This window comes from Leptosomus discolor, chromosome 4 (genome assembly GCF_034619465.1).
Source record: "Leptosomus discolor isolate bLepDis1 chromosome 4, bLepDis1.hap2, whole genome shotgun sequence".
NCBI classification, from domain to species: Eukaryota; Metazoa; Chordata; class Aves; order Leptosomiformes; family Leptosomidae; genus Leptosomus; species Leptosomus discolor.
Genome location: NC_141394.1, coordinates 52,552,930 through 52,609,829, shown reverse-complemented (window position 1 = coordinate 52,609,829; position 56,900 = coordinate 52,552,930). Strand labels below are relative to the sequence as shown.

The 56,900-nt window shown below is 38.7% G+C and overlaps 1 protein-coding gene across 1 annotated transcript; it reads right to left on the bottom strand.

Moving 5' to 3' along the window:
- Positions 1–10,163: 10,163 nt before the first annotated feature.
- CLOCK (clock circadian regulator) lies at positions 10,164–45,802 on the bottom strand. The gene is made up of 21 exons (XM_086464714.1): positions 45,718–45,802; positions 43,205–43,295; positions 41,447–41,506; positions 40,915–41,063; positions 33,960–34,051; positions 32,392–32,481; positions 30,762–30,882; positions 28,891–29,004; positions 26,141–26,259; positions 22,193–22,275; positions 21,863–21,969; positions 21,072–21,219; positions 20,864–20,939; positions 19,806–19,947; positions 19,331–19,431; positions 18,256–18,345; positions 17,196–17,354; positions 15,460–15,666; positions 14,008–14,216; positions 13,437–13,710; positions 10,164–11,278 (listed from the first exon to the last, which is right to left on the bottom strand). Exons 2-21 carry the CDS (start codon positions 43,249–43,251, stop codon positions 11,099–11,101), a joined length of 2,568 nt encoding a protein of 855 aa, XP_086320840.1. The 5' UTR covers positions 43,252–43,295; positions 45,718–45,802; the 3' UTR covers positions 10,164–11,098.
- Positions 45,803–56,900: the final 11,098 nt, after the last annotated feature.

Below are 56,900 nucleotides of genomic sequence, written 5' to 3'. Positions count from 1 at the left end.
GTGTTTCAGCTCCTGCGTGGAGGGAATTTGCAGCAGAGGCCATGTTAAAATCAGGCAGGAACAGGGAACCCAAATTAGGGAAGAGCCTAAACTTTTGACTGTTTACTGGACAACTGCTTGTTGTGGTAATTGACAGTGGTGCTGCTGGAATACATTACGTTCATACTAACTGTGGTTCATCCTGCTGAAAATTCTTGCTCAAAATCCAAAAAGCCAAACCAATTGGCTGTATTCTAATGTAGAAAGAAGCCTTCCAAACTTTGCATGTGCTGCTTAAAGCTGTTTGATATGAAAACAAGTAGGATCAACAGAAAAATGAAGCTATTTAGTGTGTTGTTTGTAGAGGTAAGCGTGAAGTTGCAGAACAAATCTCTGCGACTTCCACATTTACATTTCATTATTATAAACCTACCCCTGACGGTAAGCACTGCTTCTGGCCAGTCACAGCCATGCTTGGCTGCTCTCTAATGCTTGCTGGGCAGGTAGGAGTCAGTCTGAATAGCGGTTTGGGTTTTTTAAAGCACAAACATTGACTTATCCTGGGAATCACAGAGTGGTTGGGGCTGGAAGAGACCTTAAAGATCACCCAGTTCCAACCCCCTGGCCACTGGCGGGGACACCTCCCACCAGACCAGGTTGCTCAAAGTCCCATCCAACCCGGCCTTGAACACTGCCAGGGAGGGGGCAGCCATGGCTTCTCTGGGCAACCTGTTCCAGTGCCTCACCACCCTCACAGTAAAGAACTTCTTCCTAATATCTAATCTAAATCTGCCCTCTTTTAGTTTAAAGCCATTACCTATGTCCTATCACTACATGCCCTTGTAAAAAGTCCCTCCCCACCTTTCCTGTAGGCCCCATTCAGGTACTGGAAAGCTGCTAGAAGATCTCCCTGGAGCCTTCTCCAGGCTGAACAACCCCAACTCTCTCAGCCTGTCCTCACAGGGGAGGTGCTCCAGCCCTCTGATCATCTTCATGGCCCTCCTCTGGACCCACTTGAGCAGGTCAACGTCTGTCTTACGCTGGGGCCCCTGAGCTGGATGCAGTTACTGCAGGTGGGGTCTCACCAGCGTGGAGGGAGAGAATCCCCTCCCTCGACCTGCTGGCCACACTTCTCTTGATGCAGCCCAGGATGTGAGTGACTTTCTGAGCTGCAAGCGCACACACTGCTGGCTCGTATTCAGTTTTTCATCCACCAGCACCCCCAAGCCCTTCTCTGCAGGGCTGCTCTCCATCCACTCATCACCCAGCCCGTAGCTGTGCTGGGGATTGCCCTGACTCAGCAGCAGGACCTTGCACCTGTTGAACTTCATGAGGTTTGCAGGGGCCCACCTCCCCAGCCTGTCCAGGTCCCTCTGGATGGCCTCCCTTCCCTCCAGTGTGTCAACTGCACACAGCTTGGTGTCATCGGTAAACTTGCTGAGGGTGCACTCGATCCCACTGTCTATATCATTGATGAAGATATTAAACAGCACTGGTCCCAACACCGACCCCTGAGGAATGCCACTCGTCACTGGTCTGCACTCGGACATTGAGCTGTTGACCATGACTCTTTCAGTGTTACCATCCAGCCAATCCCTGATCCACCAAATCGTTCATCCATCAAATCCATGTCTGTCCAATTTAGAGACAAGGATGTTGTGCGGGACAGTGTCAACTGCTTTGCGCAAGTTCAGGAAGATGGTGTCAATTGCTTTTCCCTTATCCACCAACGCTGTAACCCTGCTGTAGAAGGCCACCAAATTTGTCAGGCATGATTTGCCCTTAGTGAAGCCATGTTGGCTGTCACCAATCACCTCCTTATTTTCCATGTGCCCTAGCATGGTTTCCAGGATCTGCTCCATAATCTTGGGCACAGAGGTGACACCAACTGACCCATCATTCCCTAGGTCTTCCTTTTTTCCCCTTTAAAACATGGCAGTTGTGTTTCATTTTTCGTTTTTATCTGTTATAAAATCAGATAGCTCATTAAATTTTAGCAAAAGCTTTGAAAGGTGTTTTAGTAGCTGCTAGTAGCTGCTGTGATTTAATGTTGTCAAGTGCCTGTTGGAATTTTTCACAATTTAAAGAATCTAGTTGGGATGTAACCGAAGCCCATTGAAGGTGATGGAGGACTCCACTGATGTATTTTTAGCAGCAGGGTGTCTGCTGCACTGTCTCTAGCACAAACAGTGTCCTTCCAGCGTCTCAAAGCTCTCGCACCCTGGCCATCTCGCTTGCCAGTTGCCTGGTTCAGGGCTTGGGATTTTAGCAACTTTCATCATGCTTCTCGGATTTCTACCACATTGCCATCGGAGAGGTGTGCGGCACTGTTCTGTCTTGAAATACCTGGATACCTGAGATGTAGGTAATAACATCATAAGGAGTGTGCGTGTGTGCGTGCATGTGTGTGTGTGTGTTATGTGTGTGCTGAAAGGGGTGTGGGGGTGTGTGGGTATGGGTGTGTTGGTGCTCGAGGTGCCGATGCACGTGAGCAAGAAGTCATCCCCTGCCCCTCCTTTCCCCACCCTGTGCCCAAAGTGAAAGTTACTGATGTCTTAGTAAAAGAAACTTGTCTCTCCACTTCTCCTTCTCCCAAGAGATGAAGTGGGAACCATGGGGCGTGTTGATCTGATGGAACGAGCTGTGCGGTTCAGTGGGCTCCTGTGTGGCACCTTCACCTAACTTCTTCGAGATCCTCCGTGGGCTGAAATGCGTTTAACAGCGGAGCTGGGTCTATGGGAAGGGATTATTTTGTCTTTTCAGCAGCTAGCTGTAGCACCGGCTTCCTCTCTTCCGAGGACGTTATTTCCCAGCTTGCAGGAGCATTAAGCGTTAAAGCACCAAGGCTGAGCAGAAGCACCTAGTGCATGATGAGATGGGGGGGGTGGGGGGGGTGGGGGGGCAGGGGAGATGCGGTGTTTATAGGGATGCTCCAGCTGTGAAACCATAGCCAACACTTGGGGAGGGCAGTTAAGTGCTTTTGGCTGCAGCAGCTTGTTCCTGTGGAAGAAACGCAGCTGGCAGCTGCAGGTCAGCCCGGCAGGGGTAGTGTTTGAGCTGCCCTCGGGTAGGTTGGAGGAGCCATTTGCTGGGCTGGGAATTGCAAGACCGCAAGGTTCAAGATGACAGAGCAGGCTTGAAGATGTTACTGGTGGGGCAACATGTCCCACGCGGCTTTATCAATGCTCCTGTTCTGAGGCGTTACGCATAGCCACTTCCTAGATGGCGGTACCTCTGGGGAAGGAGCTAGTTGGTATATTAGCCAGCCAAAGCCTTGCTCCTCAGGAAGAAAAGACAGAAGAAGTTTAAATAAGAGTGCTCTTTCCCTTTTAAATGGAAGCAACTAACTTTGGGAGTTGCCTTGCGTTTTAGAATATCAAAGAAACACTTCAGGTAATTAGCTGAAGTTGCGATTGCCACAGTCCTATGCAACTTCTTGTTCTTTTGTAGCTGGAGAATGTGAAATGCAGGGACTGAGCCTTTAAGTGCTGAAGGGCAGGCTCTGCAACGTCTTGCATCTGCAGCATGGGAAACAGGCAACTGTCCACCACAGGTTTCCCTTCTGTCCTGCAGTTCTCCCTGCTGGGGTGAGACACAGCCGATTTCAGTCACTGCCAAAGGAACCTCTAAAGCAGGAATTTGCCTCCCTGACTGCATGTGCACACAGGGGCGGTTTAAAAGTGCGCCCTGCCTGCGCTGCCTGCAACTGATCCTTTCCAGGCAACAGAAACAAAATGGAGATGATGGTCAGTTCTTCTGGGATGAAAAAATCTCACAACAACAGAGATAAATGAGAAAAGCTTGTGCTTGTTACTTTTGCAGATGCCTGTTCCCGATCCTTAGGTAGAGCCTGTCTCGTTACACTGTACACAGCAAAGTGCAATACATGAAGATGAAGGTAAAGTTCTAATCTCCTGCCCTGTCAGGACAAAGTTTTTCAAAGGAAACCTGGGGAACCAAAGTACAGGTCCGGTTCACAAGCAAGCGCGCTCTTCCTAGGGTAATGCAACCGGGTACATGCAGGCTGGGCTGGTGCTTGGGCTTGCTGTTTTGAGATACACGTGTCAGATACTGAATCTGGAAACGTGGAAGCTGCCGAGGGGCTCTGTCCACGGGGTGCTCTTGCCCGGCGGCACCCCAGCTCAGGGCACTGCGAGGCAGCTGGAGCGCTGCCACCGTGTTCACGGGAGCGGCTTTACAGCACGTTTCTAGAGAGGGGTTGGGGGCTGAGCCTTGCCCATGTGTTAGTCCCAGATTGTGTGTATTAAATAAATAAATCAATCAATCTGATCTTGAATTAAAAGGACCAGGCAGTTTCATCCTAATATAAGCCCAGTTATCCTTAATTTCCAATGACACGGAAATAATGATGTAATGGCACTTGCCGTACTGGCATTTCTCCACAGGTAACCTCGCATAGCCCCTGAAGTCAGCACCCCTGGCACCTTACAGCTCCAGTAACTTTTGCTAATGTAGGTACAGGTCACATTTGACCCGTAACATTTTCCGTCTGTATGTGGCATGTAGTATAGATGTGTATTTCTTCTGGTTTATTTAAATTTACTTCCCAAGTGAAAATATAGTTGCCAAAGGGTCTGACAGCAGTAGAGACCATGTGCTACAAAGAATGGCAGTAGGACCGTGGAAATTTTTGTTCTTATTTTATGTTACCCTCGAACAGCTGAAATCTTGTGGAATTTATATCACTAATGCCCGAGACTCAGAAGTGCAACTAACCTTTGGATTGCTAATCTTTACAAGTCCGTAACAGTTGCATTCTCATACAAGTATGGCTTTTCTTTCTAAGTTTGCACGACAGCAAAAACCTATTGAACAGCATGGCTTCAGGTGTGGCAGCAGTTGTAATTACAGCTCCTCTTCTTGATAAGTTTATGGAAAAATATATTGATATTTCCAAAGTTCAATTTTAAGAAAACTGATAATCTTGCTTACTATGTGCTGTCAGTCTTACCACTGGTGGGTGTTGATATTAGCTACACCACTGCACTTCTAGAGCTCCTTTTGTTTGACTCCAGGGGGCTTATGGCACATAGCAGTCATATAGAACTTGCACTAGTATTATTTAATTCCCAACGGCAAAAGATCAGTATCTTCACATGGGCACCTAGCGTGATACTGCAGAAAGAACTGCAGACTGTAAAAATGGCTAAGCGTTATTTATCATTTTCTGCAGGCATTCAGCTTCTGTTGCAGGATTTCCTTCCCTCCCACCTTTCCTTGAACATTTAATTATTTTCCAATTATTGTTCACACTTTGATCAGTGCAAAAGGACGCGGGAGGAAGGGTTAGACCACCCCGACAGGTTACATGCTGTCACACAGCTCTTCAAAGGCAGAGCTGCACGCTGTAAGCGAGTTGCGCTTGCAGCTAAATGCCAGCCTCCGCTCCCTTTCTCAGTGGCACAGCCGACATTTCAGGTCACCTCTACTCCTTTAAAAATACTATTCTTTGACGATTCACCAGGAGAATACATACCCAGGGAGGGGAGTTGAAAGAATTAAAGGCGGGTGTTTTGCCCATGCCAGCAAGCGAGGGAAGGGCCGCGCTGAGGGATGCCGCCGTGCGCAGCGCTGCTCCGTCAGCGGGCGAGCGCAGGGGCCGTATGTGCAGAGGGACCAAAGCGGTCCCGAGCTGTGCCCCTTCAAACAAGTGCTGCGTGAGGGAAGGCCAAGGCGGTAATGCAGGTGCACAAACCAAAGGTCTCTAGCCTTCAGCGTGGGGCAGCGATTGATGAAGAGATACAGAGAGAAGACAAGGAAAAAAAAATACAGTATGCGTTTTTACTGAAATCTCACAAGTCATTTGTCTGGGTAGGGGAGGGAAGAGAAAATCAACATCAAGCAACTTCTCACAAGTCGGTTCTGTGGGAGGGGGGAGAGAGTGCCTTTGTTACAGTTGTGGGAAGGGTAAGAGAGCGCTTTGCTGTGAAACCTGGATAAAATTGACATCAAGCAACTCGGGAAAAAAAAAACTTCTAGAACCTTAGAAGCTACAAAAAGCAAAATTTTAAATGAGTTACATTTATTCAGTTAAAAAATTGACAGTTAGTAATGGTCACATGAACACCAGGGAACTGTATCTACATTTCCTGACGTCAATATGAGCGGCACTAGGGTTTTTCTGTTTGTTTTCTTTTACGTATACAAATCTAATGCCAGTTAAAAAAATACAAAACAAAACTGAAACCCAAGACACTGTGAAATCAACACTGCTTAAAAACTCAAAATTCAATCTGATATTTGAAAATAAATAATTTTTACCTTTCTTGTTACAAAACTCACCAACTGCTTTCAAAGCAGTAACATCTTTAAGACCATTCCCAAAAGTGTTTCATAAATAATTACCCATTGATTGTCTATTAATGCAGCATCTCTCAGTCTTAGCTGGGGTCTCTATCTTAGGCCATACAGTATTTTGTTCGGACACAGTGTTTTGTGTTCCCCACCCTCCCCCCCCCCCCCGCTTTTTTTTTTTTAGGTACAATTTCTTTGAATATAGCATATCATGCTGGCAGAATTCATGCAGATGACATAGCATGAAGCATAGCAGAGCTTAAAATCACCTGTTTAGAAAAAAAAGACAAGGAATGTAGTGTTAAAAATCATGATAGTGAAAAAGCAACAATCCAGTCTCATGGACAACCAAGACAATTTCAAATGTTCTCTCACAGTTGTCTCATCTACTATGATTCGTTTAAATGTCTATTTTTTTTTTTAATCCAAATTCACTTAATTCTCTTCAACTTTTTTCCACCAGGGATAAGTAAAAAAATAAAAGGTTAATTATTAAAACTAGTCTCTTTTCCATTTTAATCAAAATAACCATTTTTCCAGCCCTCTGACTGTACATCTAATTTTAATAATGATTTCAAATAGAGAAATTTATGAATCTGACATGTTTGACATCTCCCGATGCCACGACATTTAAAACACTCATAACAATACCCGGGTAAATCTCTGAAAATATAAATGGTTCTTGAATCGACTTCAACATCTGAAAAAGGCCACATCTTTAAACCTTCAGAACATTTTCACACAAATTCTAATCCTAAGGGACACTTAGAATTATTGAGCAGGCAAATGAGCCTCCAGATGATTCTCTCTCATAGGCAACTGTGCAACTTAAAAGGTCTCCTTCCAAGGACGCTATCATCACCAGTCCCTTCCCCTGGCCATATAAAACACAAAGCCAACTGGTTTTAGAAGCCTTTTTAATCTTGCACTTTGAGCCTCAAAGGATCACCGTATCAAAGAAACATTTTCCAGAAATGTCTCTCTTGACAGTTTTACGCATGTTATTCCTCAATGCCCCCCCCCTTTTAACAGTTTCACTGACTAAAGAAATAAAATGTTTTTCAAATAGTCTTTTCAGTAAAGTGCTTGTTATTACTCAAAAAAAAAAAAAAAAGAGAAAGTGCTATTTGAATCTTAAGAGAATTTCTTTTTCTGTGAAAACCTGCCTGATATAGCTTTACTTTATTCATTTTTACATAAAGGTGAAATGAAACCTATCTCTTGTAAGGATACTGGGTTACTAGTTTTGGTGTTTGGCAGTAGGCAAGATGCCCACAGAAGGTGGTGACACACTGGAACCGTAGTGCAGAAGGTAAACCTTCTAGATGAAATGGAAGGCATATGGAGAGCTCCTACTAGAATCCTTTCATATTTATATACAAATATAATATATATTAAATATAATATAAAAATAGCTATATTCTTTTTCTCTGAAGTTATCCTAGAAGCTTTTCTTCAAATCCTCACCCATTGCAGGCAAACAACGTCCATCTCCTAACCTCCATGCAATTATGCCACCTTTTTCACTCCATTATGCATCACCAGCCCATTTCTTTGTAAATACAACCCTCTCCTTAACAGACTCCTTCCCTTCTGTCGGAGTAATTCGCTAACATTTACGCTCGAGACCCTGCAGCATCACAGCATTCATTATCGTGCTACTGATTAGGATGTTGCAAGTAAGTCTATGACTGTAGTAAATGAGTCGGGCAGAAGCAAAAGGCTGATTAAAAAAAGAGGCAATAGCCTGGTCCTCTTCCCGCTAAAAATCAAGGACAGTTCAGCAACTGATTCAGCAACAGGGGAAGCTGCAGACCCTTTAAATATCCACTGTTTAGTCACCAGCTGTGAAACAAAGCGCCTGCATACTTGCACAGAATCTGGACCAAGTTCCACATACTCGCTTTTGTAAAAAGTTTGCCTGATGCCTGGCAGGAATTTTTCAAATGCGTGCTATATTTTTCCAGTTTCTTTGAATTTCTCCATCTTCTATACTTTCTCTGCTAGCTGGTAGTTCTGTAACTGAATGACCTCTCTCTGAGGTTGCAAAAAGCTTCCTGATCAAAGCACTTCTATAGTTCTCTTTCAGCAGCCATGCTATTGTCATCATCTAATTTCTCTCTCACCTAGTTTAGCCTTTTTACCGACAGACCTGTAGCAGCACACCAGAGTATTTGGGAAAGGGGAAATGGGAAGAGAAGTTTAAATGAAGCTTTATATAAAAAGCTGCATCATTAACCGTCTGGCTGGTATCTCTACTTTCTGTAATTCTCAGCATAATAGCTTAATAAACCTATTTTACCACTATTCAATAGCTCTAACAGCACTATTAAAGCTCTCCCAGTTTTCTTTTTTAGTGCTATATTACTATTGTAATTGGTTAAAAAAAAAAAATGCATCTAACCTATTTTCCATTAAGCAGAAGTACTGATAGCACAGACCTCTAGTCAACGCAGCTTCATTTAGAACAGGTGGAACGGCGTGGTAGGAATAGCAGAGCAAGGCAGGATTTCTTTACATAGAACTTTACAGAAACAGGTTTCTGACAGTTATTCCAGCCCAGAGAACGGCAGAAATCCCTTTAAAGAAGGGGAAGTGTTCCTTGCTGTGTTTGGTATTGGCATCTCTTCCTTGCTCCAGGTTGCAAGAGGCTTCTTGGAGCAGAGAGCAATCGGATTCTCTTTGGTACTGTGTTTCTCGCTCTCTCCTTCCTTGTTCACTACTGTGCTTTTTGGTGCCAAACTCTTGCTTTGTAACTGGGGAATAAGAAAGATTGAATGGTGGGACATGTGCAGAGGCAAAGGCTAGCCTCAAAACATAACCAACGGTATCAAATGCTTGGCTAAACTGGTATTACCTTCCTGCGGGTTTGGTTCATCCAGTAATACAATCAAAACTGTTTCATAGTATAAAATAGTCCATCACCATTTGGTTACATTCATTCAACTCCTCCTCAGTATTCAAGATTAATCCAGCTTTCTCTCCCTAGTACTAATTTTAACTGCTTTTACTGTTTTTGTTTTTAATTATCAGATCTATCAGCATTTATTCATTTTCCTCTGAACTTCTGGTTTCCACAAACTAGTACCGTAAAAACCTACTGAACATTTACTTAAAATAGCACATCATATCTGTTGGAACTTTTTATTTTCTTTATAAAGTGAAGTTGCCTTCTGAAGTCTTAGTTCAGTGATATCACTTAAATCAATAGCCTGGTAGTGTTAAATGCAATCATGATCTCCCCCAAAACACAATGCTACAAAAATGATTAAAAAAAATAATAAAATCAGTTTACTATCCTTCCTCTTGCAAAAGGAGCTCTATACTTCTAGATTTTTTTGCTCTTTTAAGAGTATCACCTATAAGGTCTGAGACTCCTCCGTTTCTGGCTAGTGTTTGAGGGGGAGTACCACTCAAAAATGCTCATGGTCTCAACTCAGACCATTATTAAAATCAACACAATACAGAAATATCTATGAAGTAGACACACAAGTTTGGTTGACAATGTACTAAGACTTCAAAATTGAAAATGGTTACAGATTCAAGACATTGTAATTCAAGATGTTCAACATTATCACCTGAATTAAAATCAAGGCACTATGGGTTTTGTTGTTGTTGTTAAAATGACCCTGAATTAGTTCTGACTAAATTTTGAAGGAGAATAAAAAGATTCCAACATATTTTAACAAGTTACAGTTCTCACCACGGAGAAAGTGGTTAAAAAGTGCCCAAAAGGTTATTAAATGTAAATATATTTTTGTGCAAATTACTCCTATAACTGAAACATTCTTGAAAATTACTGTAATTTTTTTTTGAAACCTTTTACATAAATATTTCCAACTATGAACTATATCAAAAGATAGCTTTGGGGAATAAAATTCCAAACCATCCGCAAGAAAGCAGTGCAAATTCCTATTTTTCAAATAAAATGATGAATTAATTATGAAATGATGGATGATATTAATGAATCTGAATGTCCTGAACCCTGATGCATGATCACCAGTTCAAACAGCTTCATCAATAATTTAACCTCGAGAAGTCAACTAACCAACACACTATACCTCACCGAACAAACCCTGACATCACAGACAAAGCACAAACGAGAGACTTGTGCCCACATTAAGGGTGAAAATAATGATGCATCATGTTGTAAACAAAAGGGTAGAACAGAGGAAAACATTAGTCTGAGTATGGCGTGAGAATTTAGGGAAACATATTCAAACCTACAAATAACAGATTACATTTTCATGCATCATATAAAATATTTTGCTCTTTCTCCTTTTATGCAGACATATACACAATATTTTACAGCATCTGTACAACAGAGAACTGGATTTCACACAACATTTTCAAAATATTTACTGTCCCATAATCATCTGAAAAAAATTAGATGGTTTTTGGACTATATTCCTGGCATTTTTTTCTGCTAATTCAAATAATTGCTCCATGTCCATTTTAATACTTTAAAAATGTACAGGATTGATAAAAATACCAATATTTTCAGCATCCCTCTCATTTCAGTCACATTTTGAGATTTCACCTGGACAAATTAACACATGGCAGCAAATCCTTTAGGACATAGAAACTGGGGCAACTATCAAAGTTGGCCATGTCCCTGTCATCATCTTGGGGCTTTTCTTAACAGAGCCCAGAAGCCAGAAGTAGATATCAACACTGGTGTTAGAAAGCCTTTGTACTGCTACCTCTGTAGCCTCAGTGCAACTGTTTGTGGAGCAGCTCCCTCCTGGTAGTTTGCTTCAAAAAAAAAAAAAAAAAAAAAAAAAAAAGGAGGCAGAGGCCCACGCTATTGGGGCTGAACTTTGGAAGGATCGGTCATCTTGTCAGTTCTGTGTCGTGAAAGTTGCTGCTGCTGCTGAGACTGATGCTGCTGGTGGTGGGACTGAGTAAAAGTGCTTTGTTGTAGTGGGAAAGCAGCAGAGAGGATAAGCTGGGCTGACTGATTTCCATGAAGTAACCTGGATGTCTAAAACACGGAAACAGAAAAAGATCATTTGCCCTGCTGCTTTCTAACTTTTCATGAGGGTTCCATCAAAATAAACTTCTGATTTGGTCATGTAAGCTGAGTAAACAATGCAAAGATTCGTTCACACAAATAAGGTTAATTAGAGCATCTGACCAATTAATAAAGCAGCTGTTAACTGGTCTTTGTAATTTCCTGTGACAGTCGGCAGGAACACATGGCCTGTCTCCATTTCAAACCCTGAGAGAGTAATAGGGCTTAAGGAGCCTCTTTGGAGACGTGCAGGTGGCTGTCATTGCATTCCAATGAAAAACCAGTGCATGACTTGACACAGGTCACATTTATCCCCCACGACCAAAACGAACAGTCCAAGAAATTGCCACATTTGCAGACCCAAACACCCCCTCTGAAGGACATTTATTACTCCTGGAAATAGTACTTAGTTTTAATATTAATCTTCTTAGAACCAGAAGATGACTGTTACTGGAGAAAAGCAACGAAGGATGGGTACAAATGCACTTGGACGTCTCAATCCTGAAGCACGTTCTGCAACAGAAACTAAATGACATCGACTGGTGCACCTACAGAATCGGCCTGTAAGAAGCCCCAGAGGCAGGAAAAGCACTTTTCTCCCATTTTAAAGAGCATTTACTTCACTTCAAATTCTATCACTTTAATAGTTTGCATTAAAAATACTAAACTTTTGCCTAGAAAGAAATTCTAGGACAGGAACAGACCTTTGGAGATCTTAATCTTTCACAACTCTTCTGTTCACCAGAATTAAGTCAAAATTGTACTAACTTTTAGATTTAGAAACAGAGATACGGACACTACCGACCTGCTAAACAGCATTGTTGTTACAGTATTTATCTAACCTGTCAGAGAACACATTCAGGTCTGCACTCTGGTTTGATTCAGTGCAAGAGTCTCCCTCTACATAAATGAGTGCTGAAATTCATGTCACTAGGTATTCTTCAGCTCTTTTTCTGAGAGTCAGCTTGCAGCTGAAAAGCCTTTGCCTGATGCATGACTGAAATTGGTACGTTCCCATGACAGATTTTTTCAATAAGTCAGTATTTTCTGTCAATGACCCAGTGAAAGAAAATTTTAGTCAGCCCTAAAGAGAACTGTAACCATTCCATGGGCATATAAATGTAGGTTAAGCCTCCAATTACTTACTGTATTTGTATATAATCCGCCTACGCACAGGATCCCAAATTTAGTGCAAATGGGAGACCACACACAGTAAGAAATACTTGCAAAATTTTTAATTATATATACTCCTAAAGAGTAAAAAAAATAATTGACATTCACAGAGTAGTTAAAGAATGTGCACAAACTACATCATGATAGTTACATGGACTTTATCTTCCTTTGGAGAAGGCAACAACAGAGACCAAATTAAGATTTTTTTTTTTTTTAACCCACTTCTTGGAGGCACTTCCTCTCTTGTGTAACAGCTACCACTACATCCCCCTCACCAACATCACCTGCTGGGGAGCTATGTGCCAGCGATTAATTGGAATCAACAAATGGCAACGGATTTCCCCATCAATTCTTTCTGCTTTCTGGTTCTTTTCTTTTCAAGATTCCCTATCCCTGAACTCCTTGGGTTTTCCCTTCCTTCTCTTTTGATTCAATCTCTCTTCCTTCTCCACTAAAACAAGGTTCTTCTCGTACTCTCAGCTTACAAGGTTACTTGCTGCTCAGCGTCCCCTGTAGTCTAGACAGATGTTTAGGCCTCATGTTACAGGGACATGTCTTGCTTTGGGCTGCACACTGCTTTCTGGACCAACCAATTCTCTTTGAGATCATCTCTCATACCTTCTTGCATTAATATGTGAATGTAAAGAAAATGCAAGCTGTTTTAAAGGCAAACTTCTGGTTTTTCATCCCATGCTCAATCAAAAGCAGCAATTGAAAAGGAAGAAATTTGTCCTATATAAAATAGGACAAAGCACAGAGTGAAATTGCAGGAAGGACTTCCTCTTCTTTAAGCAGTAAGATTTTAGAGAATGGCTATAGAGTAATTTTATCTCATGCATCAGGCTTGTTCATAGGTTACTATATTAAGTATTCTGTTTTCAGATAAAGCACCCCTAGAGTAAGCTAGCAATGCTGAAAGCGTCAGGACTGAAAAACGTAGAGAATGCTGCAGTACCTGTAGGAACTGTTGGGGGTGCTGCGTCAGCTGCGGCTGAGCTGGTTGCTGAACTGTGGTGAGCTGCTGCTGATGGTCTTGCTGACTTTGCTGCTGCTGCTGCTGCTGCTGCTGTTGCGTTATTGACAAAGTCTGTGGCTGCTGCTGTTGGGCAGCAAAAGTGGGATAAGCTGTCACCACCTGTCCCATAAACATAGTACTTGGTACCATTACCGCTCCACATGCCACTGGGGCCGTGACAAGTTTTGTTACAAGTTGCTGACCTTGAGAAAATCTGTTAACAGAAAAAGACATTTGGAGTCTCTTTAAGAAAAAAAAAAAATCAAGCATCACGTGCACTTGAGAAATGCAGATTTGTCAGGTTCATACTTTGCTATAACAACATGGGTTTTGATTAAGCCTGCAAACATGTTATTTTGGGCAAAGTTTAGTTTAACAGTTGTATCTGCATATAGTTAAAATAATAAACCACAACATTTTTTAATGCTCCTTTAGTTTCTTTTGTATATGATGTAGCTCTGTAAGCATATCATTACAGCAAGTCAGCTGAATATCGGTCTTGAAGTTTTACCTGATTTGTCTATCCTGTGTAAAAGTGGTTACTGCAGCAGCGTTCTGGTTACTGTTCTGTGGTAAGCTAGAAGGAACCTGGACCACGTTTCCTGTTGTTGGCTGAGAAATCACCATAGTGTTATACAAAGGTGCCGAGACTGTGCTCTGTGACTGACTGGCAAGAGAAGACTGTTGATTGTGTCCACTAAGTACATTTTGTTGATTATGCTGAAAAGAAAAAATATTTTATGAGACAGTAATTGAAAATAGCCAGGTACTACAGCTGTCCTCCTCACTGTCACTGCCCATACTTCACAACTGCCATTGTTTTTCTACTAAAAATGAATTATTAATTTAAAGTACACAGGTATTTCTACTGACTGAGGATTTGGAGGTGGGACTGGCCCTCAGACATCAGAAAATCTCTTTGATTAACCTCTTCTCCTGTTCAAGTTACTTTTTTCCTCAATTTTTCAGCTCCTTGCATACTGATTATTCAAGATCTTGTTTTCCACTCCTTTAGCATCTCTATGCCAGACTTACAACTAAAGTGTGCACATCACATCAATCAATTTCTTACTTGAAAGTTTTGAACAAGCTTACTGCTGAGGTGGTAACAGTCCACCACTAGTCTGCGTCTGCACAAATCTCAAAAAGAAAGCATGGAATGTTGATAAGGTACAGAGGAGGGTGACCACAGAGATCAGAGGTATACGGAGCCTCCATACACAAAATGGTCAAACCCAGTAGAAGTGTTCAGCTTGAAGAAGAGGCTTCTATGGAAGACACATGTGACAGAGGACTTTGAAATCATGTACGGCTAAGAAGATGAAAAGTGAATAGCTGCTCAATGTGTTTCCCAGTAGATGAGCTGGGTGACATGTTTAAAAGACAAACACAATCATATTCATAGAAAGTAAAGCTGTAGAACTCACTACCAGATACTGGAGATTTCAAAAGTTTACACAGAATCAAAGAAACTGAGTAAACTCACATAAGAAAAAGGCTATTACATTACAGATGTCATGCACCTATGGCACCTATGACTGAAATTGCTGAAGAACAGAAGAGTCAACTGCAGAAGCACCAATATATGCTTGTCCTGTTCCTATGCTTTTCTAGTCATTTCTTGTCTGGACACCGGGTTTCAAGCTCACCTAGTACAAATCTCATGTGACATTCATAGACATTCAAAAAAAGACAAGCTGAGTTTTCTTGATACTGGTCTTTCAGAAAGCTTCTTAATTATTTACATGCCTAAGTCTTAAAATAAAAATAAGATCTGAAATCGCATTATCAAGAACATAAATGCATTTCAATTGTAAAACCTGGAACATGAAGAAATTTGTACTACTTAAAGGACATTGTTCAAAAAATATTTGGGAGGGGGATGTCAGGGAAGCTATTGTTGTCTTTCAGCTATGGTTTTGAGCGTATATCTATCAAGCAAAATCAAAAATGAGAATTGTACCTGTGTTGTAGTACTCTGCAAAGGCTGTTGCTGTATCATGTGTGGAGTACTTATATGGCCTGTGTTCATCCCACTTTGAGTCTGATTAGTCTGAACAACTTGCCCTTGCACGTTTATTGGTGTAAGCTGCTGAACATTTGAAGAATTTCCAGAAGCAAGCTGCACAGAACCAAAGTTGAGTCCAGAAGTTGACTGCTGCAAAAACATCTTAAAAAAAAAAAAATCCACAAGTTAGCTTTTAAGAAAAATCTTTCAATGGTTCAAGATGTTTTAAAGAAGCTAAACTTAATTATTTTAAAACAATATAAGATAAAGTTTCATCTTAGTTATTGGAAGTGTTGAAAGAGCACTGCAAACACCAAGAGCAAAAGGCCCAACTCCCATATAGGGTTAGTATTCAGAGACTCTGCTGTAACTGGTAAGAATCAGAATCCTGATTTCTAGAGCCCTAAACATCAAGGTTTAATATTTTTTCTTAAAGAAAAAGCACTATTTAGAGGTTAACTTGTAACGTAGTCTACAACTGTCTAAAGACAAAACATATTTGAGATCACTTTTCTATTTGCAGGATCTCCAGCAGTGAAACTAATTCAAATGAAGAAAATCTCAGAATCAATAGATCCAGGCATAGCACCAGAACGTAATCTTCCTTCGCAATCAAGAAATCACAGTGATTATACTGAACTCTCCAACATCACTGTAATAAACTGAAATCAGCACAAAAATATTTGAGTCTTTCCAAAGTTAGGCCCAAGACTACAACAAGACAGGGTAGTAGGGTAGAAAGTGCAGCACTCATTTTCCCTAGTTTCCAGACCTGAATAAGGTGTCTCCACAGTGCATGGTAAGAGAACTGTGAATCTCTCCTTTTGAGGTATCTATAAGGCAGTCTACTGCTGGCAGGCTTAGGCTAGACATGATAAAACACTGAACATGGCACATGCCAGAAACTCCTACCCTTCAACAGAATTTAAGCAACATACTCAATACTTCTGGGAAGTATTTTTTCCTACTCTCTATTCACAATCCATACTGAAAATATTTAATTACTTCCTTAAGGTTTATTTTAGTAGGGTTTTTTTGTGGTTTTTTTTTGTTGTTGTTTTTTTTTTTTTTTTGTTAACTAGAAAAACCCAATAGAGTCATTCTTTTCTTTCAAAGATAGCTCCTGAAAAGAGAACAACAGAATGAGAAAAAAATATACTGGTTAAAATACAGAAATCAGGTAGTCAGCTGCTAGACTGAGTAATGCATCCTCTAGACTTCTTGTCTTTCTGGCTCAGTAACTACTTCGAAATATTCCATGCAAAGTAGAACCGTTTCACCAGGAAGGTGTGTAGGAGGACCACAGCCTGATTGTTAAGTCACTTTAAGAAAGAAAAGGTATGAATTTGACACCTTTGCCCTCAAGCTACAAGAGGAAATAAATGCTTATCATGCACATTTTGGATTAATATTCTAACGGCTGCAAAACTTTGCAGGAAGTAACAACCACTGCATCCTTTTCCATTTAGGTTTAGGCATAAGCTAGGCTTGAGCTGCTCGACACTGAAAAGATACACTGGCAGGTACCTCAGGAACAGTAGCTTCAGATGCTATGGATTTTAGGCACATCAGGTCCAGATGGCAGCTGACAGGGGGGAGGGAGGACCACCTTGTGGAACTAAGTGCCAAAGTCTCATTTTAGAAGTCTAAAACGTCTGCAGATCAAACCTGTAGAATTACAACCAAATCACCTGGAGTCCTTGACCGTGGACGATTTGAAGCTGCTCTTGAATCTTACGCAACTCTTCCTGCTGGCGATGAATATTTGCCTCTATCATGCGTGTTCTTTGCTCTAGCTGGTCCTTTAGATGCTGCATAGCTCCTAATTGAGCTGAAAACTGAAACACAGGCTGTAGTGCAATGAATAAATTAAAAGCTGAGCAAAAATAATGACATTTTATTTACAAGCAGTAAATACACTCCTTCACAGTAGCAAAGAAATCAAACACTGCTTTTTAAACTGCTAATAACCATAATTTGAGGACAAATTCATTAGTACAAAAATGTCACAGAACTCACATTTAATTGATGACACACTTAACTGATGCATCAGAATTGGTGAACTAAAAAAAAAAAAATCCATTGCAAAAGAAATTGACTGGTGTCCAAATCACCAAGACTCTATGAAAAGCCTTAGTAATTTACATGGTACTGCAGATGCTAAAGCTCTCTCAGGTTAAAAATCAGAATTATAACAAATTCACCCAGAGCTGAACCATATGCAAATAATTTGGGAATACCTTCAGTCACAAACTCTGGAAGGCTCCCACAGAGAAACTATGTTTCCCACTTCTATTCTTCCTTAGACATCTGCTTCAGGCCACAAGTCAATGTAACCTTTTGATTCTTACAGCTTATCTACAAGACACAGATCCTCAGCTGGACCTGATACTGCTGCTCCTATTTCACAAAAGTGTTTCATAGACTAAGTTGCCTTGTGTTACAAGCATATGCGCAGAAAGGTAGCAGCATAGTTGATGGATTTTAAATTCATGTCCTAAAATAATTTTACCTTAAATTGTGTTTATATCTATGTTTCTAAGGGCTAAGGCTGAAAACTGTACCCACACCAATAATGGGAAGAAAAAAATGAAGGAAAAGTGTCAAGTCGGGGAATTTGCTCATTTCAAGAGAATAATATTAAAAGTGACTTTGGCACCAAAGAACTCAATTTGTGAAAGAGAAATTAACCTTACATTCCAAACAAGACTGCTTAAAAAATAATAAACAATAAATCAACTTAATCCATACCTGGGACATGCCAGACTGGAGCTGTACAGTTGCAGGCTGAGACATCGCTGGCTGTGCTACTGGCTGTCCAAGAGACTGGGAGCTCAAAGACTAGGATTTAAAAAATTGTTCCGTAACTGGAAGAGAATGAACTTCATACTTGACATGAAATATTTCTTTACATAAAGTGTCAATTCCAAAATAGCGTCATATGAACATACGATATAAACAACTAAACGTTTCCTGAAATATCCAACCTTAAATATTAGAGAACGAAGAACACAAGGAGCAATTGATTATATATATAACATATCATTTTTCCACTGCTAAAAATATATAAAAGCAGTAGGCACAAAACAGGAAAAACAATTACAACTCTTTTAAAGGTCTGTCTTGTAGTAAGGGAAAAGCTTTTTCAACAAGTTTGGAAGTTGACACTTTTGACTTATTCTTAAACTAATAATTTTTAAAAATACATATTTTACTAATCATTCTATTTTTGAAGTGAATGTATTAATTCAACCGGAACATGAGCACCAAGTACAGAAGCATGACATTTTCTCATTTTACCAGGATTGCAGAAACTATATGAAAATATTCATTAATATTTTTAGTCATAAATTCATATGAATTCTCTATAGAGACACACACAGCATTATGTTGGCAATTTTATATATATATACACACACGTATATAATTGGTTATATATATATAAAAGCAATCATATATGTATATATATTAAAGCAATTATATATGTATATATTGATTTATTAAGCAATTATATATGTACATATCATAAAATGCAGAATAGTAGAAAGAAGTTATGCGAGTGAAAGCAGAGATTCACACACAATTTTGCAAACCCTGATGCCAAAAAAAATACTTACATGCTTAATTATTGTATTCCCTTAAAATGCAGTATACTGAAGCTGCATGTTGATGATACAATTCTGATAGTCAAGTATTCCAACTGAAACTGTTACTGTTTAAATTATGTGTTTTCAGAAGAAAGAAAACAAAGCTTATATGGATTTAATAATACCTTTTAAAGGTGAATTACACTGATTAAGTACAAAATTTTTCTCTGAAGAGTTACCTGACTACTCAGAGATGATCTTCTTTGCGCAGTCTTTTCATGACCAGATAAGCTTTGCCTTGGAGGAGTGCTAGTGTCCACCGTCATTTTCGTTGGTGTTGCTGACAACGTTCAGAGTTAAAACAGAGACATGTTAATAGTAATCTCAATTCTGCAATGCAATAATTAATCACAGGAAGCTTTTAAAGAACAAAAAAAGCTTAAGGCTTGGACTCTTTTCTTACCCTGACTACCCAACAGTAATGCAATCTGATGGACTATTCTAGGGTCTGCTATTGTACTTTTAGAAGTAAAAGTCACTATACAACTTCTAAAAATCGGAGTGGTCAGCAGATCTCTGAACCATCGAAAAGGACATTTTTATTTGCATTTCATAAAATAATGATTAACTGCTAGTTATGCATTTAATTAAACTAAGTAAAGTAGAGAAAGCTTCACTAGGAAGGCATTTATGTTTTCAACAGTTGGTGCTTACATGAATGATCTGATACTGCAGTATGTGAAGATTTTCTTGAACTCCTGGAGGAAGCAGAAGGTGTGGGGCTGGTATCAAACCTTTCCAGTGCTTCTTTGAGACTCACTGTGTTTATGTGATTGTCAGACCCAGAGTCCTGACTCTGAAGAGACAGACACAAACAACAATCGTTTTATCTGATTCAGCACACACTGTACATTTCAGTTAGCAAATACCTAAGATGATGCTGTGTCTAATCAACTCCCTTACACAGGTGACTGTGCAGAAGTAGTGGCCTGTTTGGTATCCGTAAGCTCAGTTTCCATTTGTGGCTTTTATATCCTTGGAAAAGAAACCAAACCAAAGCCATTTAAGCCTAGAAACCAAAATGCATGCAGACACAGGCCACAAACTAACTGCTGAGCTGACCTCCTTCTCTAGCAACTCGGTTCACTCTGAACACCAGTGTGAAGAGTGAACTGCTTATTCCTTTGAGAAAAGGCGAGTTAATTCCACTAGAAGGAGCACTGTCAGACGAAACTTGCTGAACTGCCACGGGAAAACACTTCTGAACTGCCAGGGGAAAACACAACAGAGCATCAGCACAAGCTGGCCTATCGAAGACTCACTGAGCTTCCAAGGACATCAATTCAAAATGAATTGTGTATGCTTCTAAGAAGTGGGACAGAGTCACACAATGGAACTGCTCCTGCTTTCCTCCTGTGAATTCCTTTAAGCCATCTTTGTGTGTTGACCTTGTTTTTTCTGGTGCTTCCGGTAAGGAAGAACATTTGTGAATCAAACTCTGCAGGAATCAGATCTTAATAAGGACTTATGGATGTTGCCATGTTATAACTATGCGCACCTGAACTCCTGAAAAGAGGAGGGTAAATGTTCAGGGCAGAATACAGTTAAATTAGACTTCTTTGATCATTTTAAATAGTCGTATTACTTTGAGATCAAAATAATTACTTTCTCTGTAACAGGACAAAACACTTCTTGCTACTGCGTATTTGCTTACATATTATTTTGAGTGTGAAAGAAAGGAGAGGTAAAATAAAATTATGTAAGACACTCACTTTATCTGCTGTTATCTCTGGAAGAGACTCCTCAATACCAAGTTCTCGTCGTCTTTCTGCTCTAACTTCCGCGTAGCTAGAAGAACAAACCAAATGTGACTACTATATTCTTGGATGATTTAAAAAACATACTTCAAAAACCAAACTCCTCAGAGCTACCTTGCTTACAAAGTATCTCAAGAAGTTTTCCAACGACTCTTTATCTTACCTTACAACAGTGTGCGTACAGACAATAAACTCTGGCCTGGAATTCCACTGGTGATACGTGATATAGTAATGTGTTTGCAGCCAAATCCATTGCTGTCCCTTTGTAAGGAATCTATAGTAACATGACTTCCCTTTCCCATATTGCATTACTAGAAAAGTGAAGAATAAAGTTTACCATCTTTCCAGTCTGTAAATACTGCAATCACACAATAAACATTATTTCCCAGCTTCATATGGCCCAAACCCATGTCTAAATCCAGTATTATGACAATGACTAAGAACAGATCTAAAGGTGTAGCCTTCTACCAAAAAAAATTCACGCTGCATTTTTCCGAGAACTGCCAAATTCAAATCTCAATTTTTATGGGGTTTTTTACATATGGTGAAACATTTATGTGCAAAGAATTTAAATACAGCTTTATAAAGAAAAACATCGCTAAACAGAAAGCTTATTCTATTACATGTTTAAACAATTTTTTGATTTATTAAACAGCACATAGCCTTTTAAATGCTATTGGAAGAACCAGAGAAGTACTAGTCATAGTGCTGTGCAGTCCAGTTCACCACAATGAAAACTCTAAATCATAAAATAAAGGTAAATCTGTTTTGTAGTTCTGTATCAAATGAAAAAACATGAACATCAGCAGTACATAATGTCAAATGAATGTGAGTAAAGACACTTCACTCAAATATATCACAAAGTTTCACTACAACAGTTGTACAATTTAACAAACTTTAAACTGAACACCTATAAAGCAGACTTTCTCATTTAAGCAACTTGGTCATACTCACAGTGCTCGTGACATTTTGCCAGATTATCTAGATCATCCACATGATAATAATCATAGCCTGATGTTCCCAAAACTTCAAATGGAAGATAACCTATTATCGGAGGTGCCCTAATTAATAAAAAAATTAATGTCAATTTTATTTTCACACAAAAAAACCCAAACAAAATTATTTCATTATATGTTTTCTTGTTTACAGTATGTGCTCTGAAAAAAATTAAAAATTAAACCCAACAAAAGCTATGAGTAGTTAATGCTGATTAGTGAACTCTAAATATTACAGCCACCACTGTGATTCAGCTACTATTGCTGCTATACATAGAAGGAATTGCACCTGTGATCCAAGAATAGGAACTTCCATTCTAAGCTATGTCTAGATGTGAACTCTTCATTGGGTTCTTCAACAGTGCACATTTCCTAAAAAGTAAAAAAATAAAAATCTCTCTCAAAACTGCTCTATTCTAATTCATAAGCTCTTTCGAAATTCAGACTTACCTACAGTTAGTAGATAACTCCACAATAGTTATAATGTTATTTTTAGACAGGTTCATTGCTTTTGCTTGTTTAGATGCATAGTACTGAGGGAGAATCTAATCTCAGCTGTGCCAGGCTGACACTCAGTTGATTTAAAGGGAGCAGCCCCAGTGTGAGATTAAACTCAAGCTCAGTATCTACAAATACAGTAGTGCAAGCAGAAATCAATAGTTCCTGCAGTTATGCTTTTCACTTGTGACAAGCAAAAGAAGAGATGAAACACTCCCACCAGACACTCTGATTACAGTATATGCAGTACTGATACAGTAATGGGTAAAATCAACATTAACAAGATGGTCAAATTATTTTGATTTTAGGAATAGAATTCTTCCTTTCAGTGAATATAGAGTACTCTAAATCACTTTGGTTTGAGGGCATAGACACAAGTAACACACTATTCTTATGTTTAGAACTCACGAAAAGCAAGAGAATGATTGTATTTCCACTATTACAACAAATCCTCAAGGTATTCTATACATTGTTTTAAATGTATTCCACTCAGACATGTGTGCAATCACTGCATGTCAGTCAATTTCTGTTGTCCCCTTCCAGAGAAATAAAGATGCCCCAACAAGTACTGTGCCTCATGCTGAGACAGTAACAGAGCCAAGTACCCCAAGCCAGTCGGTTCTTTTGCAAACTCCTCTAGTACTGCCTTACAAGAAGAAAGATGGATGACGGAATACACGCACACATACCAATACACCCCCCAAAGAATTACAGTAGAATTAGAGATCAGTAAGTCTGTCTTTTTTTGGATACCTGCACACATTTGTCACAGTTGTAGGAGCTGAGCTTGCAATGGCATTCCCACTGCCAGGAACGCAGCGGAGTCTATTGATGATCAGGTACCACAACAGTTTCCTAAAGACTACAATATGGAAGCCACTGCTGCACTGACATCATAGTCACGACAGATGTGGACAGACAAGCACACTGCTGCTCTGCAAACATCTGTAACTAAAATAGTCCTGTGGGAAAATACCGTAGGAGACTAACTGTTGTTCCTGCAAAGGGACCACCTTCCTTTTCATTCTTTCAGGTTATTACTACAAACAGTTTAGGTGGGTATTTTGCAGTTCTTTGAATACATATTTCTAAGTTTTCTTTCTATGACAGAAAAAAAAAACCCAGAACATGTCTAGGCCATGTCTTTTCCTCACCTTCACTGGTGTAAAATCTAAAGACAATAACTAGAAAGTGAGTTACATGATGGAGGTAATGAACAAAATCACTCTGGGCACAAATTTATGACTCTTGGTGTGACTTCCAGTTAGCAAGACTTAACCTTCAAAACTGAAACTACCCCTAAAACCCAAAGCTCATCTACTTTCTGAAGATTACAGCATTTAATAAAGCACCACTCATAGCAAAGAAAAAGAAATGACAGAGCAAGTGTATATCCATGAGATATACTTTTGATTTGTTGTTTCTTTTAGTCTAATTATTTTGGTACAAGTCAAAATAGAAGTAAAAACAGCTTAAGTGCAGGCAGTAAAATCACAGTAAAAACATCACTGTTAGAGAGGAGCCGGCAGCCGGTTAGTATCCAATTACTCAATGCATTTATATTAACGATTTGCAGATATTCCACTGTAAAATACACCTGGGCAGAAGCTATCTTGTTCAACAAGGCATCTTGTTGAAGTTGTCAACAAGGCATCTAGAAGAGAAAGGACCTTCATTTGTAACAAAAAGTATTCTGGTAGAATTCTTTTGGCTGGATTAATCTTGCCTTTTTGATAGGAGTCAATCATTTACCGGCCAAAATGCAAGACAAATGTTTTTAAGAACGTACGGAGCCAAAACCCTTCACTGGGGAGCAGAATTTGTGGCACATTTTATTACAGAAGTCGTGGGGTCATATGCAGAAAATAAAAATGTGAACTTTCAGAGATTATTCTCATGAATACTATGGTCTTCTGCAAAAGCACTCTATATCCCTGAGAAATTACATTTGAGGTAAAAAAAAAAATCCAGAACCATATACCATCTGAAATAATAAGTGATGGATGAGCAGGCAGGTTCTACCTTAAATAAGGCAATCTGGTACTAAAATACACATCTCATTACTGGTTGCATCACACATCTGTTAGTAAAGTTACTGGAATGGTAAAGTCCCTGACATGACATTTATTTGCTAGGGTCTAGTCAATGCTGGCCTCAATAATAACAGAAGGTATCAAAAGAGTATAAACAAATATTGTCAGATTAAAAAGTCTTCACTCTCATGTTAGTCTTCTTCACAAGATTTCCCAGATGAAGAGCACAAGTTGAAAGCCTTCAGAGGATCTTAAAACTCCTGTAATATGAAAGCTTCCTTAGGCACTAGGGGCTCAGAAGTTCAGGTAAAGGGATGAGACTTTGGCCAGAATATAATCTGTAAGGCTTTTGCCCTCAGGAGACTGAGACCTGAAAGATCATAAATGGATGTTCCTCAACTTTCAAATGTCCTGTTCCAAGAGTAGGAAGCACTTTACTATAATTTACTACAGTACATTCTGAACTGTCAGACTTTAACAAAAACATTTGCAAATATTGCTGGGTTTGGCTTCTTTCCTCAAGTATTTTGTGAAGCAAAAATCGCACAACATCTCTACCAACTGTAGGCACAACAGGAAGAACATTATTTAGACCCGCATGGGAAGAAAAGTGTCAGATGAAAGATTTCCATGGCTTCAGGAAAAAAAAGCAACAAACTCTCTCTGGCATGCAGTCTGGAGAGATCCAATTCCTATTCAGCCTGACAGAACTGAAGTTTATGATTTCTCCACATAGCAAGATTTCTTATCTTGCTTTCAAAGTGCAAAGTATGTAGACCATGTCTTCAGAGGCTACCACCAACAATCTTCATCTTAAGACACCAGTGCATTCAACTTACAGGCAGAATATTTAAATGTACAGAGTTCTGCATCACAGACAGCAGCTTAACCATGTGCCATATACATTTCATGGCATTTCTTCACAACTGACTTGCAAGAGCAAATGTTAAGACAGTAGACAATCCTGTAGTTTGATTAATATATTTGTATAAAACATACAATCTGAATCACAGTCACAGACTATACTGTACTGTACCCTGAGTATTTATTTTGACTGATTTTGGTGAGGAACAGGATTATATTTATTAAACTACAATTTCACACACATCCAAATCTAAACTTGGAAAGATATCTTCATTGTATGTTGGCAGTTAAGCAAAATGTTTTGCTTAAACAACCGAGTTATTGCGTAACAGTACTGAAACAAAACGGAAGAGTTCTACTACCTCAAACCCAACTCTCGGTTACTGACAAATAATGTTTAGTTTTCATTAAGCCCTACCAGATTTGCTTCTGCGTCAAACTACAGAAAGACCACCAGCAACATAAAATTCACATCCAAGTTTCAATTAAAACTATTAATTTCTCCAGTGAAAGTGTAATCTTGACGTTATCTTTCAATTTGTTTAAGTTAAACTTGCTAAATTATATTCCTATGGATTACTTCTAAAATAATTTCTTCAATGTTACTATTTTATATGACTATTTAGAAATGGCATTCACCATAATAACTTCATTTGATGCTTTGCATAACATTTCACCTATTTGTGTCTGAAGTAAGAAACACAGGCACTTTCAGCTTCATATAATAAAATTCCTTATGGTGTTCATTAATAATATTTGAAATGTTGCATGCATTCTCTCTGAGGTTTTCCTGTTGAGAGTACGTTTAAAAATGATATAAAAGTGACTTCATTTTTACGTACCTTGATAAATTGAGGTGTAGCTAATCTAACTGTGGCTACAAAGCAAACTTTGTCTTCATATGAAGGCCGGTGTGATCGCTGTATAGTTCCTTCAAAACCATTGTGCGCTGAGTTGGGAACTGAGGGAAGATAGAGGAGAACAGGTCAACACACACTACGATATAAGCATGGAGGAAAATGGCAGAAATACCACAAGACAAATGGTCCAATATTTATCTAATGTGGTTTGCTTATAACTTAATATGCATTAAGAAAAATGCTACATATATAATATATACACATATATGCATGGGAATAGTAGTTGTACAGTAGCAATGGGAACATAACCATCAAGTAACTTTCTCAAAGAACTAAAACGACAGTTAATATATTATCTGACAAAGCAGTTTTAAGAAACTAATAACAATACCAGTCCTCCTTGATAACTACTAAAAAATAACTAGCATACACCTTCAAAAAAAAAAAAATCTTTAAAATTTCTCTTTTGTGTCAGGTTTTGCTAACTTTTTGTTTTGAACTCCGAGGTAAGTATTTATTTTCTAGGCTTCCATCACATGCAAACACACAAAAATCACACAAACTGAAGATATACTCAGTAACAAAACAATCAAAGGCACAACAATTGAAAGAACATGAAAGAACAATTGAAAGTACATGAGAGAATCAGGACACTGAGCCAAGAACAAACAAATTTCACTTACTGAATCACAGAGATGGCTGGAATCGTAAGGGGGAAAAGGATGGACTACACCTCAAAACAGATTAACCTTATCTTTATTTCCAGCAGATACCAATTTAGTTTATCTTAACTAAGCTCTAATGATGGTGACTCCAAAACGCTGTCAGGCTCTTCCAAGCCTAACTGGTTTTAGTTCAACTTTAAATTAGAACTACTATTGAAGTTTCTTCATGCAATTTAAGGTCACAGCTCCTTGCTCCTTCCATCAGAAAGAAAACAGGTAATTTCCTTCCTCTTTATCTTACTCCTTCTCCTTCGTTCTTCAGAGTTCATCTTGCCTTGTAAGTCACATTTTTAAATTTCCGATTGCTTTCATTGCTCTACTCTGAACTCTCTCCAACTGCTTTACTTACTCCCGACAGCTAGTGTCAAAAACCGGATGAGGCTATATGGGTGCTAAGAAGTGCAGTGGGATTATTTCATGTGGTTTAGACTACGTTTTAGAAAGGCTTTTGCATTTTCACAGTTTGTTGATTGGTCATGGCAATTTGGTCATGTTCCATCTACATTCCACAGTAACACCTTTTTCTAAAGGGCTGCTGTTTAGCTGCCTGTAACCTTTTTTCCCCTGTTCATACAGTTTGTTATTCCTAAATGTTTTAATTTGCATTTGTTCTTAGTCAATTTGTCTGGGATTTTTTTCCCCAAAATAATTTATTTTCTAAATTTGGGGCTGAATTCTTATCTTGTTTTTAGTGTTCTTGCATCACTTCATGACTGCAAACTATGTTCCATTACTCATAATGTTAATGAAAATACTGATCAAATCCAGAAGTTGTCCATTAAAACTCGATTTCGATGGTGAACATCGGTAAACTTTCCCACCAGTTTCTGGAGCTTTCTCCAGCAACTTCAATTAACATGTGCTTCCCTTACATGTTTGTGAGAACAGAATATGGTAACTGTCAAAAGCATATTAAAAAATGCATCATTTATTTGCGCTGTGCCCTTTTGTGCACACAGTGTGTTACTCTTTGGTAGAGGAACCTGAATCAATTTGATGTTATTTCTACCTGAAAAATCCACAACGATTGCTGTTCAATTCCTTGCTATCTTCCTGAAGTTCACATATAGTTTAATTATTTGTTCTGGAATATTTCCCAATACTGAATTGCAGCTTGTAGTTCTGCAGTTTCCCAACTCCTCCTCTTTGCAATACTAGCACCATATTTGGCCTTTCCAGGCCCGTTTCTTGTCTTTCCCTAATACTACATACCTGCATTTGGCACTAAGACTCAACCTCTCCCCATTTTGTGAGAAAAATACTGGTATCACATAAAAACACCCAAACATAGGCTTACTTATAAGATATTGGTTTTGATAATATTTTGGGGAGTGACCTTTATGAAGATCTACTACTTGACCACACTGCACAAGCCATTTGGCTGACCAAATAAACCTGCCTCTTAAGTAAATAGTCAGCACAGGCTGGCCAAACAGATTAGAGATGTAGTACAGAGCAATAATATTAGTACATAACTAATAAAAATAATTTCAATGGAAGAGAGAAGGAACTCAGTGCAGAAAACTCTACTGGCTCATCTAAGTGGTAACTCCTGCCACTGAAATCATAGACTTGAAATGGGGGGGAAACCTACATTTTAATTCCCAGCTCACTGCATAATAGGAACTGCACGTACTCAGTACCACTGATCTTCAAGTTAGTCACCTGCTTAAGTAGGGATTATGCTTAACTAAATCCAGGCTCTTTATTTTAAAGTGTTTTCTTAAATTTCTTTTACATTCTTCTAAAAAATGTTTCACCAGACACTCGTTTTCTTTAATTGAAAGCATTAAGCATAATTACTACATTTTGCATTCAAATGCACAGACCCGTAACACCTGATAGGCAGTTTTTCTTCTTTTTCATTAAAACAATACAGAAGTGATATAACTCTGCTTCAAGCTCTTCTTTTGAAAGACTGATTTTAGTTCATCATTAAGGTCCCAAGCCTGTTTAGCTGTGAAGCTGCCTAAGTATTCCAACTCTGAAATCGCTGAAATTACTTACCGTTATTCAAACATTTGAAATTTCCTATAAATTTTACATATTCATATGTAGGTTGCTCTTTTGGATCTATTGTTCCTCGGAGCATATGGCAACAGAATTCTAGTTGATTTTTTGCTGAGAAAAGAATAAACAAATTAATAGGCTACATGCTTGATGAAGCGTGCAGGCAACATGAAATGGAAAGCAGGAATAATTAAGCTGTGTACTTATTGAGATACTGTAAGTGGCATGATTACAGATGACTACAGCCTCTGCTTTTAACCAGCATGACATTAACTAACCTAACATACAGGAGAATTTGTGCATGAAGGGCCTGCATGCTAATGACATAGAAAGCCCCCGAAAACTAGAGCTATTTTAAAGAAGTAGCTGCCCTAAACTTAAGTTTACTAAAGCGTGCACTTACAAAACCCATTAGGCTGCCATGTTTTTATTCTTGCCCACTGCTACAACTGTCTAAATAGAAGCCATACAAACAAGATGAACACTTCTAATACATGGGAAAGTTACAGAGTGAAATGCAATGCAACACTGAAAATGTTACTCTTTAAGGGGGGAGGAAGGAAGTGTTTCTACTGTACTGGTTTCATCTGGGATGGAGTTAATTTTCTTCAAAGCAGTTCATATGGTGCTGTGTTTTGGATCTGTGGCTAAAACATCATTGATAACACAGGGATGTTTTAGCTGTTGCTGAGCAGAGCTTACACAGTGCAACGGCCTTTTCTGTTTCTCACACTGCCCCGCCAGCAAGGAGGCTGGGGGTGCAACAAGAAGCTGGAAGGGGACATAGCTGGGAAAGTTGACCTAAGGGATATCCCATTCCATATGGCATTGTGCTCAGCAATAAAAGCTGGGGAAAGAAGGAGAAAGGGGGAGACATTTAGCTCTGCAGAGAAGGACCTGGGAGTTTTGTTGGATAACAAGATGACCATGAGCCAGCGTTGTGCCCTGGTGGCCAAGAAGGCTAATGGCATCCTGGATTGCATTAGGAAGAGTGTGGCCAGCAGGTCGAGGTAGGTTATCCTCCCACTCTGCTCTGTTCTGGTAAGGCCAAACCTGGAATACTGTGTCCAGTTCTGGACCCCCCAATTCAAGAAAGACTGGAGAGAGTCCACCTGAGGGCTACTAAGATGGGTGCTACTAAGATGGGCTACTTAGGGTGCAGGAGCTTCTCTTATATGAAGAAAGGCTGAGAGACCTGGGGCTCCTTAGCCCGGAGAAGACTGAGAGGGGACCTTATCAACCCTTACAAATGTCTAAAGGGTGGGTGTCAAGAGGATGGGGCCAGGCTCTTTTCAGTGGCACCCAGCGACAGGACAAGGGGCAACGGGCACAAACTGGAATACAGAAAGTTCCACTTGAACATGAGGAGGAACTTCTTTACTCTGAGAGTGACAGAGCACTGGAAGAGGCCGCCCAGAGAGTGGAGTGTGGAGTCTCCTTCTCTGGAGATATTCAAAACCCGTCTGGACGCGTTCCTGTGTGACCTGCTCTAGGCTAACCTGCTTTGGCAGGGAAGCTGGGCTAGATGATCTCCAGAGGTCCCTTCCAACTCCTACTATTCTGTGTGATTCTGTGATTTGTGCTTATGGCATTTGTCTGCCCAAGTAACCATTACCCATGATGGAGCCCTGCTTTCCTGGAAATGGCTACACACCTGCCTGCTGATAGGAAGCAGTGAATGAATTCCTTGTTTTGCTTTGCCTTGTGCACATGGCTTTTGCTTTGCCTATTAAACAGTCTTTATCTCAGCCCACAAGTTTTATCACTTTTACCCTTCTGATTCTTTCCCCCATCCCACTGTGGAGAATGAGCGAGTGGATGTGTGGGGCCAAGCTGCCCACCAGGGTTAACACGAAATAACTACTTACATTTTAAGTATTCTGGTGTCAACGAATCACTTTCCAGCAGATGAGAAGACAATATTTTATAAATTTCTGAATGTTCCCCCTCAGGGATAAAATTAAATACACTCTGATCCACAAGATCAGACTGAAAGAAAAACATTTAATAAGCGTTAAACTAATGCAGGACGTACAATGTTACAAAGCCTACTATTTTAATGCAAAACAATTCCACAGTTCAGAACATTACTGACTCAAAGCAGCCACCTGCTGGAATATGCATGAATATTTTGCAAGAAAAAATATATCTCACTTTGATCTGTCTTAATTCTGACCTGCGAACCATTTAATGAAAACCACCATGAACGCAGAAGATATACATACACACTAAAGTACAATGGAGCTTGTATTAAATTCCCTGGGATGCAACAATTCCAAGTGAAGGAGCATTTTAACTAGAAATTACAGGCTGTTGTTCTAGAGCACTGTAACCTGTCGGTGGCATCCTATATATTGAAATGGTATCTTGGAAGAAAAGACAGTCCCTCCTTACATCATATAGATTATTATGTTACCAATAATTACATCCAATCACAATTGATTTTATGAATACATTTTATAATCAGTTCCACAACTATGTACACAAAATTTGGAACAATGAATGCAATAAATCCAAACAATTGAACAACTGATTATACGCATAAATGCATTTGATTAAGTATTCAGAAAAGAAGGAATGTAGAATGTATGTTTAGAATATATAAATCACACTTAAAAGCAAAGAACAAATATGCCTCTGAGAACTTGGCAAATGCTACTTTAAAAAAAATAATCACAATTACGTGTACATTTTTCAAAGTTCTCTGGCTGAAATCATGCATATCTTAAGTGAATTTGTGTTTTGCAGAATCATTTTTTAAACATGCCACTCCAAGTTTTACAAAATACTCTTTCCACAGTAAGACAACTAGCCTTTAACAATAACTTCATTCTCTTCTAGAAAAGAACTCATGTTTCACTCATCAGTTGTTTGCATTTTTGAGAACTTGTTTGCCTCATTTCAGAATAACATTATTCAAAGGGAACTTTAAAATGCAGAACGCTATATTTACCAGTGAGCAATGCCACTAAGATTAAAGATGAGTGAATCTGCGAAAATCTGAAGTAGATACCTAGCTTAAAAACAGAATCAGCAGCAATGTACTCCTTACAAGAGTTCTTTAGCAAGAAACAAGTAAAAAAGTAGTTTAAAAAAATTCCAATGATATAGCTCTTTAGCAATACTTTTCTGACTCATGTAGAGGCTCTGATAGGTGTGAACTCTAAAGGGTCCCCTGCAGTCAACTGTGTTATTTCAGTTACGTTGAAGAGAAACTGATGCTAGTCTGTCACTTCATAATCCTGCCTAAGCAAGTGCCAACTGCATTCTGTATTTCCAAAGGAAACATTTAATATAGGAGACAAACCGGTAGGAAGGAGTAGTTCTGAAGAAAAAGCAGAAGCATTAGAACAAGGCATACATCTGTTCTATAATGCCAAAAAGGTTAACAATTAATTAGTACTCATAGCAGAACACCAGTTAACAATTAATTAGTACTCATAGCAGAACACCATCCATAGACAAACTGAGACATTACTGAAAGCAATTTGTACTTACTGGCAAATGTTCAAGTAAGGGAGTTACACTTTCAGACACATATATTATATTTCCATCTGTCATAATTGCTAAAAAAAAACCATCAAGAGCCTGAAATTAAACATAATGGGCAGTTAAATAAAAAGAAACAGAGCATATTAAAAATGTTCAGCTATATTCAACACGGCAAATAATTTAGACCAATTTTAGTTTAATTTATTATAAAAATGAGAATGCCTTTCACTACTAAAACTTTAGTCTTACTTTTACACTATGAGCATTACAATTCCCATACTGTTCTGTTCTTAAATAATCTGTGGTTTCAGAAGCAAGTCTGTATACAGCTAGCCACTGCTTCTCCCATCTCCTACTCTGCCTGCCTGTTATTTTTAATTCCATCATCATTTTAAACATCAGAAAACTCAGAAAAATGAGCTAGAGACAAAATCAAGAAGAGGTGGAAAAACTACAAGAAGAACAAGTAAAAGAGGTGGTGAAATCAATGAATTTTGGTATTTAAAATCTCAATACTCCCAGTCTCAATAGAAGAAACTTGTAGCAAGATTTTATTGAGAACTGAAAACTGTGAGATACAGTTCTGACTACCTTATCTTCTACTTAACTCAAACTTATTTCCACTGAACGTAACACAACTTTCAGTTGAACGCTACCAAACATAAAAGCATGACAGAACTGTATTTCTAAATAAGAAACTGTAAAGTTCACGCCTTTGAAAAAATTTCATATATATCATATTGTTCTAGCTTTACAGTCACTAGTTGTGGACATGTATTTTGTAAGAGGACTTGAAAAACAGCAGAAACAGCTACAAAAAACCCTTGAAAAACAGAAGCAGCTACTTCACTAACCTGTTGGAAAAAATATGCAAATTCACCACAGAGGATTTTTTGAAATTTTTTTTAAGTACAGAAAAATCAGAACTGTTTACTTTCTAAATCTGTGCCCCAAAGAAAAGGTTTAACTATAGAATAAAAATAAAAAGTGCTTGTTCATTTAATTTAAAATTTCTCATTTACCTATAATTAGAAATTGTTTCACTAACAAGACACAAATGACTTATCCTCATTTCCAAGAAGATGACAGCTTATAACTGAAAGTTTATTTTTCGTAATAATCCAACTATTCATACAATCTTCTTTAGCAAAGTAATGCTCACACACATGTTTGGAAAGCATAGCAAGCAAAGAAATTAAACACATTGTTGCTCACAAATTCATGGATGTGTTGAGCTTTTTTTGTAATACAGATTTTCATTTATGCATCACAATTCTTTATTTAACTAATATCTTCCATACATTGATAATTTAAAATATCCACTCTGACAGTAAATATGTTCATTTGTGGACTTGTTCTGTTATAATGTTTTATGTAATTAAAAAATGCAGCTAAAATAAAAACTGTTTTGAATTGCACTGCATACATAGGAATTTTGACAGTTTATCTTCATGAAAATGTATAGTTACATTTAAAATATGAAAATAACAAGTTAGGTCATCAAACTGAAAAATCTCATCACGGAATCCCTGTGAGGAAATATTCTACTCCCAGAAAAACAAAAAATAATGTACCTCTAACATTAACTGTGTGAACTCTTCGTTACTAAGGAATGTTGGTTTCCAGTCCTGTCGAATCTCACTGGCATCTGATTGTGCAGTAATTTCTACAATCAAACATATATACAATATAAGGATTTACACTTCCATTATTTTCCCACTAAGCTACATACACACAGTAGGAAACAGCAGAAGGTTCTCCAGTCTCTTCTGTTGTTCATTACCTATAGATGTTGTTCCTTAGAAAGAAAATAAATGTCTTCTCCCCTATGTCATAATTAGACTTGTCTTCTCTTTCCTTCTACCAGTTTGTGCTACAAGTCCTGCCAGACTTCAAGGTAATGCTGAAGTTAATGACAGTAAGTAATGGATTTTGACAACGGAAAAATACTCTTTCCTCTGAGACTATAATAAAATATTTTATTGCGAGTGCTGTTTTCAAAGATTTAGAAAGCCAAAATTCCTGATCAGTTTAGGTTATTAAAGCGCCTAATCCTCAAGTATCTTGGCCAATCCTGGTCACTCTAATCTTTGTATTAAAAATTGTCACTGTCCTTTCTTTTCTTCCCATTCTTTTCTCCAAAGAAATGTTACATTAAAAAAAGAGTAAGTTTTCAATGAAGACTAAAGAGCTGTATGACAGACTCCATTGCAGAATTACTGTCTGATTCATACACAGAGACAAATTTTGAACAGAGATTTCTGTAGGACTTAACTTCCCATACGTAGGTGAGAAACAACGGCTGCTAGGCAAAACCAGACCCAGGTTCTGAAAGCTGATGCTTCCGTATCAACTGACAGGAAAGACAGGCCAACTAGGCAAGGTGGGGGAGTTGCTCTTTATGTGAGAGCGCCCTTGGAGTGTATCCAGCTCTGCCTAGGGGGGATGATGAGAAAGTTGAGAGCTGGGGGTGGGGGCAGAATTAGAGGGCAGGCTAATATGAGAGACATTATCGTGGGCGTTTACTATAGGCCACCTGATGAGGATGAGGAGGTAGACGAAGCCTTCTACAGACAACTGGAAGCAGCCTCACAACCACAGGCCCTGGTCCTCATGGAGGACTTCAACCACCCTGGTATTTGCCAGATAAGTAACACAGCCAAGCAGCCACAGTCCAAGAGGTTCCTGCACAGCACTGACAATAACTTTTTGATCCAGATGGTGAAGGAACCAACGAGGAGAGGTGAGCTACTGGACGTACTAACAAACAAAGGAGGGCTGGTCAGGGAGGCGGAGGTTGGGGGCAGCCTTGGCTGTAGGGACCACAAGATGGTAGAGTTCAGGATCCTGCATAGAAGCAGCAGGGCAATCGGTACGATCACAATCTTGGACTTCAAGAGAGATAGCTTCAGTGACTTCAAACACCTACTTGGAGAAAACCCATGGGCTAGGGTTCTAGAAGGCAGGAGGGGCCAAGAGAGCTGGTTACTCTTCAAGCACCAGTTCCTACAAGCCCAAAACCGATGCATCCCTATGAGGAATAAATCGAGCAAAGGAGGCAAGAGGCCTGCTTGGATGAGCAAGTAGCTTCTGGAAAAACTCAAAAGGAAGAAGGAGGTTTACAACACGTGGAAAAAGGGACTAGCCGCTTGGGAGGAATATAGGAATATCATCAGAGTATGCAGGGATGGAACGAGGAAGGCTAAGGCACATTTGGAATTAAGTCTGGCTAGGGACGTCAAAGACAGTAAGGGCTTCTTCAGATACATCAGCAGCAAAAGGAAGACAAGGGAAAATGTGGGCCTGCTGCTGAATGAGGCGAGTGCCCTGGTGACAGAGGATACAGAGAAGGCAGAGTTACTGAATGCCTTCTTCACCTCGGTCTTTACTGCTAAGGCTGGCTCTCAGGAATCCCAGACCTTGGAGGTAAAGGAGGAAGTCTGGAGGAAGGAAGACTGCCCCTTGGTCAAGAACTGGGTTAGGGATCTCTTAGCCAGACTGGACACTCACAAATCCATGGGCTACGATGGGATGTACCCGCAAGTGCTGAAGGAGCTGGCAGATGTTATTGCTAAGCTGCTCTGCACCACCTTTGACAGGTCATGGAGGACAAGAGAGGTGTCTGAGGACTGGAGGAAAGCCAATGTCACTCCACTCTTCAAAAAGGGCAAGAAGGAGGATCCAGGTAACTACAGACCAGTCAGTCTCACCTCCATCCCTGTAAAGGCGATGGAACAGCTCATCCTGGCTGTTATCTCTAAATAGGTGGAGGAAAAGATGATTATCAGGAGTAGTCAGCATGGATTCACCATGAAGAAATCATGCCTGACCAATCTGATATCCTTCTATGATGGCATGACTGTCTGGGTAGATGAGGGGAGAGCAGTGGATGTTGTCTACCTTGACTTTAGCAAAGCTTTTGACACTGTCTCCCACCGCATCCTCATAGGTAAGCTTAGGTAGGAAGTGTGGGATAGATGAGTGGACAGTGAGGTGGATTGAGAACTGGCTGAAGGACAGAGCTCAGAGGGTTGTGATCAGTGGTGCTGAGTCCAGCTGGAGGCCCATAACTAGCAGTTCCCCAGGGGTCAGTACTGGGTCCGGTCTTGTTTAACATATTCATCAACAACCTGGATGAAGGGACAGAGTGCACCCTCAGCAAGTTTGCTGATGATACTAAACTGGAAGGAATAGCTGATAGACCAGAAGGCTGTGCTGCCATTCAGCGAGACCTGGACAGGCTGGAGAGCTGGGCAAAGAGGAACCTAATGAGGTTCAGTAAGAGCAAGTGTAGGGTCCTGCACATGGGAAGGAATAACCCCATGCACCAGTACAGGTTGGGGGTCGACCTGCTGGCGAGCAGCTCTGCAGAGAAGGACCTGGAAGTTGTGGTAGACAATGAGTTGATCATGAGCCAGCAATGTGCCCTTGTGGCCAAGAAGGCCAATGGCATCCTGGATTGCATTAAGAAGAGTGTGGCCAGCAGGTCGAGCTCTACTCTGCCCTGGCAAGGTCACATGTGGAGTATTGTGTCCAGTTCTGGGTCCCCCAATTCAAGAGGGACAGGGAACTACTGGAGACAGTCCAGCAGAGGGCTACAAAGATGATGAGGGGACTGGAACATCTCCCCTATGAGGAAAGGCTGAGAGACCTAGGGCTCCTCTCTTCTCTGGAGAAGACTGAGAGGGGACCTTGTCTATGCTTATAAATATCTAAGGGACGGATGTCAAGAGGATGGGGCCAGGCTCTTTTCAGTGGTGCCCAGCAATAGGACAAGGGGGCAACGGGCACAAACTGGAGCACAGGAAGTTCCACCTCAACATGAGGTAAAACTTCTTTACTTTGAGGGTGGCAGAGCACTGGAACAGGCCACCCAGAGAGGCTGTGGAGTTTCCTTCCCTGGAGATATTCAAAACCTGCCCATACACGTTTCTGTGTGACCTGCTGTAGGTGAACCTGCTTTAGCAGGGGGGTTTGACTAGAAGATCTCCAGAGGTCCCTTCCAACCCCTACCATTCTGTGATTCTGTGGTAACTGAAACAACAAGAAAAAAGACATTCATCAAAACTGAAGTACTACGTAAGAAGAGCATTACAGAAGTACTGGTTTTAAGAATCACCTTGAACAAGTAGTCGTGAATCAAGCATTTAGATGAATCAATAAACCAAACCATGCCTTTAAGGCTTTTGATTTCTAAAGAAGTCCGTACAAAGGCCGTAAGCTAGTTTGTTAGTTCGGATGACTCAAAGCACACAGAAAACCTGAAATTGAGTTAAATACAAGCAATGGACTTGAACAGTTCAGAATTTTGGTTCCCCAAAACTGAAGGGGGAAAACTTTACAAAAGAGCTTTAGACTTAAGTAAAAGAACAGTAAAGAACAGCAGCATCATGCAAGAAACTGGCAAGAGGTGAAGAGCTGCAAGGGGAGGAGAGAAAAAAAAAAATTTAAAAAATCAACAAATAAGAGGGACCAAAATTTCCAACAGTCAGATCTTACAAAAGACAAATTGATCAGGATTTTGCTGTTTTGAAATGGTATCACAAAGCACTAAGAGTGGGCTGCAGAATAAGGATAACCTAAGTATAAGCCCAAATCAAACTTTTCAGTCAGAATGAATATATTGAACACTGATGGGCAAGTCAAAGGACAAGGAAATGAACACCTCTGCCACCAAAGTAAAGGCAAAAATTCAAGGAACTTAATGCATTCAGTCCACAGGACACAGATAATCTCCACTTTTCAACTGGAAAAGTCTGACTCATTGGCTCATTCTGGTCCATATAGCCATCCTACTTCAGAATTAAAAGCTAAACTTCTGCAGTAGAAAGGATTTATACTAAATAAAAGCTGAAGTTCATGCCTTTAACTAACTATTCTGAATTATCTTACCAAAAGTACAGGTGTTCTTTTAAATTTCCCTTAATTAGAACACATATGATACTGGAAAACAGAGCCAAAGTAACATGGAAAGAACTTGTTTCACCTAGTAACTTCAGAGAAATGCCTAAAAATTCTGGCAGAAGGTTGCATTCAAAGATAAATGCCACTAAGGTCATACTCCTGAGCTAGGTACCAGCGAGAGTAGCATAACTGAACTTGCATATCAAACACGAGTCTTCAAGTCCTGGCTCTGAAGCAACTCTGCAATCAGCACAGAGAATCCTCAAAAGAAACTGCCAGCTAGACCAAGATCTGTAGCATTTGTTTGTGGGTTTTATGAATATCAGTCTACTAATTGTAATTATAAGCAGCGAAATTCTTCAGCATTTCATAATTTTAAAAAATTTATTGTTTATAAATTCAGAGGAAGACGATAGGCAGCATTAGCGAAGGAGACGCTCTCAGTAATATAGCTTCAGTGTGTTTAGCCTGCTTTTTTTTCCCAATGAGAAACAGAATCCACACTGGCCAATAACCAGCTCAGATAGTTCATCTGGAGCTGTTGCCAGAGCACCAAGCCTGGCCAATGTGGAAATGGTCCAGAAAGAACCAGAAGCAATGCAATCAATCAAAACCTGGTGGCTGAACACAGTAGGATTTTCAACAATAAACCAGCTAGTCAGTCCTGTTGGACAATTTGTTTATTGCTAGGGTCATTCTGCTTTATTGTAACAGATCCAAGCACATCAGGAGGCAAAATATGCTTCTGACCTTTGCCAACATTTTGTCCAAAACATTTTAATGTAAACCACTGCAGAGCAACGCTAGTAAGCACTGGCAGCCAGAGCTTTAGAGACTTTAATATGATGTGTGCAGTCACATAAAGCTGCACTCTGTCCCAGCAGGTGAAGGACAAAAGCGCCATGCCCTAAAAGGCATCCATCTCCAGAGCTGCTTTATTGCCCTTTATCCTAAAAAAATAAAAAATACTAATAATTAAAAAAAAAAATAATCTCAGAAAGCACTTTGAAGAATCATCAATACAAGATCAGTGATTTTGAAACAGAACCAATTTTCACAAAGGCTTTAGAACCTACAGAACTTGATTGTTACAGAAAAGGAACCTTCATACTGCTTTTCATATTGTTACGAGACAAACGTGTCTCAGAGAATTGAACCAGCATAATAGATATTTAATTGGCAAAAAAGAACCCAAATCTATGAATTCTTACAGAAATTATTCCCCCCTACCTTTCCATTTTAATTGTTACATTCACCCCTTTAATGCCACTGTTTGGTACAGATCTGGTACTACTTGAACCGTAACACTAATGGAAGAGACATGCTAGGGCATAGAATAATACTTATCATACATTAACATACCTTAAATTGACACACATACTGATGATAAATACATACGTATTCATCCACTTCATAGCTTTACTTACTTTATTTTATAACCTTATAGCTGCTTCTTTTGTCCCTACTGATTTCTAGTTAGTATGCATGCTCAGAAATTACTCAGGGAAATGGGTTAACTAGTGAAAGAGTTCATTTTCTTGAATTTTTAATCTTGTTTTTGGCAGTGTGAACCACAAGATGCCATATTAAGAAAAAGTGTAGGAGCAGGAACAGGGATTTTTTTGTATAAATAAATTTCAAACAGCCATAAATAAGTGTACACTTGGTGGAAGATTTTTTTCACGACCGAAATAATGATCTGTAATGAACTTCAGTACAACATATCTGGGTATATCCCACGATCAGCCAATGCAAACAACCAGAGAAACGAAATATAGCAAAGGTGTTCAAAAACATTAATCATTTTGACATTTCACATGAAGGTTTACAAAACAACACACACACATTCATTGGCTTATACATCAGTGGATACATCTTGCAAATTAGAAAGTTCAACTAAGTGTTTACAGATTTTCTGGGTTTTTCCTCCAGCTAAAAGGCAAAGAGAAAATGCCCATGCTCCTGGTCTGTATGTCCACTGCATACCACCCTCTCTCAAACAACCTACCCAATAACACTTGCTGGAGACCACAGTGCCCTATTGGTTTATCATCTTTGTTGAAGCAGCCAGTTGTGTAGATACCTGATGTGAAGAGAAGGAGCACCAAGTTCCCTTGGACTAGCTTTTTCAGTGATTTATGTCACTTCATGCGGAACTTGGAGAGACAAACCAACTGTTCAAACCAGTCTTATCTAAATATCAAAATAAGTACTTCCAGCAAGTACTTCCACTGAAATGGATCAACAGTTTTCCTGTGAAGCAAAACTTTGACAACATGCACCTTATGAAGCAACTATATTCTAAAGGTGTTCATCTGTCCAGAACAAAAAACTTCAAGGTTATTTCGAAAATAAATGTTTCTCTTTATGAAACAGTCATCTTTGACCACTACGGGACAAAAAAAATATCAGTAGTTGCTTTTGCAAAATACTAGCAAAAACATAGTTGTATTTTTGCTACCTAAATTACGATCTTAAGAACATCTTTCCACAGGAGCTCTATACATTTTTTTGACAATATCCTTAAAGGAGCTGCAAAATTATTAATGTTTTATGTACTAAGCGAGTATCACTAAAAAACATTTAAGAAGTCACAAATATTTCGTTATTGTTACAAATAATTACCTTTGTGCTTCCGTAAAAAGTCAATGCTTTTCTGCAGTACAGTGGATTTATCCATCTTCCGAGCATTACCTGGAAGCATGGAACCCAGCTCTTTGATAAGTACATTAAACTGATCTCGACGTTTCTTTTCAGACTTGTTTCTGGACACTCTGAAAAATGAAACAGAAGATGTTTTATAACAACTATGAAACTTTCTTATAATAAGCTGCAAACAGCCCCTTAAGAACTTCTGCTGTGAAAACTGTCACAGAAACACCTACTCCATATCTCAGACACCATTTTTGAAGAGTGGCTTCCTCCTTCTCACAGAGGAGTGCAGCCAAGCCTTTGGAATAAAGCACGCTTTTACAAAAATACAAATCACTGATCCACAGTTATAAGCACACAGCTGAAGAATAACAGTAAAATAAATGCTGTTGAGTAATACGGTTATTTATAGAAGAATCACATTTTTATTATTTAGAAATCGCCCTGGTAGGTTCAAGTGTACAATTACAGGACATTTCTTATTTTAAATAACTGAAAAACTTACCTTTTTGCTTTATCTTTGTCATCTTCTTCCACCAGCCCATCAAAAATGCTTCCATCATTTCTGAAAGAAACAAAAATAAATAAATGTTGGTGTAAAATTTTTCTGTTGCTGAGTCAAATCACAATGAAGGGCGGGGTGGCGGGGAAGAGCTCATTATTCATCATCTCCATTACATCAAGAAACTGAAGCACTGTTTTACTGTGATGTCTCACAAGGACCATCATCAATAACCTGAAGCTAAGCCTGCTTTAACTTCTCCTTGTAGGTCATTTACTAAAAAGCAAGCAAAAAATTACACTTCTAACACAACTCAAAGGATTTTCAGATATTTCTAATGATAACTTACAACCCTAAGCAAACACTCAACCATATACTACTTAATTTTATTTTTCTATCTTCTTGATTATTTGCTTTACTATTCTGAAAACATGAGAAAAGACACTTTATTTTTACTTGTCGGCAACTTCTATTTCAATTGTTGGAAATATTTGCAGTAATAAAGTATATCTTTCTTACATATTGAAGTACTATTAATGGAAGAGGGCTGAGGAATATACTACAGTTCATCCATGTATGTAATTTTATAAATATAAAATATCAATGTTAAACAGTAACAGTAATTACTCATTGTATCTGCTTCCTCACCAAAGTATCACAAATTTTCCTCAGCTTGACAACTGTCCATGTACTGCTAAAGAGGTATTAAAATATCAAAACAAGAACATGTTTTCCTTTGAAGATAACTCGGTATAATTCATGCAACACCTTTGTTTCATTTCCTTTTCTTTTAAAAGTCAAGTCAAAACTGTTCTTCTGTTTTTCAAAACTGCTGCATAATGGACATTCACATTTTATTTTTCTAACTTCTGTCTGCTTTCAGTCTGTTTAGTGCTGTTCACACTGACCTCTGTGTGCACACTGTTGATTTTTTTATCCTAATGCTTCCTTCCCTTAAGGCAAGTAACTCTCTTTCTAAAACGCTTACCTCATTTTTCTGATTTATAACTGATAAATCATCAAGCTGACGTTAGGAAATAATTATTTTGTACGCTACTACATAAATATAAAGCTTTGAATACATGAATTCCTTTTAAAAAGGCTGAAGTTTCAGTGAATATGCCACTAAACTTCACTGAAAGAATTGCCAAGTCAGACAAGCATTATAGAAGTTTTACCCTTTGCTTCTATTGTTATTTATTTTGATCGGGTTTAACTTTCTGTAAATTTGATGCAAGTTTCATTTCCTGAAGTCTCAAAAATGGTAATACACAGAGTATTAAGGACAGATGTTCACTTAAGCTACTAAGAAAGTCCATATCAAGGAATCAGGTAGAAAACATGTCTCAGCTATTACTTTTCCCTTGAAATAGGTTAGCAGGTCACTTCACTATCCTCTGCAGCATCACTAATCATTTAAATGTATTTGTTTTCCTTAATCAAATACTGAAGTACTAAAAAGAAAAAAATTCAAGTAAACATCAAAAATCAGCTCAATTTACACAGATGCTGTTCCATGGCTGAAAACAAGTAATATACGTTTTAACATTCATCTCAAACAATAAAAACCACTATTTCCAATGACTACAAAACAACATATCTAACAACTACCAAAATAACGTTGTTAAAAATAGCCAAAATCTCACTCCTTTTATTTTTTATATAAATTAATATTCTCTATATATTAACCGTAAGAAAGAGATAATTAAAGAAAGCATTGAACAGTAATTCCCCCCAAACCTTCACTATCTATTAACATACCTGTCTGCAATGGAGCTCATTTTATGGGTGCTTATGGTAAAAAACATAACATGTCACACTTTAGTCTTGTGGTAGACATTTGTACGTTTGCCTATAAGAGAAATAAAAATAGCAAATTGTGACTCTGGAGGAACAAACATGTTCTTCATTAGAGCATACCAAAGTTTTCATTTACTTTGTAAGCCGCTCTTCATCTTCCCCTCTCTTTCAACCTTCTGCTCTGCCCTCCTATCTTCTCTAATGCAATCTCCACTACCACCATAACCTGGACTTTATTATCTCTTTTTACATGACCGAGAGTTCAAGGGAACATTGTTTTATTAAATGTCATGATAAATAAGTCTGGACTAAACTAATACAAACTTTTTTCTGACTCTGAATTCAGATACAGCTTTTCATTTTTATTTTAACTTTTACCTAAAAGACACTCATAATTTTGAGGGTTGAACAGATATAAAATACACTCCTCTGTAGGAATACATTCTATTTAGATATTGCACAAACAGAAAGTGTTTGGGATGTAGTATTTTACAGCTATAATTTATTTCTTACTATATTTTTTTCTTGAGCACATTGTTACGATACACATGTGAAATGATAACAGTAAGATACCTATTAGAATGCGATCACCATACTGTGAGAAAGTTAGTTAACCTGGCCATTTCTTAAACCAGTCACTTATTCATTATGAAGTTTCATCAGGATGTTTTTGGTTTTCCAGCTGTACGCAGGAACTTGAATAAAGAATGTGAATGAAATATCGATAGCCAGAGAAGGAATATAAAATGAAAATAAGTATTTAATTCAACAAGTACCTACTTTTAGGTACCCAAAAATCACAAAATTACATGGGTATGGAAAGGCTAAAAGTCAAACATAAACCAATAAAATGAAACCTTTTTCTTTGAAATAGAAAAGTCAGTTGTCAGAGGCTGCTCAAATGGAGCAGCAAGACTGTGACATAACTAAGAAACAACTGCATGCAGCAAGAAGTTTTATATGAGCTGAACTTGCAGACCTTCGGGAATTTTTACCATGTTACAAACTTAATAGTAAAAAGGCATCACATTTATTTCAAAGGAGCTGGGTTTAGTCACTTTAGTGACTCATAGTTTCTGAGAAGGAAGGGCTTGTTCGTTTCTGGGAGTGCCAAATCCAGTGGAACTTGCAGTGTTAATACCACAAGAAATATGGCAGCAACTCCATGATCTAGACAGTCTGAAAAATGTTCCAGGAAAATCTTATCCCAGTTTTTTAATTTATGGGGAAACTGAGGAAGAAAGCTTATGTCTCAACCAAACTGTCACAGAGCCTACAGTAGCCACATACTATGCAGGTTTGCTTCAAAAGACTACTATTTTTCCCCCAAAGTTTCAGAACTTGAGTGCAGCAGGAAAGTAATGGGAGAGCTGGGCTGCAGCACACTCTTTCAAAGTGCATCACAAGGCATGCACGTGGTTTTGTCCAAATGCCCCATGAGCTCCCTTACCCACTTCCTTCGATTAATTTGGCCCACCTTTGTCTTGCCTTTACACTCCAAAATCTAGTGCTCTGAAGGCACGCTGGAAGCAAACCATTCCTTCGCTCCAATTCTTCAAAGTAACAACTGCGCTGGCCATACTGACAAATTAAGTTCCCCAAATTAGTTGGCCAAGTTTTATAAAGTCATGGAGTTGCACTATTTGAAAACCTGCCAGAAATGGCAAAAGGAAAATAATTTACGAAGTGTTTGTTTGAATTTTTGTCAAAAGCACGCAACAATAGACAGGTTGCTCAGAAGTAAAAGCAAACTACCACCACTGGCATGGCATTAAGTTTAAAATCAAGACATTGTTTTTCAATTAGCTTACATAGTATGCACTAATTACAATTTTAGCCCTGTGTTAATTTTTAAATTAATCTGGCACCTAACATTATAGGGGATCAAGAGTAATAGGAAAGTCTGTAGGACAAATGATATATTGTTCCCTTAATCTGCAAAAGAAAAATACATGTACAGCTAAATACAGAAAAGTCTCACCTGTGACACAACTGACATCTCATTATGCAGAAACAGAACTTAGAAGTCAGTATTTTCACTTTAACAAAAGCATGCAATTTCTAAAATTCAACAAAATCATTCACTTGTTACAGTATACAGATCCTACATCAGAATTGGCAACTTACATTTGGTATTCAAGACAAACCTAAGGACTACAGAAAATGCACTTGTAGTGCTTTTGTTTCTCACTTTTCAAGGTCTGACTCTTCTGTCTTTCTGTCCAAATTTGCAAGATGTTGAACATTCGAAGCACTTACACTTGCCAATGGATAAGACTGCAGAGATAATTCCAATGAAACCAGTCAAGTTCAAAGCAAACACTACGGAAATCAAGGACTACATCTATTTCTAAGATTCAAATTTGGTCGTGTTCTAGAGAACATAAGACCCTACTTAACACTGTTACTCAGCCCTTCGGTGTTGATAACTGAAAGCCATAGGAACCTTATTAATTATAAGAATACAGTTTTACCTTTTACACTTTGGGACTTGTTGAAGTGTGAGGTTTAGGGATGAAACCTGGTTCCTTTGAAGAACAATGTGGAGTTAGATGTGTCCTCTTCTGCAGAAAAGCACTAAATTCTGAAACGTAAAAAAATTAAAATGGAGAGTTTTAAAATGATCAGGTTTTTTTTTTTTTTTCAATAAAAGAGAAGTAATCATTCCAACAAGAGTTCTTTATAAACTTATTAAAACTATCTCCTTATTAAAACTATCCAAAGTATTTCACTATCCGAATTCACCTTGCTCTAAAGCTCTTTGCTTTGATAACTGGGATATTCTGACACAATTTCATCTCTGCTTTAAACTACCACTTTATGCCTATCTTTAATCCTGATGTCATTTTTACTTTTGAATTTGGTATCCCCCACACCATCTACGCCTTCACTTCCACCTGCTACCTTCAAAGTATATCTTTATACCATCATTTAAACATCTTTTCCACTGACACTTACTTGGGCTTCTCCTGGCTTTCTCAGTTACGTCTTCTCTCCAAGTCTCCAAAATTGCCACTCTCAGGACTCCAGAATGTGTAGAATGCTGCTGCTGACAACTAGCAAAGATGCCCAGCTGCATTACTGCTACTCCCTCAGACACAGCCATTAACCCCTTCTTTCAAAACCCACTTCAAAAACACTTACAAGAATGTATTCCAAACCTACCTCACAAATACACTTTTTCCATAAAAAAACTCAGCGCCAGTATAAGTGATCACCAACTTCCAGTCTCTTTATACCATTACATTTCACTTATACAGTTTCTTCCCTTGAACCATGCTACTTTCCACATTTTTTCCTCCCATCTTTATCCTGTTCCTATCTGCTTTGCTTACTGTTCTCAAAATAAAATGTATTCACTATACAAGGTACTCGCACCACTTCTGAAAAATTTTATTTTAAGGCACATTAAATTCCAAAAAGGAAGCTGGGATCTAAAAACTAAGCTTATGCCACTCTTAAATTCATTAATGGACATTATGGAAAACACCAGAATTCTCTTATTTGATTAGAAATTTGATTAGATTTCTCCTTCCCCTGCACCTAACAGAGGCTCTTAGTGGTTAAAATACAGATGCAAATATTAACATAGGAAGTTAAAGCACAGCAGAACAAACTGCCAACAGGAGAAAAAACAATTCCAGCACGATTCAATGAAGCCACTTGTTCTTGTCTGGCCAAATAACCTGCTGGCCCATTGACCTACTTTTTTAGGTGCTTACAGCCTCCTCTCCTGTTCTGTTTTGTTCCGTTTGACAAGTGCAAACATTAATAGTGACAGAGAGTCCCATGGAAGTCTAGGTTACAGAGACTGCAACATGAAACCTGTGTTTTTAAACTGCTTGGAGTGGAACAACTCTGCCAACTCTCACCCAGCTCCTAACAGAGTTCTAAGGAGGAAAATTTTAGACCTCATCTCTACACTATGTAGAGCTGTATTTTTAAAAAAATCACAGTTATACACTTAAGATGAACACCACATGACTTAAGCACAAAACCGTATTTGATAATGTTTAAAACAGAATTAAATGAAAGGGTATTTCAAAAAGGGATTTTAAGATGAGGAGAAAAAGGATATCTTTATGTCATAAATGAACATAAGCAAGCTTAAACCAGACCAAAAGGAAAGCTAATCACAGTGGAAAAGCTTTTGCAACCAAAACCACATAGATCTCTAAGTCAGTAGAACTGGCATGCCTGTGAAAGCCAGCAGAAAGGTTAAGATGCCTACACGCCAGCATTGTCAGCCACAAGTGTTAAAGGTCATTGGTCTGTCTCCATTGTGGATTTCATAAGTTTTTTTATAAATACAATAAATTATGTGTATTTGTCTCTAGATACTATGTCTTTTGTACACATTCAGTGCATGTTTTCAAACTTTTCTGCAACCAAAAAGGCTAGAAACTTACTAACTTTAAGAAAGCTGAGGTCTTCTATCAAAAACCTTAGCTGCTGCCATGGATATCCAAACTATTAATATACAACATTACTCAATCTGTAGCAAAATCACAAAACCTAGCAACACTGCAAGTTCTCACTGTGCTGACTTATCACTCATGAAGAGGCCATAAGTTATTTGGTGCCAAGTTATTGCTTGGCCTAAGAAGCAAGGTTCTGAATAAGTCATAGGGTAAAAAGCCACAATCCAATCTAAGGTAACAGTGAAAAGTTCACACGATCTGATAAAAAATTCCATGTTTGAGACTGAAAAAACTTCAGTAACTTCAGTCCAATTTTATCATCAAAACTGGTGTGCACATTGGCAATATTAAATCTTAGAAACAAAGACTGAATGAACTGTGAAATTACACTACAGTCTTGTTCATGACAGATGTTCGGTCAGGACCGGACTAAAAAATGTATGAGCCAACAGTCAATCCACTGCCTGTACTTAATTTTGTATATAGTCATATATAATATGTCTATATACTATATATATAGTATATAGGCTGAAACCCCTATGTCTCCAGCACTTCACCTTAATGGTAACGTTGCTAAATATTTTTGAGGAAGAATCAGTATTGGCCTTATTATGAAAAAGATTTTTTATATAAATGTCTTGATTTTATAAGTAATAATTTAATGACATCAGAGATTACAGCCCTTGGACAAAATTAATGCAAGGTGATATGTATTATCAAGAAAATTTCACCCAGGAAAGATCACAGGAAAAATTTAGGAAAGAATACAGTTTTCCAACACTACAGTTTCTTCAAACAGAAAGAGATTAACTTCTTTAATACAACCTGATCTCTGTGCCATAATCCTATTTTGCCAGGGGAACAAACTAGTTATTATAATCACTGAGGATTAGCTTTAGAGAAGATCTTGTTTAAAGAATCAAAACCACAGTACACCACTCTGCTTCCACAGCACCTGATGCCCCAGCAGAGCTCTAACACAGTTACATACCAGGGTAAGCAAGCCAAGGAGCACAGAAAAATCACACTCTGAGCAAACAGCTGAGCCAGAACCTGACTCCCAATGCAAGTATAGCACCAAAAGTCCTATTCATTATACAGATGCTGAGGATAATTACAAACCTTCTTGATGCTCCTTTCCAGGAGCGAAGAAACATGAACTTCTGAGGTTACACTCTACTAGGACATTACACCATAATGGGCAAGCAGAGATCCATCCGTTATCTGATGCCCAGAATAGCGCATCACTATCACTCACATTTTCCATTTTGTTCTTTGCTTCATAGGCTTACCTCCAGACCAAATGTTTTTCCCTTTAGCTTTTTCTTTTTTGGAGGTGGGATAGAGGGGAGGAGAAGGGGAAGAACTGGCTTTGGTTTAGTTCCTCTCTAGTGACCACTGACTTTTGCAGACAGCAAGAGATCTTTAGACAAGTAAACCATAACCTGACCTCTAACCAGACACAGTTCGGCCTAACAGAACAAGCTGGCAGGTTTGAAGATACTTGCTCCTTTGCTTGCAGTGCTATACACACCAACAGAAAGCAAATTAGGGTAACAACTGATTGAGCCCTTCTCACTGATCAAAGACTATTACAATACTGTTTTTAAAACTGACACGTTTCCCTCATTTTCTACCTCAAAACAAAAGGCAAAACAAACAAAACCATCAGAAGATAGGGGTGAAAGGAATTTCAAGAAATGCTGTCCGAACTTTGTGGCTGAAAAGGTTATTCTAGCAGCTGGGAACAGTCATATATTGCAACCTTTCCTCTACCATGTCAAGAAATCAACTGTAATCTTGGTCTGTACTTGTGCAGTAGAGCTGACACATGCCAGAAATGTCACCTTCTGTAGACAAACACCCTGTAACAGCCGGTTATCTTCACCTGCTTCAGGGGAAAACAGAGTAGGAGGGGGCTGCTTCTAGCACAGACATCCACACACTTTGATCCCAGATGGCCTATTAATATGAAAATTTGTGACTGGACACGAGTAGCCTGCTCTGGCGGAGAAGCTTGCTTAGGTCCATTACCTTTGTAGGGAGTAGACAAGGACACATCTGTGTGCAATAAAATGAAGAAAGGGCAGTAAGACAGATGACTGATGGTGTGGGTTGCTATTATGAGAATAACTGATCCAGTCTCAAGTCTGTTCCTGAGAGACTTTTGGGAAAGAGGGTAAGTCTAAGCAGGCTATAGGATAGATTAACTGCCTGGTAGTGGTCAGAGATATCACAGATTCAGTCAAGTTACAAAGGCACCTGAAAGAGCGCATACTATTTGCCCACAGACCTATTTGTACACAGTCCAAACAAACAGCAGCAGTAGGAAGAGCCTACAGATCACCATGACTGGGAGACAACATAGCAGCCACAGAGGCAAAAAGAGGTTAAGTTCATAGAAATGGTTTGTCACACAAATGTGTCCTTGTCTACTCCCTGCAAAAGTAACGGACCTAAGCAAGCTGCTCTGACAAGTCAGGTTAAAAGTCACTGTAGCTAATATCCTCATAGAAACATGGATGATGAGGGTCAGAGGAAAAAACAACTCTCTCCTGCATTCTTCATGTATTAGGCTATCCTGACATCAGGAGAGAACTTTGCTCTGTAACTTGGGACGGAATGCAGTTTGCAATTTTCATCCCTCTAGCTCCTGGTTAAAGAAACACCCCTGCCCACCACTCCTCTGTTCCAGATCATTTGGGCTGATCTCTGCTTGACCAGCTGTTCTTCTGCTACTCTCCCACTCTTCTCTGGAGTCTGCATCTCCTTCCCCTTCCTCACCATAGAGACAAGCCCACAGCTCTCTCCCCAATACGCTGCAGCTCTCTAATCTCACTTTAGACTGCAGTCTAAAGGTATGTGCAAGAAAGCTGTAAGAAGCCTCACACTCTTCACCTGGGCTACATTGGAGTGTGGCCCATGCCTGGCAAGGTACCCCACTGATCTGGCCTCTGACTTGCTGGTTTGACTTCTTGACTCGTCCTCAAACCTGCTGCCTTGCTAGGAACTCGCTGGTGATCTGGGCTCTTGCCTGAGCCTGGCTGCCCTCACCTGGGAGCAGCCTGCTCCTCCAGCTCCCTGGGAGTGACCAGGAAAGCGCTCAGCAGGTTGCCAGGCTTCTAATAACCGGTCCTTGGCTGTGCGGTGCTGAAGCACTTACCAGGCTTTTTTCTCCTCCATCCCTTTCCAGGCTGCCTGTATTGTCTTTGCCTTCTAGGATCCAAATGAACTACATTTGGAAGTACCTGAGGTGTTGCTTATGTGTCCCCTTCAAATAATTAACAAAGATAATAAAAGCAAGTGATTATAATAACGATTTTCAGAGTTTGTCAGTGAACTCACTCTCTGTCTCAGAAAATCATGAAGAACAACCAAAAAATAGTACAAACCTAAGTTTATAAGACAAATTCAAAATGCAGTGTTTAATGACCTGGCCCTCAGAAACAATTGCTATTCTTCTACATTCTTATTTAAAATATTTTCTCAGTCCTTTGTATTCACAGTTCCTCACTGGAGCTCCCCTTCCTTCAACAACAAAGCCGTTAGTGTGGCAGAAATAATGCTTGTAAACCCTGTGCAACTAGTCTGTACAAGAGAAAGACTGTGGCTACATGTCACAATTCCACTTGCCCCCATTTTTATAAGGCTCCACCCTGCTTCTTGCCATCCTTCCTTGGCTCTCACAGGAGCTGCGTACCTCTTCAGCTCTGGCCACACATTGAAGTAGATTTGTGAAATAATGTCTCTAAAGAACGCACATATCACACAGCTTTAAATACAATCTTTATTATCTTGCTCTTATTAAAAAGTGTGGCTTCATCTAACTTTGAAAACTGGCACAGCTGAGGAACAGTATACCTCTACAAAGAGGAGCAGGAACCTCTTAACTACAACTGCCACTGCCGGATCTGTAACAGGGAACCATGGGTTACGCTTTGTATTTTAGATGTGCAAACACCATTTAGCTCATAATCAAGCCTGGAGGAAAAATACACCTACTGCCTCCTTAAATAGTGCTTAACAAAAACCCAGCACTTCATAGGAAGAGTTTTCATAACAGAAGCTAACCTGTTAGTGTTACAATTCAAAACTGAAAATCTTCACATGTCTGTCAATCCCCATTCCCTTTAATGGGATTCTGGGCAGATACAACCTGCAGCCAGCCAGCTCGAGGACTGATCCTAAATTAATGCTCACCGTGCCACAGAAAAAGTGCTCTAGGTGGTGTAAAATCTGGAAAGTCTGCTATTCTCTCTCACAGGACGCATCTAAACTTGGTGTATTTTACAATGAACAAATAAAATCCCAGCTTCCCTCTTCCAGCCTCTCAAATGGAATTGAGAAGGCTGGCAACTAACAGGGTTCTTTTTCAGAAGCTCATAAGGGGAAAAATACCACACACACATGCTCAAAAGTTTAAATCCCCACTGAATATTACTAACTATCCCAGAAAATTATCTGCTACATATGAAATAATGTTTTTCTACAGAATAAAGTTACCAGATTTAAAAAAAAAAATTCTTAATTTGATGATTTCTCAGTATTAACATAAATTTAAGGAAAAAAACCATTTAAAATAGAGTACCAAGATATCTATCCTGGAGTTAACACCACTTTGAAATTATTCATCTAATTACAGATGTGCATATTTATTTAAAATGGCATCAGCAATTTAAAATGTTTTGTATCAGACACAGATGTTCGTTTAAACAACAATTTGCCTAAAATGGTTTGTCTAACCAAAGATGAAAAATATTATTAAACACTATATTCCTACACTGAAAAAGATACATGAAAATTCACCAAGAAACGAGACAGATCAAAGACTTAAACATTGTTTTTCCTCTACCCCAATAATAAGAGGGAAGAACATCTAGATATAGAAAGTAAAATAATTTTTGAAAACTGTCCTGGAGAAAATTCATTCTCAAATTCAACAGACATAATTATTACACATTCAAAGCAAGATAATGCCAAGTAAATTCTTCTTCCATTCCATACAAAGTTTCTGCTCAAAGTTGATATAAACTCATGTTTAAGTTTAAAAAAATGAAACTTCACAATTACTATTACTGCAACAACACTCAGCTACCCACTACAATTAATCTTGAAGAAAAATGTAACCTACATGTTAGGCAAGTGCCTTAACTGCCAGACTTTTAGTACGCATGTGTGTTGTGAGGTGGGAAAGGTAGCTAAAAATCAGTTTTTGAAATTCACACAAATTAATCTTTCCAAAATTCTATCCTAGACTAGAAAAATCTATCCAATGAAGATTTATTAGCTTCTATGCCCAAATGAACACTTAACACTTTTTTACATTAAGAGTACTGACTAATCTGGAAAAACCTTCAGTCAGAATTTTTGTTCTGTTCTCACTGTTGCATTCCAAACTCTTCAGAAATCCAGAAAGTCAACAGATGGCCAAGAGGGTCTGTAAGAAGTTATGCAAGTTATTTCTGCACTCAGTGCCTTTACAGTCTATTTAGGAGAAATTTTGAGGATATAGCTATGAGTCTTAAATCAGTTTTGCCCGATTCACCTTACCTTTTAAGGGATACTTAACTATTTCATATTAACAACTTCTTCCTTTAAGGTACCATTATCTGGATCATCCAGAAACATCTTACTGCTTCTTAGTCACGCACACATTAAAGAGGGGCGGAGGGAAAAGCAGCATGCCATGCCAGAAAACTAAATGAAATTAACTCAAGTATTTTTAATTTTTTTTTAAACAAGGAGACAAAGACTTATGCCTAACTTACAGACAGAGCAGTCACCTAGGATGTGGGAGATGCAGACTAAATAATTCCTTTGCATCAGTCCACAGGTGAAGAATTACCACATGTAAGATAACAACACTAATATATACACAGACCATGCAAGTAACTACATGGCTACAGATACTTCATACAGGTATTCCTATTTGTAAGCACTTTTACTAAACTTCTTGGTAAGGCTGAAAGTTTTCATAATGTTAGCCTTTGATCATTACTTTGACCACTCATTTCCACACCCATATTAAATTCTCTCTCTTCTGGTAGCACTAGTATCTGTGATCACACAGTCAACAGAGCCTAAAACTGGTCCAGCCTAAAACTAGCGCAAATATTGTTTCATTCAGCTAAATCAGCTACATTTGTTTCACCATATGGCTTCTCAAAACCTGTGTTGGCACAGGGGAAAGGGAAGCAGTGAATCACCAGGTTAGACATCTTTTGTCAACAATGCCACTTCATGCTGACCTACACCATGTGTTAAATTACAACCAGAGAACAAAATTAGGGGAGAAGAGATTCAAATTTGTGCTCAAAGTAACAAGCGTTATAGCTACTACTTTAGAAGCCTGCTTCATATTTAAATGAAACATCTGTACTTTGCCATGCATTGCTGCATCTCATGTGGCAACCCATGACAAACGAGATTTCTGGACAGAATGCGGTTTGTTTATATCCACTGGTCCTGACACATATATCAGCTTCTGGATATGAAAATAAATCCAGAATTCAGCCTTAGAGTCATGAGAAACTCAAGCAAAATGTAAAGCACAGAAGTATATATATACCTGATGTGTTGCTAAGTAGTTATCAACCAACATGTTAATTAGCATGAACTGTGACTCTTAAGATAATCCTCAGAACAGATACTTGTACTAGGGTATTCATAGACATGAATAATATGAAACTAAGAAAATTTAATGAAAGAATGATTTCTACCAACAGCAGGTATTTCTAACTCTTAGAATTGTACAAGCATACAAAAGGGACATGTCTAAAAAATTAGGGCAGTTGCTAATAGCAATGCCCAAGAACAAGTGACAGGTGTTTCAGAAAGCTAATATTGAATCTGAAACTTAATTATCCATCTCATGTAGTAATACAAACATGTAAATAAAACACTTTAAAAATATTTAGTGATAGGCATAATTTTTTTTCCAAGTTGATTGCACAACTGACTTGCGCAGCTGTGAAAGTGCTTCTGATACTTAGACTTCCCAGCACGGGTGACTCACACACAGATAAATTATTCTGTAAAGCTTTCGTGAAAAGTGGACTGTTTGACTGCCTGAAGAATGGAGTAGGCAGTACACTTCACTGGAAAGCATCTTCAAAAAGAAAGAAGTGAGACTTCGCATTCACATTTCCATAAAATGAGAGAGTAGGAACATTTTAAGCTCCAACACTGAAGCACAGTCCAAGTCAAAAATTATCAAACAAGCAGCTCCTCCTCCCCTGACTCCTGCACATCATCACAGAGACCGGAAAGTGGTAATGAAAGAAAAAAGAATGAGGTAGTAGAAAACCAGAACAAAAATAAAATAAGGGAAATGCTAGGGGATGCTAACTTCAGTGTATTCAAAAAAGATGTGACAAAATACACTTCTGTTGCATGCTTACTGTTAGGCTCACAAGATTAACAAGATCTAACAAAAGTAAAGACTTACTTCTCTCAAATTCTGGTGTCTGCCAGTGGATCCTTCAGTTTTTTCCCCAATAAGATTACCTGTTGTAGAAAAAGCAAGTTTATACATTAAAGAAAAACTCTATTCTATAGTCACAGAATTCCAAACCCCTGCATTGCACTACGGCTTAATTTCATTAATCGAAACTCTAGAGTTACTCTTTTGTCAGAACTTTCACTGTAACAATCCAGGCTCAACTGGGCAAAACCCAAGATATAGGACAAGTCCCTCATATTACATAGGCAAGGGAACTTGCCTTAACAGAAAAGGGAAAAAAACAAAACAAAATAAGAAAGCGTTGCAATTGGTACAGAGAGGAAATGTCTTAACTGGTTTTTTTTCTTGTCCATGGAAACTTTTTTTTTTTTTTTTTACAAAATACTTTGTAACCACTTTGGGGATAGATGTTAGGTATCTTTTCGCCATCCTGCTACAAGCAAGAATCAAAATGAAATGTAACATCAGCCAGCATTTAGTCAATAACTGGACTTGCTCAGGCAGGAAAGACGGTGCATTATTTTAACAAAGGGGATAGTACGGCATGAACTAAGCAGAAACAGCAATGCAGCAATAGAAAGAAGCATATAAAGCCAACTCTAAATTTAATGTCATTTTACTGTAATCATTCTGCATACATATATTCTTACATGTATATGGAAATAAAAAGGAAAATCATCTTCACTTAGTATTCAAATATTAGAGCACTGAACAACTGAATTTCTGAATGTTCAGTAAACGCTGTTCAAAGGAGTATTATAGTTTGAAGTAGTACTGTAACATTTAACCAACAACTGTCTTTCAGCATTCTGGGTTTTTTTTGCTCAAATTCTTTATCCATTCTCCTGAGCAGCAGCAGCATGCACTCCTCCTTTGCAGCTTGCTATCAACGTAAGCAGAAAATTTCAGAGCTTGTGCTGACTTAGCAAGTCCAGAAAACCTACTGAATTCACCTTCTGAGGGTCACCAGAGGCAGTGAAAGGAGACCAATAAATTCCTTGTTCCCATAGATCAGTATGATCTTCCAAATGTTAGGCCCAGTCAATTTAATTGTAAATTACATTGATTAATTATGATGACAATATTATTCTTCAAGCACTGAGAATTTTTTTAATTAAGGCCTTCAGGACCTTGCAGACTAATGCAAGAGTCATAGCAAAAATTCTGTCAATTATCTCCCATTCCCCCAGCTTTTTCAAAAATATTTTAAGATTATGATATTGACTGAAAGACATAAAACTTATAACTGAGGAATTTCTAAGCCAAGGTTTTTTTAAGCTTTGCTGTTACCATGTTTGAGATCAGAATTTTCAAGATTAGGTTATGGGGGAAAAAGAAAAGGTTACAAACTCAGCTCCTTTTTGCATTTTTGGAAATCCAGATTCTGTCCTGATTCTTCCATATAAAATTTTAGAAGTTTCCAACGGGTCCTCGAAGTTATTTATATGAGAACTATTAGTCCTTTTTACCATCTACAAAACTCAACACAAAATCGTTATCAGCTACTTGGGACCATACTCACTACATTTGCACGACTTTAAAGTCTTTTTCTTGGCTTTTTTCTTTTTCTCTTTTACCACTTCTCAAGCTTTTCTTTCACAGAACAATTTCTATTTCTATCTACCAAAATACACGTCTCAGTATGCTTACTTCTTGCCCCTCAAAGCCTTCTCTGCACTCTCAAGTTCTCAACACCTCTCAAATTAGCATCACTATATTTTATTTGCAAACATTTAGAACCTTCCCTTCCAGGTCACTACTGAAGATACTAAAA

Bases quoted from the DNA above. Each gene is read 5' to 3' on its own strand.
- CLOCK (XM_086464714.1), bottom strand. From the start codon at position 43,251: ATGTTTTTTACCATAAGCACCCATAAAATGAGCTCCATTGCAGACAG. The intron at 19,948-20,863 runs GTGAGTGTCTTA...CTGTCTCTTCAG, and splicing joins CAGAGATAACAGCAGATAAA to AGTCAGGACTCTGGGTCTGA. The intron at 18,346-19,330 runs GTAACTCTTCAG...TTTAAATCCTAG, and splicing joins GATCATCTCTGAGTAGTCAG to TCTTTGAGCTCCCAGTCTCT.